This window comes from Lutra lutra, chromosome 14 (assembly GCF_902655055.1).
Source record: "Lutra lutra chromosome 14, mLutLut1.2, whole genome shotgun sequence".
Lineage (NCBI taxonomy): Eukaryota > Metazoa > Chordata > Mammalia > Carnivora > Mustelidae > Lutra > Lutra lutra.
Window position 1 is genome coordinate 67,875,997 of NC_062291.1, and position 72,089 is coordinate 67,948,085.

Here is a 72,089-nt window from a genome sequence, read left to right on the forward strand (position 1 = left end):
AGGAAAGACATTATCTCCATCCTCCTGGAGTTTCTGTGAATTGACATGTGAAAATGTTAATTATAAAGAATTCTTGAGATGTGTAGTAGACTCTGTCTTACTACAGATGTAATATTCAAATTTTAATAGATTCATACATTGAAATCCCTTAATGAGTTGTGACAAATGATAATCTGAGACATTTTATTTAAATTTCCACAATTCCGTTGTTTACATCTGTCTTCAGAGTTTTTACAGAACCATTGGTTTATATCTGGTCTTAACCATTTTAAAGAAATTAAATCACAATGAAAATCTAATGAAAGCTATAGACTCAATTCTCCAAAAAAATAAATTTATGATTTGCAGCGATTTCTAGTTTGGAGCTACAGAATATTCATCCCCATTTCTGGTGAAAGCAGCTTGATTTTCTCTTTGGAAATTATCTCTTTACTTGTCTGTCATTGTGTTTTGGCTCAGGAATAATCTCAACTGTTCAGGAATAATCCTTGATCCAAATTGGCACATTCTAGACATACTATGAAAAAGAAGACTTCTCTTTCCGTTTCTGCTGAACTCAAAGAAAATGTCCTAAGGCTTAAGCTGCCAGAGCTGTCATGTAGAGAGACCCACCTATGTGAAGCCAACACACAGGAAAACAGAGGCAGGAGAAATAACACATAGGGGAATCGGATGATATTCCTTGAGCCTGTGGATCATGTTTAGAGCTGGAATTCTTATCCAGAAATGATTTTGTAGAGAAGTCATTGCATTTCTTTCTTTTTTTTTTCCTTTTCTTTTTGCTTAAACCAGTGATTTGAGTTTTTTGCTTAAACCAGTGATTTGAGTTTTCTGACATTTGGAACAGTCCTCCTTAGCTGCATTTCTAAACTGGACAGCACGATACCCATTACGGAAATCTCAGTACGCTCGCCTGTGAGGAGTTTTTAAAAAAGAAGAAAACAGAATGTATGTAGCTGTCCAGATTTGGAGGAGACTAAGAGTTTTTGAAAGAGCTGTAGGGAGCAAGAGCCATTCAGAAATCAAGAAGTAGTCTCAGGAAATTACCATGAAAAGACCTGCTGTCACAGTTCCTCAGAGCAAAAAGCAAGAAAATCACAGCTAAGAGCTTTAGGGAATTGACAAGAATTACCACAAACATTTATAAGTACTGAGCATGTGTAAGGTTTTCTGCTAGTTTGATGGAAGGAGACAGAAAGATAAGACATGGCTTCTGCTTTAGAAAACCTTGTGGTCTTCAGGGAGAGAGAACATGGAGGTGCCAAACCATGCAACAGGAGTGAGGACACAATGAGGGGAGGGCATGAGGTTCTCTGTAAGAGTTGAAAATTAGATGTAAAAAGAGATCTGAGAACAGTTCATAGAAGAGGAGGCATTTGAGTAGGTAGGACCTTGAAAGATATGTACAATTTTAGTGACTTAGATTTTGAAAGCAATATTTGAGGTAAATTGTATGAGAAGAGGACCACTGACAGAAGAGCACAAGCCTTGATGTAGACCAGTACACAAGTATGGATTTGTGCAGAGGAGCCATGAAAAGAGCTATGTGAGTCATTAGTAAATAACCTAAATTTCAAACTATGGCCAGTAGAGATGCCTCAAAGATGTCTGAGGAGAGAGAAGTGCAGTTCTGGGTATTAATATACCCAGAACTGCACTTAATCTAGTACCAGGATATCCTAATTGATAAGAAAAAATAACTTCCATATCTGAGTTTGGGGAAAGACATTGAAAAGAAGGCATCATTTCATTTCCCTTGGAATTAAGAGAGAAATGCTACTTAGTAAGTTCAGCCCAGATCAACCTGCCATGGATACCTTTTTGAAAAATTAATTCCTTATTTCAAATTTCCAGTAATTTGCTTTTCAAACTTAGAACTACAACTAAGTTTGTCATAGCAATTTGTTCCTGGAAATTCATATTCTAGATTTACTTGCACTGTGTGAAATGACATACATATATATAAAAAGATTGTCATGGCAGCATTACTTATAACAGCCACTGAATTAAAGCAGGTATCCATTAGGAGATGACCAGCTAAATAAATCATGGAAAATCTATTTGTAGAGTGGCAAACATCTGTAAAATAAAAAAAAAAAAGATACTTCCCATGAACATAATAAAACACCATAAAATATATATCTGCAGAAAAATAAACAGAATAAATACATTATATGTAATCTTAGTTTCAGATATAATATTATTCATATTCGGATACATTTGTATAGAAAATAGAAAAAAAAAACCTAAGATGGTTAAAAAAAGAGTGGTTATCTAAATGAATGAGTAGGTGTAAAGTTATGTAAATGACAAGGGAAATACTGAATTGTATTTTTCCTGTATAGTTTTAAAATTTGCATGGACATATTTTTCTAATGTTTAAACCATGTTAATATATAGTAAAACATTAAATATAGAAAAATTCTAATAAGCAGGCTATATTAAGCAGAGACTTGAATTGGACATGTGTTTGGTCTTCAATTCACAGCTTATCATAAAAGTTATAAGGGAAGAGAACTGAGGAGCATGTTCATCCATGCATACTTGGGCCCATTTAAGATCGCCAAGGTCTAGGAGAATTTGTCTAATTCTTGTTCTTTACTATCATGCAGAGTCGATTGTTTTCCTGAAGCATAGTATGTGTCTCCAGTAGGGCCTAGATAGTAGTACTCTGGGATATTCACAGTGACTAGGCTGTTAGTAGAATGATGGACCATTCCTAGTATCCAGCTCTCCTGCAGAAGAGAAGAGTCAAGGCATCCCTACTCAGTACTCTTGGTTCAGTTTGTACCTGCCTGCAATGTCAGAGGAGTTGTTTTTTGTTTGTTTGTTTGTTTGTTGTTGTTGTTTTTAAAGATTTTATTTATTATTTATTTGTCAGACAGAGATCACAAGTAGGCAGAGAGGCAGGCAAAGAGAGAGGAAGGGAGCAGGCTCACTGCTGAGCAGAAAGCCTGATGTGGGGCTCGATCCCAGGACCCTGGGATCATGACCTGAGCCAAAGGCAGAGGCTAAACCCAGTGAGCCACCCAGGAGCCCCAGAGGAGTTGTTTTGATAGTAGACTAGTATCATATCATATTAGAGTACACTATACTGTAGATACCTAAAGATTTTGTAAATTGGAGTTCATCTATCTCTCTTGTGGAAAAAGAATATTTTGCTTCACTTCAGTTTCCTTTATCATGTGAATGTAATACTTTTCTATATAGATTGCTAGAAGACTCTTGCCAGATAGTTCTGTCCCATGGTATTGAGTAATATTGAGTGTTGTGCTTTTATTATCCTTATTATACGGATAATATAATACGGATAATCCGGTTAAACACGGATGTTTAACTAATGGAAAGGACATACCTGCTTTTTCCTGTACGTTCATTCATTCAGCCCCATGTCTTATCCTTAAGTAGCCTTAAGACCCTTTTGCTGTGAATAGTCCTAGTTTTCTGGAATTCTTCTTCTGGATAAAGTATTAACAACATCCTATTTTATTTTCAAAACTATCCTGATAAACATAATGAATTGTACAATTGCCTTATGTATTCTGTAGCGTGTGGCTGCTGTGTTATCCTACTATGGGTAAGTGAAGAGTGTCCCATTATTTTAAGCTTACAGGAAGCACAAACTTGGCAACAAAGTGTGGTAATTCTGTATGGTATACTCTAGTCCCCAAAAGTGAGAAGAGCTGTCTTTAAAATTAAGTGGTTTTCCCATTACACTATAGTCTAGTCACAAAATAGTAAGAGGAGCTACCTTTAGAGCTAACTGCCTACTTCTAATGTGGTTAGTGATAACAGAAGACCCAGGCTAGGGCTGAAGTGTTCCTGCTTACAGATGTGAGTAAATATGCTGTCATACTGCCTTATATTAGTTGTTAACTTTCATTATTCTCTGTTGCTACCACCATAGCTCTCCCTACATGACCTTGCATTATTGTCTTTGCCTTCCAGAGACAGAAGGATTCAACTTCAAACTCTCCAGAATCCTCTGTATTTTCCTCTTTCTGGGAAAATTAGTTTTCTGTAAATACATGCATACAAGTACTCATATGTACATGTGCACACACACAGGAAATTTACCAAAAAAAGACTGTCACTCCACTGATGGTATCTGGGGCACAGTCTCCTAGAAGGAAGCTGTTCCTTGTTTGTTTTTCAAATTTACATTTTCTCCTTTGTGATATTTTCAATGACATTCAGAGAAAAAATAAGTAGCTCCTTTTGCAAACATATTTAACCACAGAAGGGATTTATTCTAATTTGTCTTAGGACTTTTCAGTAAAGAAGTGATAAAAGTCTTTTATATCTTTGGTTTCACTCTTTTTGTTGTTGTTGTTTCTTTTCTTTTTAAAGGTGGTATTTATTATTAACAATTATATTCAAATAATATAAGAGTAGGTGCTATCATTATTTCCACTTTAGGGAATAAGAACCTTAGGAAGATGTTACATAATTTATCAACCATGGGGTATCTAGGATCAGCAAGGCAATTCAGAATTGTGATAGAGAATGTAGCAGATGCAAATAGAGTTATCTGAAAATTTTGCTGGTATGAAGACCAATACAGCTTCTTCACTCACATGTCTGGCATCTCAGTTGGAAAAGGTGGAGCAAATTTTGGCTAGTTGGTCATCTCTTTTTCCATGTGACATCTTTATGTGACTAGTGTGAGCTTCCTCAGAGGATGGTGGTCTCAAGGTATTTATATTTTTAACTTAGAGACTATAGGAAAGTGTTTTAAAAAAACCAAGACACCAGATGAAAAGTCTTATGACCCAGTCTTGGAAGTCACACGGTGCCTCTATTGCCCTGTATAATTGGTCAAATGAAAGTTATAGGGCTGGCCAAATTTTAAGCAAAGGAAATTACACAAGAGCATAGATATTGGAAGCCATGGTTCCTTGATGGGTCAAGTTTGGGGATTAGCTGCCTTGAAAACATAGGGGAAAATAACCTTTTTAACCTGTAATTTTAATTTTTCCCTTTGGTCCTAACTTAGGCTCAGAAATTCCTTATTAACTATGTAAATGGAATTTATACTGATAAGGAATATCAAATGCTTAAGAGTGAGCTTCAGCAAGGTTACATGCTATTATTACAAGGGTTAGACACATTTAGTCTTTTTTTTTTCCAGAGTTTTATATATTTTTAGGACTTTGAGAGACTTTTCAAAATGCAATTTAATTACAATGGACATTGTGTATACTTTTGTTTATCATATGTAATGTCTGCTTGTATGAGCAAAATCAATGCTTATGAAAGCATTCACTCCCTAGTATGTGCAGGCCTGGTGGTTCGTATATTCACAAATACTTGTCTCTCCTACTGAGAAGATATGTGTCAATGGTCTAGATATCATCTTTGGGTTCAGGAACCCTAGATTCAGTGTCTTCCATTAGTGTAGAGCTTCATTTCCCCAAGTATCCTTTTTCTTATTATTTTTAATATAATAATCTTATATATATTATATATATTATATATATTATATATATATATATATATAATCTTATTATATATTTCTTATCCTAATCTTTCTGATTAGGCAGTTTCTCCCTAGGAGGCCATTGTTTCTGGTTAAATTAGTTTTTCCCCTTTGCTCTGTTATCACAGCCTTTCAATGCTTCTAAGAAAGCTTACTCTGTTTTCTTCAAGCATTTAAGCTCTTTTGCCCAAACTTTGTCTGCAGGCTAATTAATGTAGAATGATGACAGTAGATTCTGGTTGGTATAGATGCTTCTGGTGGTTCTGCCTCTTTATTTTAATTCTGACATGATATGAATAGCAACCCTAGGAAGGGGTGCTAAAGATTTAATGCTTGAATTCTCAGTGATCCAGGATTTCATAGAAAGGGGGAGACCATACATCAGAGGATTAGAGAAGGATTCCTGAAGGAGGGGGATCTGGAATTGGGCTTTAAACTATGAGAATGAATTAAGTAGGGAAAGGGAAGAGCCAGTGGTATATTGTGACAGAGATGGAATATATTTAAGTAATTCTTTTTTTGAAGATTTTATTTATTTATTTGACAGAGAGAGCACAGTGAAAGAGACAGCACAAGCAGGGGGAATGGGAGAGGGAGAAGCAGGCTCCCCGCGGAGCAGGGAGCCTAATGTGGGGCTTGATCCCAGGATCCTGGGATCATGAACTAAGCTGAAAGCAGACGTTTAATGACTGAGACACCCAGGAGCCTCTATTTAAGTAATTCTTAAAAATACTGATTGTTCGGGATGCCTGGGTGGCTCAGTTGGTTAAGCGGCTGCCTTCAGCTCAGGTCATGATCCCAGCGTCCTGGGATCGAGTCCCACATCGGGCTCCTTGCTGGGCAGGGAACCTGCTTCTCCCTCTGCCTCTGCCTGCCTCTCTGTCTGCCTGTGCTCGCTCACTCTCTCTCCCTCTGTCCCTGACAAATAAATAAATAAAATCTTAAAAAAAAAAAATACTGATTGTTCTCAGTGAATTTGCTCCCCCCAAAAGCAGATGTGTGTGAAGTCTAGTCTGCAGTACCTTAGAATGTAACCTTATTTGGTTAAAGGGTCATTGTAAATGTAGTGAGTTAATATGATCTTCTACTGGAGCTCAGAGCCCTCATTTAATATGATCAGTATCCTTGTAAGAAGATGGCCAAGTGAAGACAGAAGGCCAAGAACAACACATTATGATGATGAAGACAGAGATCAGATTTACAAATCTGTGAGTCAAGAGATTTCCAAGGTTGCCAGTAAAACACCAAAAACTACGAAGAGGCAAGGAAGGATTTCCTTACAGTTTTCAGAAGTGGCATGACCCTGCCAATACCTTGATTTTGAACTTCTGGCCTCCAGAACTATGAGATAAGAAATTTCTGTTGTTATAAGCTACCATTGTGGCACTTTGTTACATCAGCCCTAGGAAATGAATACATCAATAGAGAGGATGCTTTTAGTTATGGAGGGAGTGAGGCAGGGTGGAAGGACATGAATAAATCCAAATCATGATCAAGACAAAATTGGTCAAACCATTACACAAAATGTATTAAGCATGAAGGTATTTAGTTAAATGTGCACCAGATGTTCAGTAGGCATCCTTTTTTTCTGAGAAACCTCTATCTACTTTCTTGCCAGTGTGCTAGGGGATCTGAAATATCAAGCACAGAAACAGACTCATTGGGTAATTGAGGTCAAAAGGACCTCAAATTGGAAAATGATACAAGAACGATAGAAAAATATTTTTTTGTTCAGGTGATAGCCCACAATGTGTATTTCTGGTCAGCTGACAGCTGTCCTGCTATGATGATTCAGGAACCCAGAACCGTCTGTTATGCAACTTCCTTATCCTTTGGGGTCCAATTTTCATATACAGCTGGCCAGTAGATGGGGAAATAACATGGAGGTTATCTTGGGAAGATTTGTATTAGATCTAAAAGTGAAGCCTAGAGTTTCTGATCAGGGTCATTCTCTAGAACTCAGTCATATGGTAACACCTAATGAATTTCCCTAGTCTGGGAAATTCAGTTTAGCTTTGTATCCAGGTTAAATAAAACAGTGGGTTTTGGTGGGCTTCAAGCAGCCTCTGCCACTCATGATATCCAGTTTTACTTAGTGATTCTTTCCCTCTTATTCTAATGGCACTGCCTTCCTCTACTCCATTTGACCACATAAGGTTATCATCATGATCCAAGACCTAAATGCCTCCCTTTCATACATCACAATCAAAACATTCTATTATTTTCATGGACATCTTTTCCCCCAAGTATGAAACTGGCTGCATGAGCTAATATAGTTATATACTGATCTGAGACTGAATTTTGCCATATTTCAAGGAATTACTGTCTAATCTCGAAGGAGTTTAAATAATTTCCAAGAATTTTGTATTTTTTCTGAAAATAAAATAGCTATGAATAGTAGTTGTATTCAACAACTATTGTTAAAATGTCCCTGAATAATTATGATTTGACTATTATATCATTATTCTCATTAATTGCATACCTTGCATTTAGTTAGTACTTCATTTCGCATATAAATCTTAAATCTATGAGAATGTGTTATTATATTATTTAATGGTCCTGTGGCTGAGGCATTTGAATTTATGTTTTTTATTTTTATTTGTTTTAGCTTTAGAGCTCCCAGCATTATTGTTAACTATAATTCATTCTTTTCATACCTTAGTAATTTTTAAAAAGTCACATTGCAGTTATAATACTTCTGAGATAAAACAAGGCACTCGTGATGAGCACTGGGTGTTGTATGTAAGTGATGACTTACTAAATTCTATATATGAAACTAATACTACACACTATATTAACTAACTGGACTTAAAAACTTGGAAGAAAACATATATCAGTTATAAAATGATCTTTTGAACAGGACAATTACATTTTAATCTAGGGTATTTGTTTGTGGATTCATGAAAGTTATATACTATTTGTATATATAATGCATGCCACACTTTAAGCCTGTCTGGACAATTATTTGATTTCCATATACCACCATTGACAAAAAGAGGAGGTAGGCCAATCTTACTTTGACCCCTGCAAAGTCCTGGTTTTATTTCCTAATTTGGAGGCTTTGAAAGTTTGTGTGTGAATTTTTATCAAATGTAGATGTTATCGTGGCACCCTGGAATCACCAGAGCTGCAGAGAATGTTCCTGGGCTGTGATTTACCTAAAACCTGGGTCCATTAGGTATACGTACTATATCCTCTGAGCATCTGGGCTCTGAGAGCAGGTGACTCTGTGTCATGTTCTAAAGGCCACATGATGGGGGGACATATGGAACTCTGGAGATGAAATGAAAAAAGCTCTGGTATATCATATACAATTATTTATCCCCTATAATAACCAGTATGCTTTGGGGAATTCTCTTACATGCTTCCCTGAGACTAACTCTTTAAAGGAAATACAACAGATCTATTTTATCCCCTTCTTGTCATTTCCTGGGGCTTCATCTCAGAGGAATCTTGGCAACACAGTAAATATTTAAATTTCCAAATCACTAAATATATGTTGAGGCCATCATTTTTAACCCTGCATGAAAATATCACAGTGGTATAGTAGGTATTTTTTCCAATGAATTACCCCTGCTCTTAAAATTGTTATTAATACATCTAATTATCCTTGGGGGAGAAGTGATGTTTTACCATGCCCTCAATAGCAATAGCTCCCTAATAAAATATTAAACTTCCAAGATCCCACAAAAAAAGCTCTATAATTCCTATGTGCTGGCAGGAGTTGTGTTTTTTTTTTTTTTAAGATTTTTTTGTTTATTATAGAGAATGGGGGAGGGGTGGAGGGAGAGGGAAAGAGTCTTTTTTTTTTTTTTAATTACTTTTCTTAACATATAATGTATTATTTGCCTCAGGGGTTCAGGTTGGTGAATCATCAGGCTTACACACTTCACAGCACTCACCATATCACATGCCCTCCCCAATGTCCATAACACAACCAACCTATCCCTACCCCCTCTCCCACCAGCAACCCTCAGTTTGCTTTGTAAGATTAAGAGTCTCTTATGGTTTGTCTCCCTCCCAATCACATCTTGTTTCATTTTTCCCTTCCCTACCCCCCACAACCCCACACCCTGCCTCTTAAGTTCCTCATATCAGAGAGATCACACGATAACTGTCTTTCTATGATTGACTTATTTTGCTCAGCATAATACCCTCTAGTTCCATCCACGTCATTGCAAATAGCAAGATTTCATTTCTTTTGATGGCAGCAGAGTATTCCATTGCATATATATATATATATATATATATATATATATATATATATACACACATACATACATACTACATCTTTATCCACTCATCTGTTGATGGACATCTAGGTTCTTTCCATAGTTTGGCTATTGTGGACATTGCTGCTATAAACATTCAGGTGCACGTGCCCCTTTGGATCACTACATTTGTATATTTAGGATAAATACCCAGTAGTGTGATTGCTGGGTCATAGGGTAGCTCTATTTTCAACTTTTTGAGGAACCTCTTTCTGTCTTTCAGACTGGCTGTACCAGCATGCGTTCCCACCAACAGTGTAGGAGGGTTACCCTTTCTACGAATCCTTGCCAACATCTATCCTTTCTAGAATGGTTAATTTTAGCCATTCTGACTGGTGTGAGGTGGTATCTCATTGTGGTTTTCATTTGTATTTCCCTGATGCCCAGTGATTTGGAGCACTTTTTCATGTGTCTGTTGGCCATCTGGATGTCTTCTTTGCAGAAATGTCTGTTCATGTCCTCTGCCCGTTTCTTGATTGGATTATTTGTTCTTCAGGTGTTGAGTTTGATAAGTTCTTTATAGATTTTAGATACTAGCCCTTTATCTGGCATGTCATTTGTGAATATCCTCTCTCATTCTGCCAGTTATCTTTTGGTTTTGTTGACTGTTTCCTTTACTGTGCAAAAGCTTTTGATCTTGGTGAAGTCCCAATAGTTCATTTTTGCCCTTGCTCCCCTTGTCTTTGGCAATGATTCTAGGAAGAAGTTGCTGCTACTGAAGTCAAAGAGGTTGCTGCCTGTGTTCTCCTCAAGGATTTTGATGGATTCCTGTCTCTCATTGAGGTCTTTCATCCATTTTGAGTCTATTTTTGTGTGTGGTGTAAGAAAATGGTCCAGTTTCATTTTCCTGCATGTGGCTGTCCAATTTTCCCAACACCATTTGTTGAAGAGACTTTTTTTCCATTGGACATTCTTTCCTGCTTTGTTGAAGATTAGTTGACCATAGAGTTGAGGGTCTATTTCTGCGCTCTCTATTCTGTTCCATTGATTTATGTGTCTGTTTTTGTGCCAGTATCATACTGTCTTGATAATGACAGCTTTGTAATAGAGCTAGAAGTTTGGAATTGTGATGCCACCAACTTTGGCTTTCTCTTTCAACATTCCTCTGGCTATTCGAGGTCTTTTCTGGTTCCATATAAATTTTAGGATTATTTGTTCCATTTCTTTGGAAAAATTGATGGTATTTTGATAGGGACTGCATTAAACATGTAGATTGCTTTATGTAGCATAGATATTTTTACAATATTTTTTCTTCCAATCCATGAGCATGGAAAGTTTTTCCATTTCTTTGTGTCTTCCTCAATTTCTTTCATGAGTTTTATAGTTTTCTGAGTACAGATTCTTTGCCACTTTGGTTAGGTTTATTCCTAGATATCTTATGGTTTTGGGTGCAATTGCAAGTGGAATCAACTCCTTAATTTCTCATTCTTCTGTCTTGCTGTTGGTGTGTAGAAATGCAACTGATTTCTGTGCATTGATTTTATATCCTGACACTTTACTGAATTCCTGTACAAGTTCTAGCAGATTTGGAGTGGAGTCTTTTGGGTTTTCCACATAAAGTATCATATCATCTGCAAAGAGTGAGAGTTTGACTTCTTCTTTTCTGCTCTGGATGACTTCTATTTCTTTGAGTGCTGAGGCTAGGACTTCTAGTACTATGTTGAATAGCAGTCGCTGTCATGTTCCTGACCTTGGGGGAAAAGCTCTCTGTTTTTCCCGATTGAAAATGATATCACTGTGGATTTTTCATAGATGGCTTTTATGATATTGAGGTATATACCCTCTATGCCTACACTTTGAAGAGTTTTAATTAAGAGAGGATGCTATACTTTGTCAAATGCTTTTTCAGCATCTATTGAGAGTATCATATGGTTCTTGTTTTTCTTTTATTAATGTATTTTATCACATTGATTAATTTGCAGATGTTGAACCAATCTTGCAGCCCAGGAAAGAATCCCACTTGGTTGTAGAGAATAATCCTTTTAATGTACTGTTGGATCCTATTGGCTAGTATTTTGGTGAGAATTTTTGCATCTATGTTCATCAAGGATATTGGTCTATAATTTTCCTTTTTGATGGGGTCTTTGCTGGTTTTCGTATCAAGGTAATGCTGGCCTCATAAAAGGAGTTTGGAAATTTTCCTTCCATTTCTATTTTTTGGAACAGTTTCAGGAGAATAGGTATTAATTCTTCTTCAACTGTTTGGTAGAATTCCTTTGGGAAGCTGTCTGTCCCTGGGCTCTTGTTTGTTGGGAGATTTTTGATGACTACTTCAATCTCCTTACTGGTTATGAGTCTGTTCAGGTTTTCTATTTCTTCCTGGTTCAGATTTGGGAGTTTATATGTCCCTAGGAATGCATCAATTTCTTCCAGATTGTCAAATATGCTGGCATATAGTTTCTCATAATATGTTCTTATAATTGTTTATTTCTTTGGTGTTGGTTGTGCTCTCTCCTCTTTCATTCATGATTTTATTAATTTGGGTCCTTTCTCTTTTCTTTTGGATAAGTCTTGCCAGGGGTTTATCAATCTTATTCTTTCAAAGAACAAGCTCCTAGTTTTGTGACTTTTTTTCTGTTGTTGTTGTTGTTGTTGGTTTTTTTGGTTTCTATTTCACTGATTTCTGCTCTGATCTTTATTATTTCTCTTCTCCTGCTGGGTTTAGGGTTTCTTTGCTAATCTTTCTCCATCTCCTTTAGGTGTAGGGTTAGGATATATACAGACCTTTCTTGTTTCTTGAGAAAGGCTTGTATTGCTATACACTTTCCTCTCAGGATGGCCTTTGCTGTGTCCCACTGATTTTGAACCATTATGTTTTCATTATCATTTGTTTCCACGAATTTTTTCAATTCTTCTTTAATTTCCTGGTTGACCCATTCATTCTTTAGTAAGATGCTCTTTACCCTCCATGTATTTGAGTTCTTTCCAACTTTCCTCTTTTGATTGCGTTCTAGCTTCAGAACATTGTGGTCTGAAAATATGCAGGGAATGATCCCAATCTTTTGGTACCAGTTGAGACCTGATTTGTGACCCAGCATGTGATCTATTCTGGAGAACGTTCCATGTGCACTAGAGAAGAATGTGTATTCTGTTGCTTTGGGATGGAATGTTCTGAATATATCTGTGATGTCCATCTGGTCCAGTGTGTCATTTAAAGCCTTTATTTCCTTATTGATCTTTTGGTTGGATGATCTGTCCATTTCAGTGAGGGGGGGTGTTAAAGTCCCCTACTATTATTGTATTATTGTTGATGTGTTTCTTTGATTTTGTTATTAATTGGTTTATATAGTTAGGTGCTCCCATGTTAGGGGCATAGATATTTAAAATTGTTAGATCTTCTTGTTGGACAGACCCTTTAAGTATGGTATAATGTCTTTCCTCATCTCTTATTATAGTTTTTGGCCTATAATCTAATTTATCTGATATAAGGATTGCTACCCAAGCTTTCTTTTGATGTCCATTAGCATGATAAATTGTTTTCTACCTCCTCAATTTAAATCTGGAGGTGTCTTTGTGTCTAAAATGAGTTTCTTGCAGACACCATATCAATAGAGCTTGTTTTTTTATCTATTCTGATACCCTGTGCTTTTGATTGGGACATTTAGCCCATTTACATTCAAAGTAACTATTGAAGGATATGAATTTAGTGTCATTTTATTGTCTGTAAGGTGACTATTATTGCATATTCTCTCTGTTCCTTTCTGGTCTGCTATTTTTAGGCTCTCTCTTTGGTTAGAGGACCCTTTCAAGATTTCCTGTAGGGCTAGTTTGATGTTTGCAAATTCTTTTAATTTTTGTTTGCCTGGAAGCTTTTTATGTCTCCTTCTATTTTCAATGACAGTCTATCTGGATATAGTAGTATTGGCTGCATATTTTTCTTGTTTAGTACTCTGAATAGATCATGCCAGTTCTTTCTGGCCTGTCAGGTCTCTGTGGATAGTTCTGCTGCCAATCGAATATTTCTACCATTGTATGTTACAGACTTCTTGTCCCAACGTGCTTTAGGATTTTCTCTTTGTCCCTGAGATTGTAAGTTTTACTACTAGATGATGTGGTGTTGGCCTATTTTTATTGATTTTGAGGGGTGTTCTCTGTGTCTCCTGGATATTGATGCTTGTTCCCTTTGCCATATTAGGGAAATTGTCTGCTATAATTTGCTCCAATAATACCTTCTGCCCTTCTCTCTCTTTCTTCTTCTTCTGGGATCTCAATTATTCTAATATTGTCTTATCTTATGGTATCACTTATTTCTTGAATTCTCACCTCGTGGTCTAGTAGTTGTTTGTCTCTCTTTCACTTAGCTTCTTTATTCTCCATCATTTGGTCTTCTATATAACTAATTCTCTCTTCTGCTTCATTTATCCTAGCAGTAAGAGCCTCCATTTTTTTATTGCACCTCATTAATATTTTTTTTAATTTCAACTTGGTTAGATTTTAGTTCTTTTATTTATCCAGAAAGGACTTTATTTCTCTACACAGGGTTTCTCTAATATCTTCCATGCCTTTTTCAAGCCCAGCTAGCACCTTGAGAATCGCCATTTTGAACTCTAGATCTGACATATTACCAATGTCCGTATTGATTATGTCCCTAGCCTTCAGTATTGCCTCTTGTTCTTTTTTTTGTGGTGAGTTTTTCTGCCTTATTATTTTATTCAGATCAGAATATATGAACGAGAGAATAAAATACTAAAAGGGTGGCAAAGACCCCAGAAAAATGTATGCTAACCAAATCAGAAGAGACACAAAATCAGGGGAGAAAAAATGGGGTAAAATTTTTTTTAAAAAATTTAAAAATATATATATACATATATATTAGACTGGTGAATAGAACAGAGCCACCCACTTGATTTCCATGTTTTTTATTCTCTTAGAAGAAACAAATTTCTACAATTTTAAAGAAAGAAAACTTATATATATACAAAAAATAAGGATAAACACGATGAAGGGATGGAATATGACTGTAAAGATGAAAATTTTTAAAAAAATTCTAAAAAAGGATTGATAAGTTGGTTGGGAAAAGAAAGAAAAAGAAAGTGGAGAGAATTGGCTCATGCTGGAGACTAGAACAAAGCCCTGTGATAGATTTAGGGTATATTTTGGTCTATTAGAAGAAATTGTACACCAAAATTTTAAAGAAAAAAAAAACTATATGAATACAAAAAATAAGGTTAAAAACAATGAAAGGATAAAATATGACCATAACAATGAAAATTTTAAAAGATTTTTAAAGATATTTGTAAGATAAAATAGTTAAGAAACATTAAAAGAGGAAAAAGAAAAATTAAAAAATAGAATAGAAAAAAAATTAAAATTAAAAAAAAATTACCTTTGCAAGACTAAAGGATCATGGGGAAAAAGTAATGAATTCTATGTGTTGCTTTCCCCTAGCTCTGGAGTTCTTCAGTTCTTGTTGATTAATGAACTTGGTCTTGGCTGGATGTTCCTGCTGATATTCTAGGGGAGGGGCCTGTTGCAGTGATTCTCAAATGTCTTTGCCAGATGCAGAATTGCACCGCCCTTGACTGGGGCCAGACTAAGTAATCAGCTTGGGTTAGCTCTTGGTAGCTTTTGTTTCCTGATCACTTTCCATAGAGCTTTGGAGGACTAGAATGAGAATGGCAGCCACCCAATCTCTGGTCCAGAGGAGCTGAGAGCTTGGGGCCCCACTCCTCAGTGTGCCTTCAGAGAAAAGCAGTCAGTCCCTCCCATCTCCCTGGTCTCTGGTCGTGCTTGATGCTCACCCGGCCTGTGACCAAGCCTTTCTATATTTGGTGCACGGCCCCTTGGGAGTCTCCAAATGCAGCAGATTCCTGCCACACACTCCTGCGCTTTTCCTCCCAGAGGAGGAAGGAAGGGGTCTTTCCAGATCTTCCACTTGTGGGGTCTCTGCTCAAAGAGCAGTGGTTCGACTGTACTTTGGATGATTGTTTACGGTAACCCCAAGCTGACACTCCGTCTCTATAGCCAGCTTCCTCTCTCAATAACTGGCAACTCTACCACACTCAGACACCCCCAGTCTTTCTGTGACTCCACCCCACCCCTGAGATGACACTGTCCCCGTGAGGGCTTCACCCCTGCTTAGCCTCTGGATTGACGTCCCTCAGTGGAGCAGACTTCTGAAAGTTCTGATTTAGCGCTCCATTGCTCCAATGCTTGCCAGGAGCTTTCCCCTCCCCCTGCAGTCTATCTTCCCATCACTTCAGATTCCCTTCTCCACAAGTCCTACCTTCCAAAAAGTGGTTGATTTTCTGTTCGTAGAATTGCTTCTCTTTTCCTCTTCTATCTCCTGTCGAGTTTGTAGATATTTGGAATGGTTTGATAACTATCTTGCTGAACTCCTGGGACCTAATGATATTTCAGTCTCCTACTCCTCCACCATCTTGCTCGAGATTAGGGAAAGAGAGTCTTAATCAGACTGTACTGAGCATGGAGCCCACGCAGGGGTCAATCTCACGACCCTAAGACGACAACCTAAGCCAAACCAAGAGTCAGACACTTAACTGACTGTACCACCCAGGCACTTGGAGCTGTCTGTCTTTCTAAAATGAATCTGGAAACATAACCACTGTTCTTTATCACTTTCATCTGAAAGCACTGAGATTCTTAGAATGGGGAATCTCAGGACCTGCCACAAAAAGAAATTAACTTCACCATGTGCCCTGCATGGATGGCTATTAATATTCACTGATCCCTATTTATACACATAAGAGATTTTCTCTCATAAATCAGTCATCAAAAAATCAGAAGTTTTCACAGCAAATTAGTGTCAAGTTTGCAAAGAAGCAGTAGGATTCTAATAGCTGAGATCTGAACTGTCATAATTAGAAATTATTGCTACTTTGCAATGCTTTTTTGTTTCTTTTCAGCAACCAGTTTTCATTGCAGGGAAAAGTAATGCTTGTCTCACGCTTATGTTTTAATTGTTTTTTTTTGTTTGTTTGTTTGGTTTTTTTTTCAGGATGTATCAGTTGCTTTACATACTTTCCATTACTTTCAGAGTAATCATGAAATCTAAGTAATAATATTTACATTTTGGGAAAATGTGTAACTGGGGCTTAAAAAGATCAAAGCACATCTTAAAGGTCATCCTTTTCATAATGGCAGAGTCAGAATGCAAAGCAAAATTGACACTCCAAAGCCTCCATATTGCCTTTTGGCCTAGTAAAGATTGGTGACTCCCCACTTGGTATGGAAATCTGAATTCATATTAAGATAACAAAGAATGGCTGAGAGAGTGGGGGGAAGTGGAGCTGAGCAGTGAGATGTCCAGGTGGAGATTGTGGGGCAGAATGCAAGAGGGATGGAAATAAGGCCCAAAGGCTGAATGAGGAAGGTCTACTTACTTCCCCGAGGCTGACTCCAGCAATGCCCTGGGGAAGAAATTTTTGACCTTATGCAGCACTGCTCATTCCAGACACTCCTTTGTGTTTCTCTTTTCTTTTGTTCTCTATCTTCAGTGGCTTGAGTTATCACAACAAAATGAGGATGGATATCATCATGGGAAAATTGTACCAGACAGAGTTACACAAGGTAAACTGACTTACGACTATTGAGGTAAGGTAAGAGAGACTGAACTCAAGTTCGCTGAAACAAGGTAAAAGGGTTTTTCAGTGCTAAGGCAAACTAGTAGAAAAATACTGGCCAATATTGGAGAGGAGGTTGGTCTGTGGGATTAGAACATCTGGTTTTGTTAATTGGTGCTCATCAATGTTAGGTTCCTATCTTCCCCAGATACTGGAAGATAAGGACCCTATCTTCCTTGATGATAACATTTGAAAGAGATAATTACCAGGTCACTGAGAAATACATTCCTGGGATAGAAAGCTGGGCAGAGACTGGGAGAAGATTTAAATCTCACAGGGACACAAAGAGAATTTATAGTTGCAAGTTTTCTAAAGCAAGTGCTTTGAGAACAGAGAGATCAAGGGCTTACTGTCAAGAAGAAACCTGTCTAAAGTTTCCTTAAGCTGAGGAGAACATTAAGGTTAGCATGACCAATGTCTTCAAGCACAACACTGTTCTTCTCTTGAAGACTGGAAGGAAAGATGATAGCAAAGAGGAATTCTATTTTAAATAGCTACATGAAAATACAGCTTATTGAACTGAAAGTAGCTGTCACTAGAAAACCAAAGTGGGGGGGTGGAGAGAGGTAGAAAAAGAAAGGACTGAGTTTATTGTTGGTAATAACATGAGAACTATCTACCGTTTTAAAATAAGTGATTGAAATAATTTGATAGAATAATTATAATAATAATAATAATGGTAGAGTGTTATAAAATGAATAAGGAGCTCTGTCAGGGAAGAGACAGATAGCTAGTTGTTTCTGTCTTGAGAGATGTGAGTCTCCATATTGTGGCCAAAGTCCCAGTATGTACTGAACACTTTGAGATGCACTGTAGGAAGACTCAGCTCTTAGCATATTATGGATTCTCAAGATGTAACTGTTGTATGTACCTTGTCTCTCCCTTGTAGTATAACTAACTGCCTGGCTACTTCTGCCAGACACCTAACATGTTTTGGGTCAACTTCAACCATTTCAGTCACATGCGGATGTCTGGGGTGAGAAGTGATTTCACATTAGCTAGAATAAAATGTAATTAGGAAAGTAAATCTTCTGTAAATAAAGTAATCCAAAATCTAAAAGAAAGGACACCCTTTATCTTAACAATTCCCACCAAGTAAACAGGATTATGACACCATGGTTATTAGATTTGGAGTCTGTGAGTCAGGAGTCCCCTTCTACCTCATTAAAGGGAGTGGTGCAGGAGAATGCAAGCATAAATACTGATGACTTGCACAAAGGGCATACTAGCTTGGTGCTGATTATCTGAGTTCATTTAGTATATTTATCTTGGGTTGCTCACAAGCATGCCTAGACAAAGAGCAACAGTGAAAGAAGTTTATGTTGAAGACTAAAGAAACACTGTCCAGGGATTTCATAAATGAGAGAGGGACTAGATGACATATAGTAAAGAGTATTGTCTTCTGAGTAGGGATTAAGAAGCAGACCCTGAGATGGGGATGCTTGTGAAAGTGTTTTATTATAATGTATTTCCAGGGAAAGAGCAAACCATATCAACCACAAAAATCCTTTAAGATGTAGGCAAGTGAACAAGAAAGGGAACAAAACTAAGTTACGTGTGTGATTCTCATCTGTCTGTCCTTGTCCTTGGCTGTGCCCAGCCTCTCACTCTCCTGTTCCATCTTTACCTTCATTATTACATCCTTATATGACAAGTATTTCATGTATTCATGTTTCTGTGAATATGCACATTCACATAGGAAATATCCAGAATAATACTGGGTCATTAAAATGTTTAGGATACTTGTAAACATCTAAAAATCTCCTATCATTGGGCAGCAACTTGAATTGCTTTTGCTCTAATTTTATTGAAAGATTTTTCTCAAAACCCGGACTTCTTACACTCCTCACAATACATTTTCCTTATTATGAAAGATTACAACAACAATAAATAAAAGCCCTGTGATGACGTGTGGCTTCTGAGTTGTTGGTCAGGGGAAGATTCTAGAAGCAGAAAGGAACTGCATCTCACTGAGATGTAAAGTTCTAAAGCCAGTACCCGAAGATCAACCTACCATTGCTCCTGAAGACTGCTGAGAAAGAAGCCATGATGGAAAACATAATACTGTCTCTCAGGGAGATCACCACAATGCAGTTTCGCACCAGAGTAATAACGGTTCCTTTGCTTTTAGGATTGATGATTTATTTGGCTTGTATTTAGAGACCATAATGAATGGATAATTAATATATTTAAGCACCAAGATAATATATAGGGTAACAACATGCTCCTAATATAAGGAACATTTGTGAAGCACTCTATGGAAGTGAACAACAGAGTCAGGTTTATCCCTTCTAGGGTCAGAAAAAGCAACTGTAAGAAGCAGTGCCATGCACTGTTACATGATACTTTCCCTCTCTGTATCTCTCCCTTTCTCTCCCTTTGTTGTTTCCTGCCCCTCCCTTCTCCTTCTCCTTCTCCACACTTGTACATAGGCATAGCGCATATTCCACTTAAGCATGATGTTAAAAGTTGTATTTGCCAGCTACAACACTGTACTTTAATTCAGATTTCTTATTTTCTTGTGATATCATTTTAGGCAAGATCCCTATTAACTTTTCCATGCATCAGTTCCCTCCTCTACCAGGGTATTAGAAGACTGAGTAAGATAGCAATTACACAGCACTTAGCATAATGCTTCTAACTTAGTGCTCAGTGAATATCTGTTATAATTGGCAACTGGAGGTCCTTAGGTAGAGATCTTTGTGCCCACTGGAGTCTTGAATCCAAGAGCATCTCCTGCTCTTGTATCTTCTTAAACTGTGCATTTCAGTGAATCCCCATATTGGCCATGGTCCAAGATTAAGCATGCCTTAGCTAAAGAATCTGTTCTTTTATTTAGCTTGACATTTACTGTGAGTGATTTTGATGGTGTCTACTCAGTGTTCACAGAGTTAGACTTTATGAAAATCATCTGTGGTCCAGGCTGGTACTTATATTCATGTTTAAGGCAGATCTCCTGAACTAGCCTATTATGATAAACACAAAGTAGCTACTAGAGAAGTAAGAATCTTAACAATGTTTCTGAGGGCTTTCATATTCCCAGCTTATACTATTTCTTAATATTTTTGAATTCCTGGCCCTTTCCTCTGCACTTTCTCAGCTCTTGGTGAGTGGGCAGTGGGGCTAACTCCACAAGCTGTAAAGCTGGAGGTAACCGAACGGAGTTGCCAACAGTTGCAACATCCTGCTGAGCACTAAGCAGATAAGTCCTCTGGGAAAATGCTGTTACTTTGAAAACACTATATTGGAAGATAGATATTTGAAAAATGAGCACACTATAAGGATATGAGCAGGGAAAGTGAACTTTTGGTATTATAGGAAAATTAGTGAGGAGAGCAAACATTCCAGTGCCTGAGGAGCCAACATTGGTATCTATCAGGGGACAGTGCCATCCATCTCAGTGTATTGAGCAGAAGTGTAAATACTGAAAGATTCATGGAAGGAGATGAAAGCAAGGAAGCTGAGTTATAACTGAGGGCCCTAGTCTGTGTGTGATCTAGGCTGATGGGATAAAGAGAACAGAAAAGGATACATACAGTGATAATTTTCTATGTTCCAATTTTAATCTTCTGTGTTTATAAAATTTCATTTAGCAAATGACAATACCAGAAAATAAAAATACTTTTTATGTAGTCCAGCAGGAAACTTGAGAGTGGGTCCTGACTAGACAAGATCTTTCTGGGAGTTCTGATGCCCAGGAATGCTGCTCTACAGTGAGTATCTACAAATCAGTGGGTGGCAGTGCACTCCATGCAGAAGGGAATAGAATGACCGGAGACTAGGGTTTGATGTCTCAGCAGAACTCTAAAGCCTAATGATTTGACTTCTTTCTTGCATACTGAGTACCTAGAAATCAGTTAGCTCTACACTGAGATGACGTTGCCCTGATGAGAATGAAGGCAGGTGAGAAACTTCACTCATAAAAAGTGAGCCCAAAATGTCAGTGTGGAAATCCTCGTAAAGGTCTAGTCTTTGGGATCTTCAGGAATAAGGCTCTCTGCTTATCAAAATCTCTGTGATTCTATGCCCTTTGTCTCTGCTATAATTAAACTGAAGTCATTTACTGTTTTATGTGGAAATAAATGCATTTGTAGAAAGACAACTAAGGTGACAAAGGACTATGTAAGAGGATATGAATCCACTGGTCAAATCTGCCAGTGATGCACTTGCAAATCTTGCTGACAAAGATGTAAAAGAAAGGTAACGAATTGTGCCTAAACATATAAATCACTTGGAGAGCTAAAACACTGTTTGTAATAGTATAGGAGTGGTACAAGCTCTTCTCCATTAGATGTACTTTCATTTACAGTCTTACTTTAGGCATTTTTAATTACCTTCAACAAATCTGATATTTTTAGAAAAGATCGTCCAGTTTGTCATTTAACTAGGAATGACAAAATGAAGAACCCTTAATAACTGACCAATTAAAAGGATATTAGGAAGTTGAATGTTAGGGTTGCTTTCCCTTCTATAGTGAGCAATAATTTAAGTGAAAAATAGTGTAAGTAGATTCTTGATGTAAAATAATAAAAGTTATAAAATCAAAACAAAAGTGTGGAAATAGAAATACATTTTACTTTACCAGTAATACTAGTATCTTTAGTTAAACTAGATTTTCTCCCTAAAAAGGTATAATTGACCTTGAGTAGTAGAAATATGCCTACTGAATTTACCTGTTATTTAACTCTGCTCTACATCTGAGATGGGTCTTTGGTTGTGGCACGTATTTGTGATGCATGAGTTACTGGTGTGTGTGTGAGAATCATGTTGGTTACCATCTGTGTAAGCAGATGCAGGGACTAGTTGAAGTTCACCTGTTCTACCCATACTGTTATCACTGACTGCACTTCAGAATAAATTATTGCTTTAGAGACTGTGGTTGTAGACAGCTTTGAAATAAAGCATGTGTGCAGACTCAGCATATTGGACCACTTAATGTCTATTACCCAGACCAGGTTGGTGTTGTGTTTTCCAAGACATCTTCAACTATGCCTCTGTATTGGCATGTTGGAATCAAGATACCTGTAAGGTATCTCAGATACTTTCCCTGTAACCCACACCACATAATGTAAGCTCACGGTAATACTATGAAATTTATATCTACCCAAGTTTTCTATTCTGCACTGGGAATCAGGAAGAGGACTTATAGCCAACCCATCACAATGAGATCACATTCCTTGGCTGCCCTTTCTGGATTAAGGAGTGGTGTTAAATAAATAAATAATTCAATGCAATGGACTTTTCTTTTGAATCCTTTATGGCCTTTTTCTCTAAGTCATTGCAGAATTCATTAGCAATACATCTTTTCCTCTGCTCAATTTAATAACTAGCTAACAAAGTAAATATAGGGTGAGTCTAGCTGCTGTGAGTTGTTTACACTGATGATTGTGCAAATTCCTAGCAACCTCTGCTATACTGTCAGGCTGTTCGAAAAAGCCACAAGATGACTAAAAGCTCATAACTACAGCTGAATGTTAGGATTCTGACTACCATTTGCTTTTCTTCCAACCATTTAAATTTATTGTGACCTGCTTCTAACACTCCTTTTAACCATAAGAGCAGCATGCCTCCTATGAAGGATATTTTGTTTCCCTACAGCAACTTTTTATTCTGGCAATTTTTTTTCTGTTTTTTTTTTTTTTTCCTCCAAATAACTTAAACCAGAAAAGATTCACAGTTGTAGGAAGGCTTAAAAGGTGGCATCTGCTAGGAGCTGAATTTCCACATTGGACTTTAATGATGACTGTGGGGATGCATTAGATTGGGGCACAAGTCCTATCCAGATTTGGTGGTGCCCATTGGTTGCCATGGGTACCTTTATAAGCAACTGCACAGTTTACTTTGGAAGTTTCTACATGATAGCCCTGTCCTGGGGCAGTGTGGTCAGATTGGGGTGGAAATGAAGAATAGTGTAGAATGGGGCCCAGAAGGATTGTCAAAACTGAAACCATATGTCAGTTAAAAGCCAACACAAATTCATTTGTTTTCATGGCAAAATTCATGATCTGAAATGTAGGGATCCTTGAGAAAAGCAATTTCTAATTAGAAAAGATCAATAACTCATTCTGCCATGGGAGAACAGAGCATACACCAGGAATTGTGGAGACAGACTTCTCTCCTAATTGTTCTTAAGCTCTTGTAAGTATAATATTTTTCATATGTTGATTGTAACTATGTCTTCTGTCACAGCATCCTCATTCTAGCCCCTTAATCTTCTCTGCTGTGACATTTCCTCATCTCACTTAACAAGATACTCTTATTTTTTGCATTTAAGCACAGTCTGTTGCTAAGGAGGGGAAAAACTGATTCCAAAAGGATATTTCCATTTGGTGCTGCTAACACCTGCAGCTGAGGCTGAAGGTCTTACTGGCTAGTCTGATTCTTTTTCCACGATGAATTGCTCTCCCTGCTCAAATATACTTCAAACAATACTACACACACATACTTATTCATTGCAGCATTGTTTATACATAGTGGAAACATATTAAATATTCATTTATAAAAGAGTAGCTGAATGAACTATCATGTATAAATCCTGTGGAGCACTATGTAGCTTTATGAAAAAGGGGAGGTCTCCATGAACTGATGAGTTATTACCTGGATATATTTCTCATTGCAAATGGCAAACTGCAAAGGAGTATCTATATATATTATAGTATATATATATAATATCTATGTATATTATCTTTTGTGTAAAAAAAAGTAGCCATATATATATATGCATACATACATGTATTTACTCATTCGTGCAAAAGAATCACAGGAAGAACAAATTAGAAATGCATGAGACTGGCTCTCAAAGGGTGTCTGTGGGGACTGGTAAAAGGATGGGCAATGGGAACAATGTGGAATAGAGTTTGAGGACTGAGATCAAAGGAAATTGATTAGTTAACACTTCTCTGAGTAGAGCATTTTTTTCAAATAACTGGCTTTTATAACCATGTTTTATTTCACATACTTGAAAAAAAATAATAAATCAGCAAAATTGTGGGGGAAATAAAATATGAACAGAAACACATGAATATAATGATTTCAAATGAATAACAAGGATGGGAAAATAACTCTTGAACACAGTATTTTTACTGTAGGTCCTCAGGCTAAAGATGAAATGTTTATTTGTTATTTGTTTTAAATGACTCTTGTTAGTTTTCCACAATAGTATGCATTAGGCATTCTGAATTGACTTGATTTATATTTCAGAATTGAACTTCTAACTGAAATCTATTGTGAATAGTGAGACTTAGTCTCTGTTAGAGAAGAAAGTTAACATTGGGGAAAATCAGAAGCTGAAATAAACATCATCATGTTAGAAAGAAATTGGAAGTCTTAGTGTGAATGTGTGTGTGTTTTTTTAATACCTAGATATAAATATGGATATACATACAATATATATTTAGATTGAAATTAATGAATAAAGGGATAGATACAGAAATATAGATGTAATATAATTTAATACTCATCTGATTTAATGCTCTTCAATCTTATTAAAACTATTGAACAAACCTCAAATAAAATTAAATTTCTAAAATCTGTGTTCTACTACTCACTTCCTTTTCCCAAAATACTTTATTTTTTCCCATGAGTTAGCTTTAATTTCTTCCAACTAAAATTTAACATTTCTTATAATATCCATAGCATCCTGAACACACATATTTATAAATTAAAAGTTTATGAATTGATAATAAATCAATAGATAAGGCAAAATGAATCACAGGAGACTTTCAGCACATAAATTGTTTCTCCAAGACCCTAATCAATAGGTTTGTTGATGTTACATGAACATAGGACAGGAGAGGAGAGTAGAAGGAGGCAAAGTTGACAGTATTTGAAGTATTTGATGGACTATGTGTCACACAATAAAAGAAGAGCTTATGAGCTGAGAATATGTGTGGATTGTGGAGGGGGAGGGACACAGCCTGCTTTATTATTTTGGATTTATATCTTTATTATTTTGGATTCTGAAGGTCACACGCAAGATTATAATCATCCAAGAATGGTTCCCCCCCCCCGCTTTTCTGTAAATTCTTGACAAGTCTACATGTGCAAAAACCATTTAGCAAAATGCCAAAACAGGCTTCACAGTTTGTAATTTTAAAAAAGCAATAACACAGATCTACTGCAACTTGTAAAATATTCAATACAGTGTTTTGAATAAGATTGAAAAATTGAAGGAAAATCAGTGTTCCCAGAAGGCAAAATATTACTGACATTTTTAATAATAATGAAACATAAGACTTAGGTAGGGCAAAACAAAAATCCATTTTGCATGTCAAAGACTTGTTTGCAACAAATTTGTTTAGGTTACTTTGTTAGATTTTGTGACTCTAATGGGATAAGTTCAAGGTTAAGAAAAGTAAAATAAATGTCTAAATGATAATAAGGAAGCTAACTTTTCCGACAAGGTTCTGAAAGATGAGAAATCTTTATGCAAGAAATAAATTCTTCATCTTTGCTTCATGAATGCAATTTTGTTTCACTTTCAAGACAAAAAGGAAATCAAAATATCTGCCTAGTAGGCTTTACATAATCTATGTTCTCCTGGCTATGCATAAATTTAAAGGTTTAGGCTCTGTATCTTATTGTATCTGGTGAGATTTTATTTATTTGTCACATTTTTCAACCCAAGAAAAACACAATAATTCAAGTCTGTCCAAATTTAAATATATGGTAGTTTATTAGCACATTATTAAATCCTTCTACTGTGGAAAGAGGTAAGGAAAAATTTAGCATAAAATAGCTTATTGATCAGCAACTATAATTGAAGAAACACACTAGCAGAACTTCAGTTGGCATGAGATAATACAATTTAAAGATACTTTTCAAACCCTTAGAGTATAAATAAAAGGTTAATCTTCATCTTTTTATGACTCATTTGTATCAATTACCAGTGAAATGTCTTTGGATGATTAGATGATTGATATGAGGGGGGAAAAATCTTCCACTGACTTTCATTTCCAATTAATTCCAAAGTCTTTTTTTTATTATTATTTAAAGATCTTTGAGAGAATGTGACTGATGCTTAAAACATTATTTCCACTTAATGAGAAAGCATGAGGTCCTTTGGGAAAATTATTCAGTTGTCTGAATTGACTAAGCAAGAGAGAACTGAGTTTTTCAAGAACCTATAGCTCATGAAAAAATACTTTCTAAAAATTGATCTTAGGTTCCATGGAAACAACCATGTTGATTTGCCAAACTGTGATGTTACTAACTCGGACTGACTGAAGTTATGTTCAAGACTGCTAGCTAGCATCATGGATAGAAAACTATGGCTTGTTTATATATACAAGTTCAAAGATTTCATGAACTTTCATTGACTGATGACTGAATTAGTTTAAAATGAGAGTACAGGTTTCAATTGCTTGGCCATAAAGTTAGGTGAAAACTCTTTCAGTGTTTTCTTTTCTTCCTTCCTTTTTTTTTTAAGATTTTATTTATTTATTTGACAGAGAGATCACAAGTAGGCAGAGAGGCAGGCAGAGAGAGAGGAAGGGAAGCAGGTTCCTCGCCGAGCAGAGAGCCCGATGTGGGGGTCCATCCCAGGACCCTGGGATCATGACCTGAGCTGAAGGCAGAGGCTTTAACCCACTGAGCCACCCAAGCACCCCATAGTGTTTTCTTGAATATATTCATGGCTTTCCCTAATGTTTCTCTGTAGCTCTCATTGGCTTTCACTGTGATATTTTTCTAACCCCGTCTCCTCTTTTGCCTGGATTCTGGTTCTGGCTTCACTTTCTACTTGTATCAATAAAAATACCTAACCTCTCCTATTGATATAAAAAGGGTAGAAATTTCCATCTTCAGATTTGTAAAATTTAGTGTATGCATACCTAGAGCTTAGTATAGACCCAGGTGCATAGAGACCTTTCAAAAGATATTAGCAGTTATCAATATTGCTATTGCTATCAGCAAATAAAAACATTTCCTTAAAACCTTGCTACCTCAAGTGGGAATTATGGATCAGCAGATGGGCTAATCTGAACAATGGAGGATGAAATGCCTTGATGAAGGCACAGTTATCTTTTTTTTTTCTTTAAATCAGATCCTTTAAGAGTTATTTTGTAGTGTTCACTTTTATTTGCGGGTAATGAGATTATACTAGAATGTTGTGGTATAGGAAAGGAAGCTATAATCTTGTGCTAAACAGCCCTAAAAAGTTCAAAAGCACCGGATGTAAGACAAATTTGCTAAATAATGTTCACAGGAAAATAAGGAAAAAATAAATAATAAAAAATAGATCTTACTATACCTTCAAACCTGTCCCAATTATAGAGGACTTCCAACTTCCGTTTAAAAAAATTGTATTGGGGCACCTGGTGGCTCAGTGGGTTAAAGCCTCTGCCTTCAGCTCAGGTCATGATCCCAGGGTCCTGGGATCCAGCCCCACATCGGGCTCTCTGCTCAGCAGGGAGCCTGCTTCCTCCTCTCTCTCTGCTTGCCTCTCTGCCTGCTTATGATCTCTGTCTGTCAAATAAATAAATAAAATCTTTAAAAATAAATAAAGTTAAATAAAAATTTAAAAATTGTATCGAGTTTTGATGGAATTATTTTATGAAATTGAAAACAGTCATTTTTTCAGTCTTAGAATTAGATTAATTTTAGTATCTGTTTTGGTCCCCAGACTCTGCATTATAAGAGAGATTTATTATATTAAATATGAAAGATATAATTTTAAAAAGTGCTAAGAAAATGGTTAGGAATTATAGTGAGGATATCCTCTGAAGTCTGAACTTCAAGTAATATCATAGCTCAAATATCCTTTTTCTACCTGCCTTTCCTGCCCTACTGTCTACCTCCCATGCCAGCTATCTAATACACACATAAATAATAGAAGTGATAGAGAAACACACATTTCCAAACATCATATTCTCAAAAAAAACCATAAAATGATGAGCAGTTAAATCTAGTAAGTAATTGAAAGTAAATAATCACTCAGTTATTTTCAATGAAAATAAGAAGTTAAGGGGCGCCTGGGTGGCTCAGTGGGTTAAAGCCTCTGCCTTCAGCTCAGGTCATGATTCCAGGTCCTGGGATCGAGCCCCGCATCCGGCTCTCTGCTCGGCAGGGAGCCCGCTTCCTCCTCTCTCTCTCTGCCTGCCTAGCTGCCTACCTGTGATCTCTATCTGTCAAAAAAAAAAAAAAAAAGAAAAGAAGAAGTTAAGATACAAGTGCACTTAGAATGAGGACTTTTCCTAGAATGATTAACAACTGACATGCCATGGCAAAGAAAAAAAAAGTCCTGGTTTAATAATATTTAGTAAATTAAAAAACCTGTTTAGTAAGTGGTTGTTCTCTATTGATTATAGATTACATTGATTATACTGCCATGTGACAGTATGTTGAAAAATGAAAAACACAGGGCATAACTTCTGTTTATCTAGAGCTCACTTTTTAGTTAGAAGTGGGGGGGGTAGTTGAAGGAATACAGATAATAAACAAGTAAAAAATAGATGAATATGATGATTTTGAATAGTGATATAAGCCATGAAGTAAGTAATAAGTCAAAGGCATGTGTGAGAAACTGACAAGGATGCTATTTTAATTTGGATGGTCAGGGAAGACCTCTTTGAAAAAGTGAGAAAAATGTTTGTGTTTTGTTTGCTAAATGAGGCTTCATCTCCCTGCCATCATCAAACTCCCCTCCCCATCATTCTACAGAACTGAAGATTTACCAGGGAGAGACTCGGGAAAATGATAGTATCAAAATGTAGAGTACCCTATTATATACCAAAAGGAAAAGCTTGGAGGACTGAATGAATCAAGAGCCCTTAAGCATACTCACTAGAGAAGGGTAAAGACAGGGATGCAGTTCAAAACAAACAAATAAGAAAAACGTATCTGAAAAAGGGCTAATGTCCAACATATATAAGGAACTCAATAGCACAAAAACAAATTAAAAATAGGCAGATGACTTGAATAGAAAAAAATTTTTCCCCAAAGAAGATATACAAATAGCCAACAGGTACAAGGAAAGGTACTCAGTATCACTAATTATCAAGGAAATGCAATTCAAAACCACAAAGAGGGGATATTACCTCTTAACCCTATTAGGATGGCTATTAAGAAAGACGAGATAAGAAATGTTAGCAAGGATATAGAGAAAAGGACACCTTTGCACCCTGTTGGTGCAGGTATAAGTTGGTAGAGCCATTGCATTGAAAGTATGGAGGTGGCCCCAAAAATTAGAAATAGAATTGCCATATGATTTGGCAATCCCACTTCTGGGGTTTATATACAAGGGAAATGAAATCAGTTTCTTGCAGAGATGTGTGAACTTCTATGATCATTACAGTGTTATTCATACTTGAGATTTGCTAAGAGAGGAAACATTAGGTGTTCAACACACAGTAACTATGAGGTGACGGATGTCAATTAGCTTGACGGTGGTAAGCATTTCACAATGGATACATATATTAAATTTCATACTTTAAATATACAGTTATATTAAAAGTATATCTACAAATACTATTTTTATTTGTCAATTTTACCTTAGTAAAGCTGGAAAAATTAGTAAGAAACCTCACAATGAGAAAAGGACACTGAAGTTGCCAGAAACTAGCCCAGGGGATGAAAAGCATTAATTACTATGAGTAAATGAATAAGCTTTGCATGTCTCATAGGAATTTCCAGTATGAACATTCCAAATCTATGCTAAATATTGAATATTTGATAAATACACTACACTGTATGTAAGTTAAAGTATTAGTCCATATTGTGGATATATTTTATAACTCTGAGAAATGGGGAATACTTGTCAGATAAATTCCACATAACTAATAATCTTAGAGACTTTATGATAAAAGAGCTGATTAAAGAAGCTACCCTTAACTTGACAGTAAGATTTTTGAAGTCAGGGACTATCTCTCATACCATATAAATAAATGTTTGGCATTTCGAACAGTAATCAAAGATAATTGAATGAGAAGTCTTTCAACTATGAGTTACAAGTTGATGCAAGAATGGAAGGCTATAGGCTTCATAAAGGCAGGGACCAAGTTAAATTATTACCTTAGGACCTGGAAAATGGCAGATATACAAAAGTGAGTACTGAATTAATTATTTGGTGTTTTTAGCCTACTGAAGAGAACTTACTCTTAAGTTCTTAACCTGCTTGTTAACATACCTAAAAAAATTGCTTCTGTAGTATTTTAATTAAACTTGATTTTTTAACAACTAAAGCACTAAACTGGGACTGGGAATTACAAGCAAGAAATTCCAAAATATGGATGAATATCGTCATTGGTTAGTTTTACCTGTTCCTAGATTCTTAAGTCCCTAAGTTAGGGGTCCAATGATTAAGCCTTACACCGAGAGAACAGGGAAGAATATTCCTTCTATGACAAAGAGAAGAGATTAGTGGCTATTTCTTGACTATTAATCTCATTTCTTTAGCATAATGCCCATGTGAATCTTCAAGGATTCTATTATATTTGATACCTTTTTTACCTGTATGTAGCAATACCTCTTTATACAATTGTTAAGGAATTCATCAACCCAGAAAGTTGTTGTGTTCAATGTTACTTCCCATCCAACCATCTATCCCATTATCACTAGAGATTAAATTTGCCTTTTCTTGAACTTCATTTAAAAACAAAATGGAAGGGCACTTGGGTGGATCAGTCTGCTAAGAATCTGTCTTCAGCTCAGGTCATGATCTCAGGGTACTGCTCAGTGGTGAGCCTGCTTCTCCCTCTCTCTGCTCTTCTAATCATTCTCTCCAACTCTCTCTCTCTCAAATGAATAATTTTTTTTTAAAAAATGGAACCTTGCAATGTGTATATTTTTGTACCTGACTCTTTCCATTCACCATAATGATTTGAGATGCACTGATGTTTTTGTGTTTGGTAATAGTTCACTGCTTTTTTATTGCTGAATAATATTTATATGCATGTGACAAAATATGTTCTCTTATTGATTGACATTTGAGTTTTTCAGTTTGAGGCTATTTTAAATAACTGTTTTAAAATTCCTGTACAAGTCTTTCAGAGGCCACACATGTTTAAATTCTCTTGGATAAACTCATAACAGTGAACTATGAGGTGGGCATATGTTTAATTTTATGAGAAAAAGTTGAACAATTTTCTAAAGGTGTTTTGCTTTTTTTTATACACTATCAATAATATCATGAGAGTTCTGGTTCTTCCAGATTGTCATCAACATGTACTGTTGTGATTTTATTTATTTATAATTTATTTAGTGAAATTTCTGTTCATGTCTTTGGCCATGTTATTAATTAGATTGTCATTTAATTATTGACATGTAAGGATTTTGTATGTTACCTATATATTCATATAGATACAAGGTCTTCAGTTGTGTATTGCAAATATTTTTTTTTCTACTTTTTTTTTCAAGATTTTATTTATTTATTTGACAGACAGAGATCACAAGCAGGCAGAGAGGCAGGCAGAGGGGGTGGGGGAAGCAGGCTCCCCGCTGAGCAGAGAGCCAATGCGTGGCTTGATCCTGGGACCCCAAGATCATGACCCAAGCCAAAGGCAGAGGCCCAACCCACTGAGCTACCCAGGTGCCCCTTGCAAATATTTTCTTTGAATATGTCTTTGTTGTGGTTAATATTTCATGATGAGAATTTTTGTTTGAGAATAGTTGATACAATGTTACATTGATTTCAGGTGTACAACATACCAATTCAGCAACTGTATGCATTATGTCATCTCACCACAAGTTAGCTACCACCTGTCATCATACAATGCTATTAAAATACCATTGACTATACTTCCTATGCTGAACCTTTTATTCCAGTGATTTAGACATTCCATAACTGGAATCCCCATCTCCCATTTCCCTTTACCTTTTTTGCCCATGTTCCCACACCTCCTCTAGGAACCATTGGTTCTCTTTATTTATATATATATGATTCTGCTTTTTTTTTTTATTCCATACATAAGTGAAATCATGTGGTATTTGCATTTTTCTGTATGACTTATTTCACTTAGCATAAAACCCTATAGGTTCCATCCATGTTGTCACAAAGAGCAACATCCTATACTTCTATCAACATATGTGTGGGTAGCTTCCATATCTTGGCTATTGTAAATAATGTTTCAATAAACATAAGGGTGCATATATCTTTTTTGATAGTGTTTTTGTTTTCTTTGGGTAAATACTCAGTAGTGGAAATAATGGGTCATATGGTATTTCTTTTTTACTTTTTCTTTCTTTCTTTTTTTTTTTAAGATCCTCCATACCACTTTCCGTGGTATCTGTACCTATTTACATTCCCACCAACACTGCGCAAAGATTCTTTTTTTCTTCACATACTTCACATCACTTGTTATTTCTTGGCTTTTTGATTCTTGACATTCTGATGGGTATGTGTTGATATCTCATTGTGGATTTGATTTGCATTTCCCTGATGATTAGTGATGTCGAGCATCTTTTCATGTGTCTGTTGGCCATCTGTATGCCTTTGTAAAAATATCTATTTAGGTTATTTTCCAATGTTTTAGTTGGATTATTTTTCTGGTGTTGAATTGTATGCATTCTTTATATATTTCAGACATCAGCCCTTTATCAGGTGAATCATTTGCAAATATCCTCTCCCATTCAGTAGGTTGCCTTTCTGTTTTGTTGATGGTTTCTTTAGTTGCGCAGAAGCTTTTAGTCTGATGTAGTCTCAATTGTGTTTATTTTTGCTTTTGTCATCCTTGTTCAAGGAGACAGATACTCCCAAATATTGCTAAGACCAATGTCCAAGAGTATAGTGCTTATATTTTCTCCTAGGAGTTTTATGGCTTCAGGTCTTATATTTAAGTCTTTAATCCATTTGAGTTTATTTTAGTATATGGTATGAAAACATTGTCCAGTTTTGTTCTTTGGCATGTAGCTATCTAGTTTTCCTAATATTTATTAAAGATATGATCTCTTTGCTCATTATATGTTGTTATGTTTCTTGCCTCCTTTATCATAAATTAATTGACCATATAAGTGTAAATTTATTTCTGGGCTCTTTATTCTATTCCACAGATCTGTGTCTATTTTTGTATCAGTATCATACTATTTTGATTACTATAACTTTGTAGTATAGTTTGAAATCTGCGATTATAATACCTCCAGCTTTGTTCTTTGTCAAGATTACTTTGGTATTTGGGCTCTTCTATGGTTCCATACAAATTTCAGAAGTATGAAAAATACTATTGGTGTTTTTAATAGGGACTGCATCAAATCTGTAGATAGTTTTGGGTAGTATGGATATTTTTAGAATATTTTTTCAAATCTTGAGCATAGCATATCTTTCCTTTTTTGTGTGTGTTATCTTCAATTTCTTTCACCATTGTCATATAATTTTTAGAATATGTCTTTCATTCCCATAGTTAAATATATCCCTGGGTATTTTATTCTTTTTTGACACAATTGTAAAAGAGAATGCTTTCTTAATTTCTCTTTCTGCTACTTTGTTATTAGTGTATAGAAACACAACAGATTTCTGTATGGTAATTCTGTATCCTACAACTTTACTGAATTTATTAGTTCTAATAGTTTTTCAGTGGAGTCTTTCAGGTTTTCTTTATTAAGTGTCATCTGCAAGTAGTGACAGTTTTACTTCTTACCAATTTGGATGTCTTTTATTTCTTTTACTTGCCTGATTATTGTGGCTGGACCATTCAGTACCATATTGAATTAAAGTGACAAGAGTGGACATCCCTGTCTTGTTCTTAATCTTAACGAAAAAACTTTAGGCTTTTTGCCTTTGGGTATGTTAGTTGTGGGTTTGTCATATGCGGCAAATGCTGAGGCATGTTCCCTCTAAACACAATTTGTTGAGAGTGTTTTAGTCAAAATAGGTGTTGAATTTTGTCAAGTGCTTCTTCTGTATCTATTGAGATGATTATATGATTTCTACTATTCATTTTGTTGTATGATGTATCATGCAGGTTGACTCCAAATAGTGAATCATCCTTTATCCCTGGAATAAACCCAACTTGATTGTGGTGAATTATTCTTTTAATGTATTGGTGAATTTGGTTTGCTAATATTTTGTCAAAAATTTATACATCTATGTTTATCAGGAATATTGGCCTGTAATTTCTTACCTTCTTTCTTTCCTCCTTCCCTCCCTTCCTTCCTTCCTCCCCCCACTAGAGGAAGTGGTTTTTATTGATGAGTTATCTCAAGAAACCAAAAGGGCAATGTACCTTTTTTCAGCACACCACTTCCCTCTTGGGGGTCTCTCTGGATCTCTCTCTTGATCTCACAGTATTCCACCTGGGGAAGGGATATAGATTGCCTTTTGACTTTCTGAAGCCCCAGTCTTTTCCTCTCCCAGGTATAGCCTTGAAATTCAGTAGCACCAGTGTGGTGTTATTTTTAAGCAATGCCTGCTGCGGCTACTTAGTAACAATTATGGGAGGGATGTGGGGGAAGCATTTATATTAGAAAAATGATGCACAGAAAACAGAAATGTAACCTATCAAATGTCTCTCTGTCCTATCTCAGTGGCTTGATCCTTTACTGGTTACATTTCTCTTTATGCTAAATCATGCTCTTCTGAATTCAATCAGGGATTTTCATTGTCCCAGAGCCATGAGGTGAGCTAGTTCAAACTTGGGCACATTTCTGGCTCACAATGGCTTAAAGTGATCAGTGGGGTATATTTTGCCACCCCTGTACATCTTTCTTGTTTTCCCACCTATCTCAGGGACTGCAATTTCTGAAGCACTGGTGGAATGAATATATGGTATGAATGTCAAATTTGATGTGAAACTCATATTTGGGGCTATCGGTGTAGCAGCATTTTCCAAACACCAAGTCCCTTCCTTGTTGTACTCCAATCAAAACCAAACATTGTTCACATTCTTACTATTATCTACATACTGAATATAAGACTGATAGTCCTCTTCGAGTTGCTGTACCCACAACTCCCAATCTTAGATCCAACGTTAGTCTTCAGAATTGGGATAGTTGGCATGACACACCAGGTGATTTCATGTATTATCTTGGACCAGGGTTCTAATTTTCTCTTTGTGTGTGTCTTTTTCTGGATTTGGTATCAAAGTAATGCTGTCCTCATAGAATGAATTTGGAAGCACTCCTTCCTCTTCATTTTTAAAAAAAAAATAGTTTAAGAAGGATAGATATTTTTCTTTACATATTTGGTAGAATTCACCAGGGAAGCCATCTTGTTCTGAACTTTGGGGTTTTGATTATTGATTCAATTTCATTACTAATATTCAGGCTGTTTGTTTTATATTTCTTTCTGATTCAGTCTTAGAAGATTCTATGTCTAGGAATTTACTCAATTCTTCTAAATTGTCCAATTTAGTGGCATAAAAATTTTGGAGAAGCCTCTTATAATCCTTTGTAGTGTCAGTTATAACTTCTACTCTTTCACTTTTTATTTTATTTGAGTCCTCGTTTTTTTCTTAATTAGCTTGGATCAATGTTTATCAGTTTTGTTCATCTTTCAAATATCTGGATTTGGGTTTCATTAATCTTTTCTATTGATTTTTAGCCTATATTTTATTTCCTTATGCTCTGATCTTTAATTATGTCCATCTTCCTGTTACCTTTGAGCTTTGTTCTCTTTCTACTTCCTTTGGTTGTGAGATTAGATTATTTATTTATTTGAGATTTTTCTTTTCTCTTGATGTAGGCCTGAATCACTATGAACTTCCCTCCTAGAATTTCTTTTGCTGTGTTCCAAAAATTTTTGAGCCATTGTGTCTCTGTTTTCACTTGTCTCAAGGTCTTTTTTTTTTTTTAATTTACTCTGATATGTTTGTTGACTTGTTTGTTGAGTAGCATGTTGTTTTGTTTGCTTTTTTTTATAGTTTTGTCCCCCTTAAAGTAGATTTCTAGTTTTATAATGCTACAATAGGAAAATATGCTTGATATGATTTTAATCCTCTTAAATTTATTGGGACTTGTGGCCTAATATGATCTATTTTAGAGAATGATCCATATGCACTTGGAAAGAATGTGTATCCTGCTGTTTTGGCATGGAATATTCTGTATTCATCAGTTAAGTCTATATGGTCTAATGTATTGTTCAAAAACATTGTTGTCTTATTGCTTTTCCGTGGGATGATCTAGCCATTGATGTAAAGGGGTGAAGTCCCCTACCATTATTACAGTCAATTTCTCCCTTTATGTCTGTTATGACTGTTAATATATTTTTATATATATAGAAAATACATATTATAATGTATAACATGTATTTATATTTTTTATAAATTATAAATTATAATCATATATATTTATAATTTATATTTATGTATATGTATACATATGTATTTAGGTATCTCTATGTTGGGTACATAGATACAATTGTTATATCCTTCTTTGCATTGTGCCCTTCTTCATTATATAATGCTCTTCTTGTTTTTCTTGTTAGTATTTTTTTTTAAGATTTCAATTATTTGAGAGAGAACACGAGAGAGAGAAAAAGAGGACGAGCGGGGGTAAAGACAGGGGGAAAGGGCAGAGGGAGAGAGAGAAGCAGAATTCCTGCTGAGCAGGGAGCCCAATGCAGGGGTCCCATCCCAGGACCCTGAGATCATGACCTGAGCCAAAGGTAGACAGGCACCCAACTGATTGAGCCACCTAGGTGTCCCTGTAATCTATTTTATCTGATATAAATATTGCTACTTTGTTTTGTTTTTTCTTCCATTCACATGGGATTTTTTTTTCCATTCCTCCACTTTCTGTCTATAAGTATCCTTAAGTCAAAATTGAGTCTTTTGTAGTCAGCGTAAGATGGGTCTTGGGTGTGTGTGTGTGTTTAATCAATTCAGTCACTATGTCATTCAATTGAAGCATTTAGTCCATTTACATTCAAAGTAAATATTGATAGGTTTGTACTTAATGTCATTTTGGTTATTGTTTTTTAGTTTTTGTCATTCTCTGTTCCTTTCTTTATCCCTTTCTCTTTTCCCTTGTGACTTAATGACTTTCTTTATTATGCTTGATTCCTCTCTATTTTCTTTTTTATATCTGTTACAGGTTTTTCCTCTTGTGATTACCATGAGGTTTATATATAACATCATATGTATATATATGAAAAAACAAAATCTTAGCAATTTTTCCTTATAAGACTGCATATATTATTTATCTTCTTTTTTGAATTATTTATATTGTATATACACTTTATGCTTAAGCATCTATTTTGGGTGGTAAATTTAAAATGAAAAACATTGGTAATATAGGTATTTGAGTTTCACATCCTCATTTTCCCCAAACTGTTGTCAATATTTTGCTCAGCTAGTAACTGAAGAAATGATAAAGTTTTTTTTTTTAAAGATTTTATTTATTTGTTTGACATACAGAGATCACAAGTAGGCAGAGAGGCAGGCAGGCAGAGAGGAAGGGAAGCAGGTTCCCTGCTGAGCAGAGAGCCTGATGCGGGACTCGATCCCAGGACTCTGGGATCATGACCTGAGCCGAAGGCAGCGGCTTAACCCACTGAGCCACCCAGGCGCCCCAAAATGATAAAGTTTCTTAAACAGGAATGTTTAAAATAAAAATCCATGAAAAATGGGAAGGAATTATTGCTACTTTTCTTTACAATACCATATGCTATCTCGTGGTGAAATAATTATAACAAGTTATGGAGAATTTTTGTTTTATTTTGTTTTTGCTTTAAGATTTTATTTATTTATTTCATATAAACTACCACAACTGAACCAGGAAGAAATAGAAAGCCTGAACAGACCCATATCCAGTAAGGAGATTGAAACAGTCATCAAAAATCTCCAAACAAACAAAAGCCCAGGGCCAGACGGGTTCCCGGGGGGAATCCTACCAAACATTTAAGGAAGAACTAATTCCTATTCTCCTGAAACTGTTCCAAAAAATAGAAATAGAAGGAAAACTTCCAAACTCATTTTATGAGGCCAGCATCACCTTGATCCCAAAACCAGACAAGGATCCCAACAAAAAAGAGAACTACAGACCAATATCCTTGATGAACACAGATGCAAAAATTCTCGCCAAAATACTAGCCAATAGGATTCAACAGTACATTAAAAGGATTATTCACCACGACCAAGTGGGATTTATTCCAGGGCTGCAAGGTTGGTTCAACATCCACAAATCAATCAATGTGATACAACACATTAATAAAAGAAAGAACAAGAACCATATGATACTCTCCATAGATGCTGAAAAAGCATTTGACAAAGTACAGCATCCCTTCCTGATCAAAACTCTTCAAAGTGTAGGGATAGACGGCACATACCTCAATATTATCAAAGCCATCTATGAAAAACCCACCGCAAATATCATTCTCAATGGAGAAAAACTGAAAGCTTTTCCGCTAAGGTCAGGAACACGGCAGGGATGTCCGTTATCACCACTGCTATTCAACATAGTACTAGAAGTCCTAGCCTCAGCAATCAGACAACAAAAGGAAATTAAAGGCATCCAAATTGGCAAAGAAGAAGTCAAACTATCACTCTTCGCAGATGATATGATACTCTATGTGGAAAACCCAAAAGACTCCACTCCAAAACTGCTAGAACTTGTACAGGAATTCAGTAAAGTGTCAGGATATAAAATCAATGCACAGAAATCAGTTGCATTTCTCTACACCAACAACAAGACAGAAGAAAGAGAAATTAAGGAGTTAATCCCTTTTACAATTGCACCCAAAACTATAAGATACCTAGGAATAAATCTAACCAAAGAGACTAAGAATCTATACTCAGAAAACTATAAAGTACTCATGAAAGAAATTGAGGAAGACACAAAGAAATGGAAAAATGTTCCATGCTCCTGGATTGGAATAATAAATATTGTGAAAATGTCTATGCTACCTAAAGCAATCTACACATTTAATGCAATTCCTATCAAAGTACCATCCATTTTTTTCAAAGAAATGGAACAAATAATCCTAAAATTCATATGGAACCAGAAAAGACCTCGAATAGCCAAAGGAATATTGAAAAAGAAAGCCAAAGTTGGTGGCATCACAATTCCGGACTTCAAGCTCTATTACAAAGCTGTCATCATCAAGACAGCATGGTACTGGCACAAAAACAGACACATAGATCAATGGAACAGAATAGAGAGCCCAGAAATGGACCCTCAACTCTATGGTCAACTCATCTTTGACAAAGCAGGAAAGAATGTCCAATGGAAAAAAGACAGCCTCTTCAATAAATGGTGTTGGGAAAATTGGACAGCCGCATGCAGAAAAATGAAATTGGATCATTTCCTTACACCACACATGAAAATAGACTCAAAATGGATGAAGGATCTCAATGTGAGAAAGGAATCCATCAAAATCCTCGAGGAGAACACAGGCAGCAACCTCTTCGACTTCAGCCGCAGCAACATCTTCCTAGGAACATCACCAAAGGCAAGGGAAGCAAGGGCAAAAATGAACTATTGGGATTTCATCAAGATCAAAAGCTTTTGCACAGCAAAGGAAACAGTGAACAAAACCAAAAGACAACTGACAGAATGGGAGAAGATATTTGCAAATGACATATCAGATAAAGGGCTAGTGTCCAAAATCTATAAAGAACTTAGCAAACTCAACACCCAAAGAACAAATAATCCAATCAAGAAATGGGCAGAGGACATGAACAGACATTTCTGCAAAGAAGACATCCAGATAGCCAACAGACACATGAAAAAGTGCTCCATATCACTTGGCATCAGGGAAATACAAATCAAAACCACCATGAGGTATCACCTCACACCAGTCAGAATGGCTAAAATTGACAAGTCAGGAAATGACAGATGCTGGCGAGGATGCGGAGAAAGGGGAACCCTCCTACACTGTTGGTGGGAATGCAAGCTGGTGCAACCACTCTGGAAAACAGCATGGAGGTTCCTCAAAATGTTGAAAATAGAACTACCCTATGACCCTGCAATTGCACTGCTGGGTATTTACCCTAAGGATACTAACGTAGTGATCCGAAGGGGCACGTGCACCCGAATGTTTATAGCAGCAATGTCTACAATAGCCAAACTATGGAAAGAACCTAGATGTCCATCAACAGACGAATGGATAAAGAAGATGTGGTATATATACACAATGGAATACTATGCAGCCATCAAAAGAAATGAAATCTTGCCATTTGCGACGACGTGGATGGAACTAGAGGGTATCATGCTTAGCGAAATAAGTCAATCGGAGAAAGACAACTATCATATGATCTCCCTGATATGAGGGAGAGGAGATGCAACATGGGGGGTTGAGGGGGTAGGAGAAGAGTAAATGAAACAAGATGGGATTGGGAGGGAGACAAACCATAAGTGACTCTTTTTTTTTTTTTAAAGATTTTATTTATTTATTTGACAGACAGAGATCACAAATAGGCAGAGAGGTAGGCAGAGAGAGAGGAGGAAGCAGGCTCCCTGCCAAGCAGAGAGCCCAACGTGGGGCTCGATCCCAGGACCCTGGGATCATGACCTGAGCCGAAGGCAGAGGCTTTAACCCACTGAGCCACCCAGGTGCCCCCCATAAGTGACTCTTAATCTCACAAAACAAACTGAGGGTTGATGGGGGGAGGGGGTTGGGAGAGGAGGGTGGAGTTATGGATATTGGGGAGGGTATGTGCTATGGTGAGTGCTGTGAAGTGTGTAAACCTGGCGATTCGCAGACCTGTACCCCTGGGGATAAAAATATATGTTTATAAAGCTGTAAAAAAAAAAAAGAAAAAAGAAAGGATGAATACCCAAGTTTTGTAGCAACATGGACGGGACTGGAAGAGATTATGCTGAGTGAAATAAGTCAAGCAGAGAGAGTCAATTATCATATGGTTTCACTTATTTGTGGAGCATAAGAAATAGCATGGAGGACAAGGGGAGATGGAGAAGAGAAGGGAGTTGAGGGAAATTGGAAGGGGAGGTGAACCATCAGAGACTATGGACTCTGAAAAACGATCTGAGAATTTTGAAGGGGTCGGGGGTGGGAGGTTGGGGGCACCAGGTGGTGGGTATTGTAGAGGGCACGGATTGCATGGAGCACTGGGTGTGGTGCAAAAATAATGAATACTGTTATGCTGAAAAAATAAAAAAAAAAAGTAAAAAAAAAGATTTTATTTATTTGACAGAGTAAGAGATACAAGCAGGCAGGGCAGCAGAGGGAGAGGGAGAAGCAGGCTCCCCACTGAGCAGGGAGCCCGAAGCAGGGTTCCATCCCAGGACCCTGGGATCATGACCTGAGCCAAAGGCAGTCACTTAACCAACTGAACCACCCAGGTGCCCCGTTATGGAGAAATTCTGAACAAATTATGTTCAGTTAGTTCCACAGGCTATTGTCTATATCAACCTTCACCTCTGAATAATGCTGGCATAGAGATTTTGATCTGGAGGTGTAGACTGTGAATTTCCCCCCTTTCATGATGAATTGCCACCAAGATAGGTGATTAGTGTTTTACTCCACCCATTATATGATATACTGTTTTAGCAGTGTCTATAAAATACCAATAAAGATAAGTCTCAATAGTATGCCAAGATAAAGTAAAAGCTATTAAGGAGAGAGAGATTTCATCAAAGCCCTAAGACTTACATGTTTGCTATAAAATTGAACAGAAGGTGGTCTTAGACCATTTAATACATATCCTAGGCAAATTGCTTAATCTCTCCAAGCCTGAGTTCCCCTCATATATAAAATGAACAGTAATAAACTAACAGTGCTATCATAAGGATTAAATGACTAATCCATAAAAACTCTTTGATAATGCCTGACAATAGTAGGTATTTCATAAACACTTTTTTAATGAATTCCTGAATGTACATGGCAGATGCTGTTATCTTAATTTTACAAGTTAGGAAGTTGAGGCTCAAAGAGTTTAAGAAAATTAAGAAATTGGGCGCCTGGGTGGCTCAGTGGGTTAAGCCGCTGCCTTCGGCTCAGGTCATGATCTCAGGGTCCTGGGATCGAGTCCCACATCGGGCTCTCTGCTCAGCAAGAAGCCTGCTTCCCTCTCTCTCTCTCTCTGCCTGCCTCTCCGTCTACTTGTGATCTCTCTCTGTCAAATAAATAAATAAAATCTTTAAAAAAAAATAAAAAGAAAATTAAGAAATTAGCAAATATCTTAGAATTCGTGAGTGACAGAGCTATGTTTGTACCCAAGGCCATCTGACTCACAGCCCATAACATAAGTATAACACCTTCCCCTATTGCTTTGGGTTTTAGAAAATCTCAAGTAGTGTGTTGCAGATTTCCCTATGCCATTTCTGTAATAAAAAGTATTCATGTCTATCTCCCTCATTTTCCATACCTAAATGCATTGCACCAATGTAATAACTTTGTTTTTAGTAAAGTAATTGAGCAACATCTATGTGACAGACAACATATGAAGCACTGCATAAGACATGACAAGAAAGTAAACAGAATATCTCTTTATAATTAAGTGCATGTTCTGTACATATATGTAATTTTTCTTTCCTATGGATTTGTAAGTATTAGAATTTTTCCTCAAGAATTTTCAAAGAGGATTTGAAAGAAAAAAAATCTAAGATAGCAAAGCAATGCAATCCCTCCCCAAATTGATAATTAAAAACCTTCTAGCAAAGCAAAAATGAAAACCAGGGCATGGGGGGCACAAAAAACAAAAGTTTTATAATAATAAACTTAGGGAAGGTTTTGGTATGAGGCATGAAACCAAGCTATGAACAATCCAAGAACAAATGCAAAGGTGTGTATATTGTATATAATGGCGTTCTTACTAATTTAAGTAATTTAATCCAATTTTTAACTATTTTTAACAGTTCTAAGCTCAGATATTTCTCATTCTATTTTTATAGAAGGCTCTGAATAAACTAAATAGAATATTTTATAGCACAGGCTTATTCAGCATGTAAATACCTTCCTTTAATACCTAAAAACTCTTTTAAAATATTCCATATTTACACAAATCCAGGAGCCATAATGAACAGAACAAAAACTTGTAAAGGATTTTTTTTTTTTTTTTTTTTTTTAGCAGATGTTAAGGTCCTTTGGATTTTAACCAGTTGAAGCAACAGAAGGGGAGAGAGAACTCTAAGACAGATACTGTCTCTGCCTTGGGAAGTTTGCAGTCTCTATTAGGGACAACAGATATTGCACAGTAACTAGAAGTGTACAACAGAAATGAGGGTGAGCTTACACATATGCATGACAAATACACTCAATCTTTTCTAAGGTAAGGATGCTTCAAAAAATACAGAGGAATGAGTAGTAATGAACTAGGAAATTGCTACATTAAAAAATGGGAGGAAGTATATGTGATATGGAGAAAGCTGCTCTGGATAAATTAAAAACAATCTGGGCATGTTTCTACTGATGGGAAAGAACAAAATATATATGAGGAAGTTAAAGAAGTCTCCTGTGGTTAGCAAGTAATGACTGAGGAGGAAAATGAGACTAGAGAAATGAGCAGGGATTATTATGAAATCAAAGGAGTTAATAATGTGTTCAATAGTATATGACAATAATGGTGAATGTTCAGCCATGTTTATGTTGTTATATTTATTATTTATTCTGCCATTCACTTAAAATTGCATGTCTCATTCACGATAGGCTTATAAAGAAAAATAATTTCCTCTGAGTTGGTTTTTATAGGGAGTTTAAAAAAAAAAAAGAGTTCATGCATAAATAAGAGAGGCCTCTCAGGACTGCACCAACAGTTGTGACTTTCCAGCCAGTTTCTGTACAGGCAAGAATGTCAGACTTTCCTGTTGAAAAAGCTGAAGCATGTCTTCCAATATGAAGTATTGTTTCCAAACCTTATTCAACAGCCTTGACTCTGAGAAACAAAGTTTGTTTTACATTAATTTCTTTTCACTGAGAAAAGACAATAAACATATGAACCTATGTTACATGATCAAAACCATTTTTTTTAAAGATTTTATTTATTTATTTGACAGAGAGAAATCACAAGTAGGCAGAGAGGCAGGCAGAGAGAGAGGAGGAAGCAGGCTCCCCGCTGAGCAGAAAGCCCGATGCGGGGCTTGAACCCAGGACCTGGGATCATGACCTGAGCCGAAGGCAGCGGCTTAACCCACTAAGCCACCGAGGCGCCCCGATCAAAACTATTTTCAAATATTGATGATGTATTTTATAGTTGGGGTTTTTTTCTGGATAACAACAACAACAAAAAAGGTACTCTTTAAAGGACCTATGTATTTGTTGTATTCAGATCTCAGGGAGGTGATTGCCAAGAGTCATACCTCTGCAGGGAAGAACAATAATTGAGAGTTTGGTTAGGTATATGAGTCTCATGTTTCTAAATGAAGAATTGGAAAGTCATGCCAACAAAAATAAAAGCAGAAAAATAATCGCCATGTCTTTAATTAGAGAAGAATGAACTGGAGAATATTAGAAGCAATCTTGTTTGTGAAACAATGACTATGGAAAGAGAGAGAAAGTATAGATTTTCATTAAAACATTTTTAAAAATCTTTGGATATCTATTTATATATTTAATATCTATTTATTTGTGATAGGAATCTCAGAGCCACACAGTTTCCTCATGATGGCTGGGTTTTAATTTTACACACCAATATCTGGCAGACTTGTTTAGAAAATCCATTGGTATTCAGAAATAGAAGGACTCATCCTTAGGTTTATCTGGAAAGCAAAATTAGTGACTTGTACCAAACTGAGATGAATGTGGAGACCCTCAGCTGTCTTTAAGCCACAGGGCAGGTGGAGGGAAGACTGGAATTCATGAGCACAGCAGGGACCCATGGGCAACCTTAGCTCTGCTGAAGACCCTCACTTATTCATAGTGATTATTTCTTCCTTACTTATAATAGAAGTAATTGATGGTACGGTTTTGTAACACATTTTTAAATGCCATATATTTAGGATTTCATTATTATTTTACCTAGATATATAGGTATTAAGTTCCACAAATTAAGTGAGAAGGATAAGAACTGCAATTTTCATGAGCCTCACGGGAAACCACAATATAAGGAAGGAAGGCTGGAGTTGTAAATTTGGGTCAAGTGGTAATTAATTAAAGCATACATGTATGTATGTCTCAATTTAAAGGAGCTCATCCTCTAAAAGTCTATTCTGAAATTTAAAAAAAAAAAAACTAGGAGAGCTACATAATTTTTAAAGTATTAAAAAATACTTTAGTAAATGAGTATCTTTAAATCCTTTAGCCTTTTGGTGTAGGGACTTCACAGTTGTAATCATAAAATTAATCACCAGAACCACACTATGAAGTAGATAACTTGAAACTCATTTTACAATGTCACAAATCTGAGCCTGTGAGAATTTAGAAATCATGCTTCTGTTCACTAATCTGATAGGAAGTGGATTTTCTTCTGGATCAAACCCTTAAGCTTCTCATCAGGGCTTGGGGGAGGGGAGCATTGTAAGCCAAGTACACAGGATGTGAAATTTTAAAATTTAAAGAGACACTCGTTCTCAAGGTCTTGCATGTTCCAACCCTACACTAACATGATTCTAAGAATAAATTCCCCCTAAATTTTTCATCAGTCCTGCTTTCCCTAAGTCTACTGGAAGTGAGGAGACTTCTCATCCCCATAATTACACAAAAGATGTTGGGAATATTCTGTATTCAAACAATTCTAAAGGTGTGATTCAGTACAGATTTCTAACCAATGTGCCCACCTCCACTCAACCTCTCCAATCCATTTTCCACAAACCTGTCCCAGAATATTTTTGAAAAATCCTATCATATCATATCTCTTTCTGCTTACAGATTTTTCAGTAGCTTCTCATTTGAGTTAAGAATGAGCCTAAAATCCTTCATATGGATATCAAATTCCTGCTTTTTTAAAAAATCAACACCAGTGTAATGTAATCATTACTAATGTAATGAACTCCTTCAGACCTCAGGGCCTTTGCATTTGCTGTTCTTCCTGTAATTCTTCCACTTCTTTTCATACTCCACCAAGACTCATCATTGAAGTCTTAGAATCCAGTTCTCTTTCTTAGAGATGTCTTCTCTTTTTTTAAAAATAGCTTTATTGAGATATAATTCACATGAGATACAGCTCACCTACTTAATATATAATTCAGTGCTTTTTAGTATATTCACATGTGTGTGCAATGCCTATATTCCCACATCCACCCCCAGCCTTAAGCAACCACTAATTTTTCTGTCTCTACAAATTTCCCTATTATGGAATTTCATATCAATAGAAACATACAATATGTGGGCTTTGTAGCCAGCTTACTTTATTAACATAATGTTTTCAAAGTTCATTGGTGTTATGGTATATGTATTTCATTTTTATAAATGTATCATAGTCCATTGTGTTAATACAGCATATTTTGTTTGCCCATCTGCCTATCAATCAACATTTGGGATGTTTCCATCTTTTGTCTCTTATGAGACATGCTGCCATATTCATGTATAAGCTTTTGCACAGGCATGTATTTTCTTTTCTCTTGGATATATACCTAGAAGTTAAATTGGCCATTTGTATATGTTCCTTGGAGAAATATCTCTTCACATCCTTTGCCCATTCTTAATGTAGTTATCTTTTTATTATGTTGGTGTAAGTAAGTGTTCCTTATATATTCCAGATACAAATCCCTTATCAGATATGTGGTTTGAAAACATTCTCTCTCATTTTATGGGTTGTGTTGCTACTTTCTTTGTACCCTTTGAAATTCAACATTTTAAAAATTTTAATTAAGATCAATTTTTTTTTGTATGTGTGTTTTTTGGTGTCATAACTAATTCTTTGCCAAATCAAAAGTCAGAAATTTAAAAAGTACCTACTTTGCACTATACAGGGAAATGGTTATATGGAACAGTGGGTTTTTAACACAGCTGAAACTTGCTTATTTTGTAAGGATGCTGGGAAATGGATAAAGCAAATTGTATTTTATTTGATAAAAATGTTGTGACCAGAGTTTCATAAAAACATAAACCTGTATTTCTTCTAGGAGGTATAGTTTAACATTTATTAATTTGATGTTCATCATGACTTTAGAGAACATAACAACTTATTATCTGCCACATTCCAACCTCCACTATTTCTGGTGAGAAGTCGGCTGTTAATCTTACTGAAGTTCCATTGTAAATGGTGAGTTATTTTTCACTTGCTACTTTCAAGATTTTCTCTTTGTATTTGACTGTGAGCATTTTTACTATAAGTTATCTGTTTGTAGATCCCTTTGTGGGTATCTTTTTGGAGTTTTTTTGAGATTCCTGGACGTATAGGTAATTCTTTATAAAATAATTCTTATTTGGGTAGTTTACTACCATTATTACTTTAAAAATTATTTTTAACAATCCTTTATCTCTCCTTCCTTCTGCTCCCATTATATACATATGAGTGTTCTTGGTGGTGTCTCTGAGGCACTCTCTTATTTCTTCATTGTTTTTTCTCTTTGTTCTTTGGTGTGAATAACCTCTATCAGTCCACCTTCAACTTCACTAATTATTCAGCCAATTCAAATCTACTTCTGTGCCCCTGTAGTCACTTTTTTAAAATTTCAGTTATTTTATAATTCCCAACTCAATTTCTAGTTGATTACTGTATTATTTCAACAGTGTCCTAGAATATAAATTTCTCTACAAATGAATCTGATCAGATTGTATCTCTTTTGAAGGAATTGTTTCTGAGATCCATGTCATTTATTCTTGCACCAGGAGGCCTCTTTTCAGCTGTGTTATTTCCCAGTTCTCTCTTGCAAAGTAGCTGGCCTACCATCTAGATTGTATCTTCATGAGATCCATACCTTTCACTGCAACCTCCCTGTTCTTAAAAGCCCTCTTAGGTTGAATTTCTCCTAACTTCTACTAATCTTTTCCAAAAAGAACTGATTTCATTTGCAGAAGAGCTATCTTTTTTGCTACCTCTTCCTTATTCCCAGTTACCTCCACTTTAGTAACTAAGAACTCAGCAGGGAGGCTGTCAAAAGCCTGAGGTCTTTTAGCTTGCCTCTCTGGCATGGATCTACTACCTCACAAGCCAGGAGGCAAGGGTTAAAGGGGCCCCAGAATTTTCAAATTACCATACCCAGGGAAGAATCACCAGTTCATTAGTGGGAAGGGAATGAAGAAGGGAGCTCCCACTTTTAAATGTACTCACTCACAATTCAGCCTCATTAGTAGGTCCTTGGGACAGGATAAGAAATGCCGAAGTCTTTTTCCCCCTGGGAAGAAAACTCTGACTTGGAGCTATAGGGAATAGGGTATTCTATATTCTTGCCTCCAGTGGTCTGGAGTGGTCTCTGCATTCCCAAGCTAAAAGTGCATTGAGGAGAGAGTAGTCTGTTCAAATATCATAGACTCTTTCCTTTCCTACTGAGTTTTCATAGAGTTTCTTGAATAAATATTTCTTCATGTGTTCTTTGCTTTCAGTATCAGTGGCTTAAAAATTATTTTTTCTCTCCAGTATAATTTACATCAGTGTATATTAGTTTTAACAATATAGTGATTCTACAATTCTGTACATTACTCAGTGTTCATTACAAGTATACTCTTAATGTCTTTCAACTATTTCACCCATCACCCCATCCACCGCCCTTCTGATTTCTCCAAGGAACAAACAGCAGTTTGTTCTCTAAGAGTCTATTTTTTTTTGTTTGTCTCCTATTTGCATTATTTATTTGGTTTTGTTTCTTAAATTCCACACATGAGTGGAATCATATGGTATTGGTCTTTTTCTGACCTATTTCACTTAGCATTTACTCTCAAGAACCATCTGTATGAAACAGCAACTGGCAAGATTTCAGTCTTTTTTAAGGCTGAGTCATATCCCAGAGTGTGTATATGTTGTGTGTTCATTTTCTTTGAGCAAATACACAGTAGTGGACTTACTGGATCATGTGGCATTACTATTCTTCATAGTATTTTCAGAAACCTTTATACCGTTTACCACAGTGGCTGCACTGATTTACAATCCCACCAACAGTGTATGAGGGTTCCTTTTTTCTCTGCATCATCACCAAACTTGTTATTGTTTGTATTTTTCATTGTAGCCATTCTAACAGGCATAGGGTAACATCTCATTGTGGTTTTGATTTGCATTTCCCTGGTATTAATGATATTGAGCATCTTTTCATGTGTCTGTTAGCCATCTGTATGACTTCTTTGGAGAAATTTCTGTTCATTTCTTCTGTCCATTTTTAATTAAATCATTTGTGGTGTTTTGGTGTTGAATTATGTAAGTTCTTCATATATTTTGGATAATAATCCTTTATTGTATAAGTCATTTGCAAATAACTTCTCCTACTCAATAGGTTGTTTTTTAGGTTTTCTTTTTTTATCGTTACCCTTGCTATGCAGAAGATTTTTTTTTTTAATGTAGTCCCAATAATTTATTTTTGTGTCTGTTCTTCTTGCCTTGGGAGATATATCCAGAAAAGATATTGCTACAGTTAATGTCAGAGATATCACTGCCTGTGTTCTCTTTTAGGATTTTTATGGTTTTAGGTCTTAACTTTGGGTCCTTAATCCAATTTGAATTTATTTTTGTGTATAGTGTAAGAAAGTGGCCCAGTTTCATTCTTTTGCATGTTGCTGTCCCGTTTTCTCAACACCATTTGTTGAAGAGATTGTCTTTTTCCCATTGCATCTTCTTCACTGCTTTGTCCGAGATTAATTGACCATAAAATCGTGGGCTTATATTTGGTCTCTCTATTCTGTTCTATTGATTTTTGTGTCTGTACCATACCAATTTGATTACTACAGCTTCATACTACATCTTGAAACCTGGGATTGTCATATTTCTAGCTTTGTTCTTCTTTTTCAAGATTGCTTTGGCTATTCAAAGTCTCTTATGGTTCCATAAAAATTTTTAGGATTATTCTAGTTCTATGAAAATGCCATAGTATTTTGACAGGGATTACATTAAATGTGTATATTGCTTTCAGTGGTATGGACATTGTAACATTATTTGTTCTTCAAATCCATGAGCATAGAATACCTTTCCATTTTTTGGTTATCATCTTCAATTTTTTTTCAGTGTTTTCAGAGTACAAGTCTTTAACCTCCTTGGTTAAGTTTATTCTTAGGTATTTTATTTTTGGTGCAACTGTAAATGTGATTACTTTCTTAATTTCTCTTTTTGCTACTTATTAGTAGATAAAAATGTAACCAATTTCTGTATATTGATTTTGTATCCTGTGATCATATTAAATTTATTGATCAGCTTTAGAAGTTTCTTGGCGGTTTCTTTAGGGTTTTCTATATATATAGCATCATGTCATCTGCAAAGAGCAAGTTTTCCTTCTTCCTTACCAGTGCAAATGACTTTTATTTCTTTTTATTGACTGAATGCTATGGTTAGAGCTTCCAGTACTATGTTGAACAAAAGTGGTGAGAGTGGACATCCTTGTCTTATTACTGCCCTTAGGGGAAAAGTTCTTAGTTTTTCCCCATTGAGGATGATGTTCATTGTAGATTTTTCATATATGGCCTTTATTATGTTGAAGTATGTTCCCTCTAAGCTTCCTTTGTTGAAAGTTTGTCATGAATTGATGTCGTATTTTGTCAAGTGATTATTTATATATCTATTAAAATGATCATATGATTCTTATCTTTTCTCTTATTGATGAGATGTATCAGGTTGATTGCTTTGTGAATATGGAACTACCCTTGCAACCCAGGAATAAATCCCACTAGATTGTGGTAAAGGTTTTTGTTTTGTTTTGTTTTTAATGTATGGTTAGTTTCTGTTTGTAGCATTTTGTTGATGATTTTTGCAACTATGTTCATCAGAGATTGGCCTGTGGTTCTCTTTTTGTGGTATCTTTATATGGTTTTGGAATCAGGATAATACTGGCCTCATAGAGTGAATTTGGAAGCATTCCCTCCTCTTCCATTTTTCAAAATAGTTTAAGAAGAATATTAAGTCTTCTTCAGATGTTTGGTGGAATTCATCTGTGAATCTATCTGATCCTGGACTTTTGTTTGTTGGGAGATTTTAGATAATTTATTCAATTTTATTATTGGTAATCAGTTGGTTCAAATTTCATATTTCTTCCTGTTTCAGTTTTGGGATGTTATATGTTTCTTGGAATGTATCCATTTCTTTTATTTTGTTGACATTTAATTTTTCATAATATTCTCTTATAATCCTTTCTATTTCTATGATATTGGTTGCTTTTTCTTCTTTGATTTGTAATTGTGTTAATTTGAGCTCTCTCTTTTGATGAGTCTAATTTTTTTTTAATCTTTTCAAAGAATCAGGCCCTGTTTTATTTTTTTTTTTTAAGTTCCTACTTTGTTTATTTCTGCTCTAATCTTTATTATTCCCTCCCCCTTCCTTATACTGGTTTGGGGTTTTATTTGTTCTTCATTTTCTAGCTCCTTTAGGTGTAAGTTCACGTTGTTTGATATTTTCTTTTTATGATAGACCTGTATTGCTATAAACTTTCCTTTTAGAACATCTTTTGCTGCATCTGAAAGATTTTGGACCATTGTGTTCTCATTTTTATATGTCTCCATGCATTTTTTGATTACTTCTTTGATTTCATGGTTTACGCATTAATTGTTTAGCAGCATGAAATTCAACCTCTATGTATCTGTGCTCTTTCTAATTTTTTTCTTGTGGTTATTTCTAGTTTCATAGCATTGTGCTTGGGAAATATGCATGGTATAACTTTAATCTTTTCAAATTTGTTGAGATGTGTTTTGTGACCTAATATGTGATTTACTCTGGAGAATATCTCATATGCACATGAGAGGATGGTGTATTGTGTTTTAAGATGGAATGTTCTGGGTATATCTTCCCTACCATTATTGATTTACTGTTGATGCCTTCCTTAATGATTGTTATTAACTCCTTATTTATTTGGGTGCTCCCATGTTGGGTGCATAAATATTATTTACAATGGTTATATCTTTTCATTGCATTTCTCACTTTATATTGTATTCTTTTTTGTCTCTTGTTACAGTCTTTGTTAAGTCAATTTTGTCTGATGTAAATATTGCTACCCTAGCTTTCTTTTCACTTTAATCCATCCATTCACTTTCAATATGCATGTGTCATTAGGTCTGAAATAATTCTCTTGTAGGCAGCATATAGATGGGTCTCTTTTATTCATTCTGTTACATGTCTTTTAATTATAGTATTTAGTCCATTTATATTCAAAGTAATTACTGATGAGTATGAACTTGTTGCAATTTTGTTATTAGTTTTATGGTTGTTTTTTTTCATCTTGCCTGTTCCTTTCTTTTACTCTTTTCTCTCATGGTTTTCTGGCTTACTAAAGTGATATACTCGGATTCCCTCTCTTTATTTCTTGCATATGTATTACTGGTTTCAGATTTTTGGTTACCATTAAGTTTATATATAACATCTTACACATATACCAGTTTATATTAAAGTGATGGTTGCTTAAGTCTGAACTCATCCTTTACTCCTCCCCCACCCAATGTTTTAGGTATATGATGCCATACTTTATATCCTATTATTTTGTTAATCCCTTGACTGATTTTTATAGACTTAATTTTACTGCTTTTTGCTTCTTAGCTTTCTTACTCCCGCTTATGGTCTTTCCTTTCCAAACAATGCCCCCCTTTAACATTTCTTATAGGGCTGGTCTAGTGGTGATTTCCTTTAATTTATGTTTGTCTGGGAAACTTTTTATCTCTTATATTCTCAATATCCTTGCTGGGTAGAGTATTCTTTGTTGTGGGTTTCTTTCTCTCAGCCTGTTGAATATATCATGCCACTATCTTCTGGTCTGCAATGTTTCTGCTGAAAAATCAGCTCTTAGCCTATGGGGTTTCCTTTGATTGTAATTGTTCTCCTTTATTATTGTTGCTTTAAAAATTCTCTTTTCATTATTTTTTGCCATTTTAATTATTATGTGTCTTGGTGTGGACCTCCTTGGATTGATTTTTTTTTAGGGGCTCTCTGTGCCACCTGAATCTGGATTTCTGTTTCCTTCCCCAGATTTGGAACATTTTCATGTATTATTTCTTCAAATAAATTTTCTTCCCCAGTTTCCCTTTCTTCTCTTTTAGCATTCCTATAATGTGAATGTTAGTATACTTGATGGTGTCACTGAGTTTCCTAAGTTTATTTTCATTTTTTTTTTTTTTCTGTCCTGTTCAGTTTGATTGCTTTCCATTACTTGGTTATCCAGGTCACTGATCCATTCTTCTTCCTCTAGCCTGCTATTTATTCCATCAAGTGTATTTTTAATTTCAGGTATTCTTCATCTCTCATATTTTGTTTTGTTTTTCTTTGTTGAGGATCTCACTAAAGTCCTCCACTCTCTTCTCCAGTCCAGCATCTTTATGACCATTACTCTAAATTCTCTATCAGGTGTATTACTTATCTCCATTTCCTTTAGCTTTCCTGTTCTTTCATTTTGGACATATTTCTCTGTCTCATTTTGTCTAACTCTCTGTGTTTGTTCTTATGTGGTAGGAAATTCAGCTGTGTCTCCTGCTCTTGAAAGTACTGGCCTTATGAAGGGGCCCTGTAGTCCCCTGTAATGCAATGTCCTCTGTTCACCAGAACCTGGTGCTTCAAGAGTGTATTCTATGTGTATTTTATGCACCCTATTCTTGTGGCCACTTTTACCTTCATGTCTTAAATAACTCTCTTTGCTTGTTTTAGACAGGCTTTAGTCCCTATCTAATGTATTCCCATTTAGTTTTCTTCCTACATATTGTCATTATGGCATAATTATAAATGTTTATAATAATGTTTTAATGTTAGCCTTCTCAGTCAACCCTGTCTTCTTGAGGTTAGAGAACTGTGTATTTTATTCCACAACTATATCACTATTGAATAGTACCTCGCTCCTCAAACACTTACTGAGTAGATGAACATAGTTAATAGGGTGACTAGACTGTTGTTTACAAGAACTTGTGTATGTACAGAAGAAGAGATAGCAGCAATTTTAAAATGAGTCTCTGTTTTCAAACCTATTAGATAGGGTGGATAAACACCAGACTGAGTAAAATAGAGAATATTGAACACAGATCATATTTTTGGTGAACGTCTTTAAGTCTGAATACTGAGAGGCATTTTGCATTATAGTTGGGCTTTTTTGTGGAGGGGGGGAAAAAGTTCTTATTCACAAGAGACCAGGATGAAACACCAGTTTTTAGAAGACCCTGGTTGGAATAAGAGGAGTCATTTTGGGGGCTCTATCCTAAGGGAGCTGTTCCAAGACAAAGTGCCCTTAGACAATGAAGTCTCTTGGCTTACACAGCCACTATGCCATTGGGACATTCAGAGAGCTGCATCATTTGGTTTGGTCTGAGGATTAGAGCCAAGGGACAGAAGTTGGAACTCTGGATAAGAACTGGAAGACAGGAATGGTATCTAAATTTAGGACACAAACCAAAGGACCAGGAGTAGGTCAAAATAATATTGTGGTTAAGAATGTCAATAATTTGGAGCACCTGGGTGGCTCAGTCAGTTAAGTGTCTGACTCTTGGTATCAGCTCAGATCATGATCTCAGGATTGTGGGATCAAACCCCACATCAGACTCCACACTTAGTCCAGAGTCTGCTTGAGAGCTTGAGATTCTTTCCCCCTTCCTCTCCCTCTGCTCCATCTCCTATCTGATTCCTCTCTCTAAAATAAATAAATACAATCTTTTTTTAAATGTCAATTTCTGAATGTAAGTTTGGGAATGCAAAATAAGAGTCCCATCTTATGTGACCCCCAAATCCACTGGGGGCCTGAACAGAACAATAAGGCAGAGTAAGGGAAAATTCATTCTCTCTGCTTGTCTTTGGGAAGGGACAACATCCATCTTCTACTGCATTCAGACTTAGATTCAGATTGGAGCTTACTTACATCATTGGCTCTCCTGGTCCTCAGTCCTTCAGATCTTTTAGGTTGTTTTTTTTTTTTTTTAAGATTTTATTTATTTGACAGAGATCACAAGTAGGCAGAGAGAGAGAGGAAGGGAAGCAGCTCCCAACTGAGCAGAGAGCCCGACGCAGGGCTCAATCCCAGGACCCTGAGATCATGACCCGAGCCTAAGACAGAGGCCTTAACCCACTGAGCCACCCAGGCGCCCCTCTTTAGGTATTTTAAGTGACTCCAGAATAGGACATTAGAGGCTCCTGGGTGTCTCAGTCAGTTAAGTGTCTGCCTTTGGCTCAGATCATGGTCCTAGGGAATCAAGCCCCATGGTGGGCTCCCTGCTGAGCAGGGAGCCTGCTGCTTCTTCTCCCTGCCCTCCCACTTATGCTCTCTCCCCCATCTCTCTTTCTCTTTCAAATACGTAAGTAAAATCTTAAAAAAAAAAAAAGAAAGGAGTAGGACTTTAACCAATAAATATTGTGCCACCACTACACAAAACATGGAATTAGGAAAAGAGGGGTCAATAGGATGGACCCTTTTCTCATGTCATTAATAGTTTACAAAGGAAAATGACCATGAGAAGAAAAAAATCACTTAAGGCTATACCCTCAGTACCTAACAAGGCAATTAGAAGGAAGTGCTATAGTATGGAACACAGAGTAGAAACCCTGTATAGAATAGGAAGCCTGCTCATGTATTACTTCAACGAACATTAATTAGTCACACTTCTCTGGGTTCTGTGGTAGGTACAGCTGATATATTAATGCAAAAGATACATCTGGCTCCAGACCTTTTGGAAATTCCTATCAGCTTATAAAAATAGTAAATATTCAAAAATGCATATATGCATTTTTGAGAACAAGTATGAAATGGCATAGCAAAACGTAGGCTCCTAAGAAATAAGGATCTGGTTTATTTTAGGATCATAATTGTCCCCTCAGAAGTAATAAGTTTTAATGTAAAGGATTTGAAGGGACCTGCTAAATGAAGGGGAAAGCTGTGGTTTTGAAATAATAAGTCAGGTGAGTTTTCTGCAAAAAAGAAATGCCTAGTGCCTAGGAACTAAAGTGAAAATATGTTTGGTTCATTCAAATAACAGGAAAAATGAGCAATGTGATTGGTATGTAGGAGAAAGAGGGAATATGGTAGGAGAGGAAGGAAGAGAGGGTGAGAATTAGCATCAGGGAGTGGTAAACAGGAGATTTGTGGAAGAAACAAGGTTTGAGGTTTAATGCTGTATTGAATGTTGTCCCTAATATCATGAGGCTGGGTAAACTTGACTGACTCTCACCTTTGGGATAAAAGCATTAAATTGTTTTCTCTTGAAACAACTCAAAGCCCAGCATTATTCCGTAAGCCAGGAAAATTTTATTCATGAGTTATATTCCACCCATCCTGAGAAAATTTCAAAGAAGCTTCTTGCAAAGGCAGAATATGAAGGAGATTAAATCAAAATGTTTCTCAGAGAAGGTCAGGTATGTGCTTATAAATCTTCTCGAGCTTCCCACATGAAAGAATATTTCAAACCATTTTCCTTCAAGTACTCTTGTTAAGGGCAATATTGTTCTTGGTGAAAGAAAGGCCCATAGAGGTTACAGAAGTCGGTTTCTACAATATCCAATTTTTCAAACCTCATGGAGAACTCAGTGAATTGCTTCAAACTTACTATTTCTAGACACCAGTACACACAAGTAGGAAAAGGAGTTTGCATGGACTAATTTATTATTGTCCAGTGACTTTCCCCTCCCCACCCCCTCTAGGGAATACCAAATAGGAATGTCAGCATATGTATCTAGAGAATTTTCCTCTTAGAACCCTTTGCAACAAGCCATTATTCTTTGAGAACCCTTAGAGCACCTCAATTGCCCTTGCCTTCCTAGTGGTGACAAGTTTTGCCTCCAGTCTTCTTGAATTACTTTTATAATCTTTTTCTTTTCTTTTTCTAACCACAGTTCACAGGTTCTATGGTAAGAGTGTTTTTGCTTTGGAGGGATCTATGTCCTGAAGCAGCATGGGCTTGTTCTGATTAGTGTATTGATAATATCCCTTCTTGAAAATAAATGAGAACTTACATTTACTATTTGCTCCTATTAGCCACACCATTAGCTATTTCTAGTTCAGACAAGAGGTTACTTCTGTGACCCAGGTAAAGAAAGCTCTGAGCTGTTAATTTAGTACTCAGTCTGAAGAAGATGCTATTAATGAATTCATTACAATTGCTCTATTCAGATTTTTCCAGGAAGTTCAAAACTTTCTACAGAGTTTCAGAAGTCATTTCAAGCTTGAAAGTATGTGCTATGCTATGGTGTTGATTAACATTGGAGGAGAGTCAGGCCTTCAGGATTTTGGTTAATTTCATTGCAGAAGTCAAAACCACCATTCTAATAACTCAACCCTGTTCCAATAGGCAAGCTTGCTCTTCAATAATTACCTATACCCAGAAAGCACAATATCCACCTCTCAAAGCCAAGCCACCTAAGTCTTTTGCAAGTTCTAAGGGTCAACTTTTAATATAGCCAGCTTTTAAGTTATCTTCTGCTGGTGAAAGAAGAATAATAGTTATTTGTTCAGCATTTACTTTAGGGAAACTGAGTACTGTATGAAGTGCATTACATGTTTATTAAATTTTATAGCAATTATATAACATGGGCATTATCACCTCTATGATGTATATTATGATACTGAGGTTTTTAGAGACTAGTAAATATTCCCAAGGTCTCTCAGGTAGTGTTTGGTAAAACAAATATTTGAAATGAGTCCATTGTACCCATGGCATCTAAGCTCTCAGGGCACCCATGGAAAGGCTGATGATGGTGGGAAATATTTGTGGAGATTTGGAGTTAGAAAGGCTGAGGGTAAACTCCTTTTCTCCCGTGTACCCAAGTGACCCTGGGCAATGTCACTTAAATGTGGTTTCCTTATATGGGAAATGGGAAATTATGCCCTTGTGAGAGTGTAATGCATTAATGTTAACAAGAGTATTGGACCTATTAGGGATCATTGATTGGCTCTGAATTCTAGAAATACCCAGCAGGTCCAACAATAACCATACTTTTAGCTCCCTTGAGATCATTTTGCATTCATGAGAAGTATTTTGTAATTAAATGTCACTCAAATAATTGAAAAATCCTGCTTATCACTCTAGTGGAACAGTTAATTTCCAGCACATAGGATGGGTAGAGATGTCTATGTACTGGGAATAATTACCTAGACTATGAAGGAGTTCAGAGAGGGTTTGAACTGTAATGATAATGCTTTATTTTTATTTCTTTCATTTGAGAGTTAATATACAGGCCATTATGTTTTGGCTTGGTTTGTTTTCTGTGTATTTGAAAAAAAAAAAAAAAAAAAAAAAAAGAAGCCAGAGAAAACCAGCTTAACATCTATAGTTTTCAGAAAGAAAGTTTTCCTCTTCCAGGAGCACACCCAGAGACATACAATTGTGGTCTTTCTCCATGTTAATATGTTTAAAGTCACAATAAGTCCTACCTAGTTTCTATCTGGAATGTATGAGGTTAAGTACCATATGTCACATTATCTTTCCTCATGTTATCAGGCATACTGAAGAACACATGAGACGAAATATAAATAAGAGCAGGAGATCAGTTTGTATTTTCTTACTGGATTTTCAACATTTAGGGTCTGTATATAGTAATCATTCAACATATATAAAACAGTTTATTTGATAGGAAGTATTAGAATTTCTTTTTTTTTTTTCCTTAAGCATGGGGTGGGGGGAGTAGAGGAGAGGGAGAAGCAGACTCTCGCTGAGCAGAGAGCCTGACGTGGGGCTTGATCCCATGACCCTGGCATCATGACCTGAGCCGAAGGCAGACACTTAACCTACTGAGCCACCTAGGCACCCCGAGTATTAGAATTTCTTAAACCCTTATAACTGAGGATGAGTTCCTCAAATTTTAAACTTTAATATTAGAGTTAATTTTGTTTGAATTATGGGGCACCTGGGTGGCTCAGTTGGTTAAACATCTGTCTTCAGCTCAGGTCATGATCCCAGGGGCCTGGAATAAAGCCCCACATCAGGCTCCCTGCTCAGCAGAGAGTCTGCTTTTCTCCTTCTCTCTCTCTCTCTCTGCTCACTCACTCTCAACTATTTAAATATAAATAAATAAATAATTTTATCTGCATTAAACAGTGAATACGATGTATGGCTAGAGATTACTAAGCAACTATAACAATATCATTAACACCAACAATAAATATATTTGGACTTGCTTAGTGTTTACCATATGTCATATACTATGTTAAGGCATATTACATTTAATCATAACAAGCAATCCTTGTGATTCCTGCTATTAATAAGAAAAATAAAGCACAGCAAGTTTAAATAACTTGCTCAAGTCATAAAACTGGAAAATGACATAGACATAGTTTTAATTTTAAACAGTCTGTTGTCAAGCTCGCACTCTTAACCTCTGTGCACCGCTTCCCAGTCAGAATCCATAACAGTTTCTGTAATTAATCTCCCAATTATATGAGACAAAATCCCAGAAAGAAAAAACCTTAACTTTTCTCTGGCACTTATTCCAAGTTAGAAGAACATATCTGTAGATCTCACACCTTTTCCTTTGGCAGTCTGATTGTAGACAGGTATTTTAGAGTAATGGGAGAGTCCTTGTTCAGTCTTATTAGCTGTGTTACTTTGGGCAAGATTGTTAACCTTTCCAAACTAATTATCTGATTTGTAAAATGGTAATGATGGTTCCCACTTCCAAAGTGTATGTGAGTCTGGCTTACAGAATATATGCAAAGTACTCAGCACGGAACAGAGAAAACAGTAGGCGCAAAATAAATGTAAGTTATCATCATCAAGAATTCTTGGGTTTTCTCTAAGTTCCTTTTGGAACATTAAGAGAATTTTGACTGTAAATACTGGCTCATTTTGTAGACTTTGATCAAGAATACCCTCATATTTCTTTATTCTTCCCAATAAGTGGACCACCAGAATAAATTATGTGATTAAAGAGGTTGTATATTCCCAACTGAACAGTTGAACATATGGTCTGATGAAGAACATTTCTTAATTATACTTAAAACTAAAAGCTTACTAAACATTAAAAAGTAAATTGAGTTGTGTTTCTATGGAATTTCCCTTGTTGTGAAAAATAAATCACATGAAATCATGACTATCTGAAAATTTAGTCAACTTATATATATTATATGCGGTGTTTATAGGGGTAGATTTTTGTTCTTGACAACTCAGTTCTCTATGTGAAATATATTCCTCTTTGTGGTAAATAGACTTCTCAAATACCCATTTGAGAAAGGACTTACTTCCTGGCTATTAGAAGTGGAGTTTGCACTAGTGGCACAGTGCCATATCACCCATGATCCTTCTTTTCCACAGCAACTGTCTTCACTCACTCAGCAGTGCAGGGTTATATAGGTTTGGCTGATCAGGATACTCTGATGGGGAATATTCACTGCAGAGCTCCCTACCAGGTTGGCTAAGTCTTTCATTTCCACTTTTTCTTCTGCACAATCCTGATTCTCTTTCCTTTTTTTCAAAGATGTTAATCTTGACTATTATCTTTCACTTTGGCCATAATCTCAGCTTTTCCCTTGCCCAACCACTGGGGGACCCAAACTGCTTCGTTAGCGATGAAAGTTCAGTTGTCCAAGAACACAGGAAATACGATGGAGTTTTAGAGCTGGGTACTTATGTACTGACAATGAGGACCCCTTCATGGCAATGTGAAGCACAGATGATTGTTGGTTGCTTGAACTTTCACTAATGATGAATCGTAAGATTGTACTGGTGGAGGGGAAGCACTAGCCAGTAGAATGTGTTAAGCATTTTAGGCTATGGAGGAAATAGTAGCTATCAGGATAACAGAATTGAATGGTTATTTGCTAAATGCCATTGATGATCTGAAGAAAGGAAATGAACAGCTTAAATAGGTAGCTGAAGACCAGATGTGAAAGTCAAATGGCCTCTGTTATTTGCATACCAAGAAGCTCTCTCCCTGCAGAAGCAAGGCTGCGAAAGTCAAAGATTGGGCCTCATCTCTAATAACCTAGTAGGGACATCCCCACTCAAGAAGGTTAAAAGCTAAATCAAGGGAGAGCTGTTATGCCAAAATCAGTACATTGGGAAAAACTGGAACCTTGACATATGAGATACTGGCATATGGATGGAAGTTGCCAAAAATATTACATATTCAGGTTCCTTGGAACCTTTAAACTCTCCAAAGTAGCCTGGCCCTTGGATTTAAAAAAAAAAAAAAAAAGCTACTCTTCCTTGTGTTTCATTAAATAATGAATGAGAGGACTATATTCCTCAAAAAATCAAACAAAACAAAACAAGTACTCCCCTCAGGCTATTTATTTGGTAAACATACGCTGAGAAAAAAGATTCCCAACATTAAAAAAATAATAAACTATTTAAAAAAACTTAAATTTTCTGAAATATTGCAAGGATAGTACAGCTAATTCCTATATATCACATAGTTTCCCTTACTATTATAATTTTATATTATATGGTACATTTGTTTAATATAACTGTTAATAAAATTATCATTTTAATTTTTAGATTTTAATTCCAGTATAGTTTACAATGTTCTATTCATTTCAAGTATACAATAAAGTAATTCAGCAATTCCATATATTACTCAGTGCTCATTAAAGTAAGTGTCCTCTTAATACCCTTTACCTATTTCATCCACCCACCACTGCCACCTCCCCTCTGGTAACCATCTGTTTGTGTCTATAGTTAAGAGTCTGTTGTTGGGTTTGCCTCATTTTTTTCTTTTGTTCATTTGTATCTTAAATTCCATGAATGAAACCACATGGCATTTGTCTTTCTCTGGCTGACTTATTTCACTTAGCTTTATACTCTTTTCTTCCATTCATGTTGTTGCAAATGGCAAGATTTCATTCATGACTGATTAATATTCCCTGTGTGTGTGTGTGTGTGTGTGTGTGCATACCACATCTTCTCTAACCATTCATTTATCAGTGGATACTTGGGCTACTTCCATAATTTGGCTATTGCAAACAATGCTGCAATAAATATAGGGGTACATGTATCCCTTTTATTAGTGTTTTTGTGTTCTTTGGGTAAATACCCACTAGTATGATGCCTGGATTGTAAGGTAGTTCTACTTTTAATTTTTGGAGGAAATTACATACCATCTTCCACAGTGGCTGCACGGTTTGCATTCCCCTAATAGTGTAAAAGAGGTCCCCTTTTCTCCACATGCTCACCAATATATGCTGTTCATGTTTTTTTAATTTTAGTCATTCTGACAGGTGTGAAGTAAAATCTCATGGTGGTATTGACTGACACTTCCCTGATGATGAGTAATGTTGAGCAACTTTCCATGGGTCTGTTGGCCATCTCTGTATGTCTCCTTTGGAGAAATACCTGTTCATGTCATCTGCCCACTTTTTAAATTGGATTATTTGGTTTTATGATGTTGAGTTGTATAAGGTCTTTATATATTTTGCATACTAATCCTTTATCAGATATGTCATTTTCAAATACCTTCTCTCATCCAGTAGTTTTTTAGTTTTGTTGTTTCCTTTGCCATGCAAAAGATTTTTCTTTTGCTATAGTCCCAATAGTTTACTTTTTATTCTGTTTGCCTTGCCTCAGGAGATATATCAGGAAAAATGTTGGTATGGCTGATGTCAGAGATATTGCCTGTGCTCTTGTCTAGGAGTTTATGGTTTCAGGTCTCACATTTAGGTCCTTAATCCATTCTGAGCTTATCTTTGTATATGGTATAAGAAAGTGATGCAGTTTAATTCTTTTGCATGTAGCTGTCCAGTTTTTCTAACACCATTTGTTGAAGAGACTGTCTTTTCTCCATTGCATATTATAGCTTACTTTGTCAAACATTAATTGGCCATATAATTGTTGATTTATTTCTGGGGTTTATACTCTGTTCTATTGATTTATGTGTTTATTTTTGGGTCAATACCATACTGCTTTGATTACTTATAGCTTTGTAATATAACTTAAAGCCCAGCATTGTGATATTTCAGTTTTGTTTCTTTTTTTCCCTTCCTTTTCAGGATTGCTTTACTATTCAGGGTCTTTTGTGGTTTTATATAAATTTTAGGATTGTTTGTCCTAACTCTATAAAAATTCTGTTGGTATTTTGATAGGGATTGCATTAAATGTGTAGATTGCTTTGGATAATAGAAACATTTTAACACTACTGGTTCTTCCAATCAATGAGCATGGAATACCTTTCTATTTCTTTGTGTCATCTTTAATTTCTTTCAGCAATGCTTTATAGTGTTCAAAGTTCAGGTCTTTAATTTCTTTGATTAGGTTTATTCCTAGGTATCTTAAAGGTTTTGGTGTGATTGTAAATGGGATCCCTTTCTAAATTTCTCTATCTGCTGTTTCATTATTGCTGCTTCACACATTGATTTTGTATCCTGTGAATTTCTGAAGTCATTTATTATTCTAGTACTTTCTTAGTGGAGACTTTTGAGATTTTTTTTTTTTTGTCTATAGTTACATGTCACCTGCAAATAGTAAAAGTTTTACTTCTTCCTTACAAATTTGAATCCATTTTATTTTATTTTATTTGGTTTTCTGATTGCTATTGCTGGGACTTCCAAAACTATGTTGAAGAACAGTGGTGAGCATGGATATCCTTGTCTTATCACTGACCTTAAGGGAAATGTGCTTAGTTTTTCACTATTGAGTATGTTGTTACTTTTTGGTCTTTCATATAGTCTTTATCATGTCAACATATATTTTCTCTAAACTTAATTTATTGAGGATTTTTTATAATGAGTGGATGCTATATTTTGTCAAGTGTTTCTTCTGTGTCTGTCTATTGAAATGATTATATGGCTTTTATCCTTTCTCTTATTGATGTGATGTATCATGTTGACTGATTTGTGAATAATGAACCACCTTGCATCTCAGTGATATATTGCACTTGATCACGGTGAATGATTTTTTTAATGTATTGTTGGATTTGGTGTGCTAGTATTTTGTTGAGGATTTTTGCATCTATTTTTCATCAGAGATATTGACTGGCAGTTTTCTTTTTTTACAGTGTCATTACTGGTTTTAGAATCAGGATAATGTTGGCCTCATAGAATGAATTTGGAAGTATCCCTTCCTTTTCTTCTTCTTCTTCCCTTTTGGTTTGGTAGAATTCACTTGTGAAGCCATCTGGTCCTGGACTTTTGGGAATTTTTGGATTACTGATTCAATTCCATTGCTGGTAATAGGTCTGTTTAAATATGCTATGTCATCCCAACAATTTTGGGCCACTGTGTTTTCATTTTCATTTGTCTCCATGTATTTTCTGTTTTCTTCTTTGTTTAGTAACATGTTATTTAACCTCCATATATTTGTGCTTCTTCCAGATTTTTCTTGTGGTTGATTTCTAGTTTTAAAGAAATCTGGTCAGAAAAGATGAATGGTATAACGTCAATATTTTTGAAATTATTGAGACTTGTTTTGTGAACTAATATATGATTTACTTTGGAGAATGTTCTGTGTGCACTTGAAAATATGTATATTCTGTTTTAGGATGGAATACTGTGAATATGTCTATTAAATCTATCTGATCCAGGGTATTTTTTAAAGCAATGGTTTCCTTGTTGGTTGATTTTGTTTAGATGATCTGTCCATCATTGTAAGTAGGGTGTTAAAGTCCCCCACTATTATTGTATTACTATCTACTACTTCCTTTATATTTGTTTTTAGCTATTTTACATATTTGGGTGCTCCCATGTTGGGTGCATAATTATTTACAATTGTTATGTCTTCTTGTTAAAGCATCATTCTTTGTCTCTTGTTAGTCTTTGCTTTAAAGTCAGTTTTGTTGGGGTGTCTGGGTGGCTCAGTCTGTTAAACATCCAACTCTCTGTTTCGGCTCAGGTCATAATCTCAGCATTGTGAGATCAAGCCCTGAGTCAGGCTCCAACTCAGTGTGGAGTCTGCTTCTCCCTCTCCCTCTTCTCCTCTCCCTGCATGTGCATGTACTTTCTCTCTTTCTAAAGTAAATAAGTAAATTTTAAATGATATAACTAATGCTACTCCAACTTTCTTTTGACATTCATTTGCATGATATATGTTTCTCCATCACCTCACTTTCAATCTGCATGTGTCCCTAGGTCTGAAGTGAATCTCTTTTAGTTAGGATATAGATAGAATGATGGAATGGATTAAAAAAATAATAAGAAGACATCTGTCTTTTGATTGGAGCATTTAAGTCCATTTCCTTTCTTAGTAATTATTTATGGGTATGTACTTATTGCCATTTTGTTATTGTTTTATGTTTGTTTTGTGGATTTTCTCTGTTCCTTTATTCCCTTCCTCTTTTTTCACCATAAGTTGGCTTTCTTTAGTGATATATTTGGATTCCTTTTTATTTTTTGCATATCAATAACTGGTTTCTGGTTTGTCATTACTGTTAGGTTTGTATATAACCTAATAGATATTAGCATATCTCTGCAAATAGCAGTCTATATCTTCAGTTTATAGTCACTTAAGTTTGAACCCATTCTTTATTCCTCTCCCTGTGACATTTTAGGTATAGGTGTCATTCTTTATTTTGTGAATCCTTTAACAGATTTTTACAGCTAAACTTATTTTTACTATTTTTGTGATTCCTACTTTTCTTATTCCTATTATGGTCTTCCCCATCCTCTTAGAGTCAAAAGTAAAATTTCTTGTAGTGAAGAATTAGTAACTATGATCTCCTTTAACTTTTGTTTGTCTGGGAAGTCTCTCTCCTCCTAGTCTGAATGACAGCTTCACTGGATAGAATATTCTTGGATGAACTTTTTTTTTTTTCTTTCAGCACTTTAAGTATATCATGCCATTCTCTTCTGGCCTGCAATTTTCTGTTGAAAAATCTGCTAATGGCCTTATGGGGTTTTCTCTTGATTTAAATTGTTTTCTCTTTCTGCTTTTAAAATTCTTCCCTTATTGCTGCTTTTTACCATTTTCATTACTATGTGTCTTGATGTAGACCTTCTTGGGTTGATTTTTTTGGGAAGAATTTCTGCACTTCCTGAATCTGAATGCTTCCTTCTCAAATTCAGGAATTTTTCAACTATTTTTTTTCAAAGTGATTTTCTGCCCACTTTCCTCTTCTTCTTGAATCTCTATCATGCAAATATTATTACATTTGATGGAGTTACTGAGTTCCCTAAGTCTATTCTCATTTTGCATATTTTTTTTCATTTGTTCAACTTGATGACTTTCCATTATTCTGTCCTCTAGGTCACTGATTCATTCTTCTACTTCTTCTAGCCTGCTATTTATTCCAGCTAGTGTATTTTTATTATGTTTTAATATATTTTTACTTTTTGGGACATCTATGAAATTTATTTCAATAATGAGAATCAGGTACAATTGACACCTCAACAAGCAACAATCCAGCTAGTGTATTTTTAATTTCCATTATTGTGTTCTTCACCTCTGATTGGTTCTTTTGTATGTCTGCATTAAGGGTTACACTGATTTCCTCTGCTCTTTTCTCAAGTCCAGTGAGTATCTTTATGATCATTATTTTAAAATCTCTATCAGGTGTATCACTTATTTCCACTTCATTTAGGTCTCTTGCTGTGATTTTTGTTCAGTTCTTTCATTTAGGACATATTCTTCTGTCTCCTCACTTTGTCTTAATCTCTATTAGGAAAACTGGCTACATCTCTTGCCCTTCAAAGCAGCGGGCAGGGAGTGCCTGGGTGGCTCAGTGGGTTAAGACTTCCTTCAGCTCAGGTCATGATCTCAAGGTCCTGGAATCAAGCCCTGCATCAAGCTCTCTGCTCAGCAGGGAGCCTTCTTCCCCTGCTCTCTCTCTCTACTTGTGATCTCTCTCTCAAATAAATAAATAAAGTCTTTAAAAAAAAACAGTGGGCAGGCATGTACCCCTAACAAGGTGGTGTTTGTCCTCTTCCACAGGGGATGCACAGCCACTGGAGAGACTGAGGCTGGCTGGGGCCACTCCACAAAGCATGTGTGGGCAGAGGGTAGTTTTAACTAATCTCCTGAGGTTCCTGTTGACTCCAACAGTTTCTCAGGCTTTTCTTGTTAATTATCTTGACAGTTTTGAGGAGTTATGTATTTTATGGAATGTCCTTTAATTAGGAGTTGTCTATTTTTCTTATTATTATACAGAGGTTATGGGTTTAAAAGAAGAAGACCACAAGAGTAAAGTGCTGCTTTCATCATATCACAGCAAGGGTATATACTATTAAATTGATTTATGACTGATAATACTGAACCTGACAATCTGGCTAAAGTAGTATTTGTGAGAGTTCTTCAATAAAGCTACTCTTTCTCACCCCCTTATGTATATTGTACTCTTTGGAGGAAAGTCATCATGTACAGACCACTCTTAAAGAGTGGAACGTTGTGTTCTGCCTCCTTTAGGGAAGAGTGTCCACATAAATTATCTGGAATTCTTATGCATAGAAAATATTTATGTTCTTCAACAGTTATGTATTCAATTACTTATTTATATTACAATGAACATTCATTTTATACTTTGGGTTGTAAACTTTGGCCATGGGAAACTCTTTCAATAGGCTTCTGTACCCCTATGTCCATCATTTTGTGTATGTGTACATGTACATATGCACACGTATCTATGTTTTGAGCACTCTAAATTCTGATGCTACAAGGAGCTTGAGGCTCATCCTGTATAGGCACTGACCCAGTCTTCAAGTGAGATATTCAGCTATTTCTCCAAAGAGCATTGTTTCCTTTTGTTGAAGAACAATTAAAGATCTGGGAGATAGTTGTTCCCATTACTAATGGAGTGCTTTTAGGCCCTATCAGCTGACAGAATGAGGAAATATGTGTGTATATTAACCTATGTAAATGCACATATCTATAAATATTTCTAGATGTAAACATCTGTATCAAACTAAACATGCATTTATTTTTTTTAGATTTTTATTTATTTATTCAACAGAGAGAGAGAGATCACAAGTAGGCAGAGAGGCAGGCAGAGAGAGAGAGGAGGAAGCAGGCTCTCCGCTGTGTAGAGAGCCCGATGTGGGGCTCGATCCCAGGACCCTGAGATCATGACCTGAGCCGAAGGCAGAGGCTTAACCCACTGAGCCACCCAGGCGCCCCCTAAACATGCATTTATATTGATGTCTCCAGCTCTAATTCATCAACGCACTGATAGTTCTAGATCGTCCTCTTACCTGTTGGAATACCTTCTATGCCAACAGTGAGAAACCTGGCTCCCAGTATGTTATCCCTTACCTAATTGTTCAATTCCAGTGTGTATGCACATGCATAGTGGCTTCAGAACTGTTAACTCATACGCCTGTGAGAACTAACTTTATCAACTAGAGTACAATTCATTTTGCTTTTAGTTTGACAGGCTTTGGTCATTTTAAATATTGTGTGGGTCAGCACCCTTTTCTCCCACATACTTCAGTACATATATTTGTAAAACACATTGTTCTATCATATTCTGCATTTCATCCTAGAAGTCTTCAAATCCCTCAATTATTTATTATTTCCATCATTAATCATAATTATTTGTCTATAGGATTCATTTATTCCTCCTCCAACATTTCCTTTTTTTATATATAGAACTATCAGTTCACCCTGAAAATCTTTTTAAAATATGTTTTATAGGGCAGGCTTCTGGCCATGAATTCTCTTAGATGCTATTTGTCTGTATCAATTTTTATGTCTCCTCCACTTTTTAAGGATAATTTCACCAGATATAAAATTTTAAGCTGTTCTTTTTCTCTTCTTTCAGCACTTTAAATATTTCACTCCTCTTTCACCTAAGGTATTTCCCCCCTCATCTGAATTCTTTCAAGTTTCTTCTTTTTTTTTTTTTTTTTAAAGATTTTATTTATTTATTTGTCAGAGAGAGAGAGGGAGAGAGAGCGAACACAGGCAGACAGAGTGGCAGGCAGAGGCAGAGGGAGAAGCAGGCTCCCTGCTGAGCAAGGAGACTGATGTGGGACTCGATCCCAGGACGCTGGGATCATGACCTGAGCCGAAGGCAGCTGCTTAACCAACTGAGCCACCCAGGCGTCCCAAGTTTCTTCTCTTTAATTCCTCTTTGGTGTCATTATTTTTGGAATGTTCTCAGTCATTATTACTTTAAATATTTTCCCTGCTGCTCTTGTTTTAATTTCCTCTCCCGATATTCTAATTATACATAGTACACCCTTTCAAATGTCCTATAGTTCTTGAATGTCCTCTTCTTTTTTCTCTATGAGTTTCAGTTTGGAAAATTTCTATCAAACTACCTTCAAGCTCAATTATTTTCATGGCTGTGTCTAGACTATTGTTAAGCCCATCAAAGGTTTACTTCATATCTGCTATAGTATCTTTCCCATAATTTTCTATGTTTTTTTTCTGTTTAAATTCTCAAGTTCTTTTGCATGTTGTCTATTTTTCCATGAAAGCCTGTAATGGGTTGAAAGGTCATATCTACCCACAACCTATAAATGTGATCTTATTTGGCAATAGAGCCTTTGTAGATATAATCAAGTTAAGATAAGGTCATACTGGATTAAGGCAGGCCCTGAATTCAATATGACTGGTGTCCTTAAAAGAAGAGAGAAATTTGGACAAAGATTCAGATGCACAGAATACCATCTGTCAATAGAGGAAGAAGTTTCAGTTATGTTACCACAAATCAAGGAACATCAAGGATTGCTCTCAATTCCTAGAAACAAGGGATTCTCTGAACCCCCAAGAGGGAATCACCCTGCCAGCACCTTTATTTTCTACTTCTGGTATCCAGAGCTTTTAACACAACAATGTATTTTCTAAGCCACTTAGATTGTGGTAATTTGTTATAGCAACCCTAGGAAACTAACATAAAGTTCTTATATTAATCAGTCATATTAATTTTCTTCTCTTAATTCTAACATTTGTGCCATATCTGAGTCTCATTCTGATGCTTGCTTTGTCACTTCAGACTGTGTTTCTTCTTATCTTCATCATGCCTTATAATTTTTGTTGTTCTTGAAAGCCAAACATCTTGGATTTGGTTGTAGGCATTGAGGTAATAGATCTTTTATGTGAGGATTTATGCTAACTTGGGTAAGAGTTGGGTTATGTTAAATGTCTGCTGAAGTTGTGGATGCCAGAAACTCAAAATCCTTTAGTGTCTTTTTTGTCTGTCTCCCCTCTTGACTTTGGGCTCCTCTAAGGAGTCTACATCTTGCCTCTCTTTCAGTTGTAATCCACTATTATTATAACTATTATAATACCAGAGCCCTCTTGAAGTCATGTTAAGTTATAGAGTAGGGAAAGTGTTCTATACTTTTATGATTAAATCTCATTCTTTACTGTGCCTGTGTCCCTGGTCTGTGAATACCCATGCTTTTCTATTAGCATGGCTTTTTTCCTCCTTGGTGGAGACAGGAAAGTTAAAACTTGCTGGAAAGAGATATGTCCTTTCTCCCTGTGGAATAAGACTCTGGAAAGTCCTTTGCTCTAGAGAGTAGGCCTTTATTATGGAAAATTTGGAGAGCATATTTCACAATGATTACTCCTCCCTACCCCTGCCAGAGCCACAAGGGATCTTTTTTGAATCATCACCATGAGAAGTTGGTGGAATTCTATAGGTAAAACCCACAAAATTGTGAAAGCTCCTGTAAGTATACAGCCCCCAAGAGTTTCTTACTTTCAACCTAGTCTATATATAGCCTAAGTAAGTCATCATAACTACCACTGAAATGTTCATACAAGTTTATAACCTCATAGGTTTTTGTTTCAAGTTTGCAGAAAGAAAATCTCAGCTCCAACTTTCTGGATTTGCCTTTTCCTTTAGCTTTTGGGGTGGCAGTTTCCCCTATAATTTCTATTCTTTGATGAGCCCATGAAAAATTATTGGATTTGTTTGTTCAATTTTGTCTTGTTATGCCTACAGGAGAAATGATTTCCAAGCTATATAAGTGTCAGGGCTTTAAGGACTATTGGACTAAGGATGAGATTTAACATTGCTACCCAGAGACCTGAAACATCAACATGCTCACCTTGTTAGAGGAGGGGCATCTGGGATTAGGTAATAAATGACATCCTGGTCAAAGTTTAGCAACCCACAGTGAGGTTACTATGAGCCCCAACAGAGTACACTTTTATCAGAGAATAGATCAAAAGTCCCATTGATGGTTCCTTGCATACTCTGGATTTTTTATGCCTAGAAGTTAGGTATCCCCATATGAATAAGGGAACTGACCTTCATCATCCAGAGAAAATAAAGCTACTCTTAAATTTTGAGTTTAGGAATAGATATGTTTGAAGCCCAGATGATCCATTTTAGCATCTATAAGCATTTCTTTATTTAATCAAGATGATATATAAATAACTATGGCAACCCAAGCCTAAGAAGAGCATGATGACTGGGTCTTCACATCCCTAAGAAATGAAGGTCTGGGTCAACCTATTAGATAAACTCACCAATACCATTAGAAGTGCCCTCTAACTATAAGGAGAATCTGTAATGTATAGTAGAGAAGGGAGAAAGGGAGAAAAAGTTGCACTCTAGAGATAAGCTACACTAGTAGGGGTTCTGCTTCAGTCCTACTAATCTTTGTTCAGGTTTCCCCAGGAAGAGAGAGCCGCAGAATTCTGAAGGTTCTCCTTCCCAAGCATATATGGTAAAGCTCATCCAAAAGGTGCAGCATGGAGATCCAGAATCTAGATTCCATTCAAATGACAGAACTGTTGCCCTAGCTACTGAAAGTGTTGTCAGGGGTGGCAGCTAACTGGAAGCACCTTTAGGGATTGCTTCAGTGGCAAAGTGCTGCCTAACCCAGTGTTTATGCTTCCTGGAGCAGCCTCTGTTTAATGACTCTGATAAGTTGATATCAAGGTCCAGTCTTTTTGATCTGCTTTCAGATACTCTATTTAGAAGTTTCTCTCCAGCACTCCCTGTCAGATTACTGAGTTTTTATCAGGCACGAATCCCAATTCAACTTCACTCTTGGCTTCAAAGTTTTCATCTTCCTTTCACAGATGTTTATTTCTAACAAACACTGTGTACTCCAAAAACCATCTTACCATCTGCTTCCAATGATTTCAACCTATGACACATATTTTTTCCTAAAAAGAATGATGAACATTTCATTACCCAGGATCATTGCTCC

At 36.1% G+C, this 72,089-nt stretch overlaps 1 pseudogene; it reads right to left on the reverse strand.

Moving 5' to 3' along the window:
* Window positions 1–34,799: 34,799 nt before the first annotated feature.
* On the reverse strand, window positions 34,800–35,259 carry LOC125084409 (ubiquitin-fold modifier-conjugating enzyme 1-like; annotated as a pseudogene).
* Window positions 35,260–72,089: the final 36,830 nt, after the last annotated feature.